Source organism: Cololabis saira, chromosome 1, assembly GCF_033807715.1.
Source record: "Cololabis saira isolate AMF1-May2022 chromosome 1, fColSai1.1, whole genome shotgun sequence".
Lineage (NCBI taxonomy): Eukaryota > Metazoa > Chordata > Actinopteri > Beloniformes > Belonidae > Cololabis > Cololabis saira.
The window spans coordinates 43,385,683-43,457,271 of NC_084587.1; the positions used below are offsets into that span (position 1 = coordinate 43,385,683).

The 71,589-nt window shown below is 43.9% G+C and overlaps 3 protein-coding genes across 4 annotated transcripts; 1 reads left to right on the forward strand and 2 right to left on the reverse strand.

Annotated features, from left to right (window-relative positions):
• The first annotated feature begins 246 nt into the window (after window positions 1–246).
• On the forward strand, window positions 247–25,503 carry wu:fc21g02. Its single transcript, XM_061724428.1, has 14 exons — window positions 247–398; window positions 2,968–3,013; window positions 5,161–5,314; window positions 5,389–5,449; window positions 6,600–6,681; window positions 10,185–10,300; window positions 14,550–14,718; window positions 16,364–16,494; window positions 16,637–16,717; window positions 17,072–17,101; window positions 17,580–17,630; window positions 17,711–17,956; window positions 19,068–19,187; window positions 21,758–25,503. Exons 2-14 carry the CDS (start codon window positions 2,968–2,970, stop codon window positions 21,839–21,841), a joined length of 1,371 nt encoding a protein of 456 aa, XP_061580412.1. The 5' UTR covers window positions 247–398; the 3' UTR covers window positions 21,842–25,503.
• A 6-nt stretch (window positions 25,504–25,509) lies between these two features.
• On the reverse strand, window positions 25,510–51,309 carry LOC133446388 (NACHT, LRR and PYD domains-containing protein 12-like). Of its 2 annotated transcripts, none has more exons than XM_061724417.1 (11): window positions 48,782–50,817; window positions 48,520–48,699; window positions 43,557–43,730; window positions 41,088–41,255; window positions 39,231–39,309; window positions 38,861–39,071; window positions 36,399–38,184; window positions 35,924–36,097; window positions 27,504–27,677; window positions 26,993–27,039; window positions 25,510–26,870 (listed from the first exon to the last, which is right to left on the reverse strand). In XM_061724417.1, the coding sequence occupies exons 1-11, from the start codon at window positions 48,835–48,837 to the stop codon at window positions 26,338–26,340; spliced, it is 3,582 nt and encodes a 1,193-aa protein (XP_061580401.1). In that variant the 5' UTR covers window positions 48,838–50,817; the 3' UTR covers window positions 25,510–26,337. The 2 variants fall into 2 exon arrangements, 1 of the variants encoding a protein (XP_061580401.1); XR_009782833.1 differs by adding an exon at window positions 51,242–51,309 and having other exon boundaries at window positions 26,738–26,870; window positions 26,993–27,677; window positions 48,782–48,885.
• Window positions 51,310–61,008: 9,699 nt separating this feature from the next.
• tmem109 (transmembrane protein 109) lies at window positions 61,009–66,486 on the reverse strand. Its single transcript, XM_061724436.1, has 3 exons — window positions 66,241–66,486; window positions 62,970–63,072; window positions 61,009–62,045 (listed from the first exon to the last, which is right to left on the reverse strand). The coding sequence occupies exons 1-3, from the start codon at window positions 66,433–66,435 to the stop codon at window positions 61,672–61,674; spliced, it is 672 nt and encodes a 223-aa protein (XP_061580420.1). The 5' UTR covers window positions 66,436–66,486; the 3' UTR covers window positions 61,009–61,671.
• Between the last annotated feature and the right edge of the window lie 5,103 nt (window positions 66,487–71,589).

Below are 71,589 nucleotides of genomic sequence, written 5' to 3' on the forward strand. Positions count from 1 at the left end.
TTTATTCTCGTAATATTACGACTTTATTCAACATGATGACTTTATTCTCATAATATTATGACTTTATTCTTGTAATTTCCTTTTCTTTTCTTTTTTTTTCTTGTCTTTAGTTTGGCCCTAATACTCCGTCGTACATTTCCACTTGAGATCATTTTTATCTTTTCTCCACGGGAGTCCCAGACGGCGCCTGGAGGCGCCTGGTCCATCATCTCCGGTGATCTGAGGTTTGTTCCCACGGTCCGTGAAGGCAGCACGGTCCGTGAAGGCAGCACTCCTCCCGCTGCTCCTCCCAGGATCGCCCCGGTTCTGCTCGGACTGCTGTGCTCGGTGTGGTCCTCGGTCTGGTCCTCGGTCCGGTCCTCCAACAGGCTGCTGGAGCGCTATCCGTCCACGGGGAGGTGAGTGGACGCGGACCGCGCGGAGCCGCGTTTAGACACAAACACGCGTGTTTTTCTGTGTGTTTCGCGTTTGCGTGCGAGCACTCAGACTCTTGGGCGGCGCTGCATTTTTTTGTGTTTAGACCGGGGCTGCGGAGGGAGGGAGGGGGGGTACCGTTTATTAAACCCACTTGTAGCGAAAAACCAGGTCCCCGTGTGCGGGGAGGTAGTCGGGTGTGGAGAATGCAGGGATCTCTTTTAATTAATTAATTAATTTTTCCTCGCTGGACCACACCTCTCTGTAACAGTGCGCCTGCAGACTTCTCCTGTTCTCCTGGAGGCTGATTTATGGTTCCGCGTTACACCAACGCAGAGCCTACGCCGTAGGTTACGCGCACCGTACGGCGTAGGCTCTGCGTCGATTTAACGCGGAACCATAAATCAGCCTTTACAATGCACATTTCTGGCTGGTGGCAAACACAAGATAAAAGAGGAGAAGAAAGGCGTTTCCAACGTACACCGCCCTCGTAGCCGTTGAGATTAAAAGAAACCTACTCGAAACGCCGGCTTTGTGGAAACACGCCTTTATATAATGTCTCTAGACGAACCCTCTCTATGTTTATTTAATTATGTTTATTTCTGCTGCAAAGTCTGACATTTTAACGTGGTGAGTGGAGATGGACTCACTTTGGGAGCCAGACCCTAGTGGTCAGCAGAGGAACTGCACCGTCTCTCAGTCTCAGTTCCAGTCTGGAAATAAGGTTTCTTATTACAATTTGACTAATCATGCCCCACTCCCACTCCCACCCCCACCGTACCATGCCATTCCTTAAAGTCTCGAAAAAAATGTACACCACAGAGTTGGTGGAGCTCGGCCGCACCACTTTAAACTTTCAAAGAAATACAAACTTTTAGCTCACAATGAAGTCAGAGGTAAAAACTCATCACTGCAACACTTCAGGGAAAACCAGAAACAGAGAAAGGCAGGTCCATTTTAAACATGTTTTAATAAAGGGGGGTGAATTTTGAGCCCTTTGGTTCTCCGTAGCCCACCGCCTGGAGCCCAGGAGGCATTTAGGTCCCGACAGAAATAGCTGCGTCTTTATGTAGATCTCCCACTGCGCCTGACCTTTATGGTACTTTGTTGGTTTCCGTCTTTTGTAAACTGTCAGAGTGAAGGATTGTGGGTAGGTTTACTCACAATTACATTTAAATATATTCCAATGCTTCAAACCTGAAGGAATAAAATGTATTTGATACTTTTATGTTTTTATTTATTTTATTTTATTTATTTATTTACAGTGAATGACGACCACTTTATTCCACTAGAGTTGTTTTTATTTCTTATTCCAAGGGGGCGATACGTGAATGTTGTGATACACTGCCCCCCCAGTGGTAGGCATGGGGCGATATACGATATTATCGTATATCGCGATAAAAAACGGCCACGATAACGTTATCGTGGGGTACTGTAATTATCGCCACATTTTTTTTTTTTTTTTTTTTTTTGGTCACACAAGGCTACCAGCCAGGTAGAAGCCAGTGTTATTTTTTTTCATGTATTTTATTAATATTATTTATTATTATTATTATTTATTTAATATTTTTTCAGAGAGTAGTACAATCCGTGTGCATTTGACTACTGTGGCACTTTATTTTCACTCAATCTTTGTGTTGGCCATGCAGCTTTTGTTTTGTATACTACAGAGCAGTGCCTTTATTTTATTATTTTTCCAGAGAGCCGTACTAAGTAGCAGGCAGCCAGCCACTGTTAAAGTTTCAAAGAGTAATACAATCAGTGTGCATTTGGCTCTACTTTGTCACTTTATTTCTATTTGTCACTTATTTCTTTTGACTCTCAGGGAAGTATTTTCTTACAAAAAAAGAAAGTTCAAATAAGTACCGGTACCGGTACTATAGTTTACACTTTGTAATGCATAACATTTACAGTACACTATTTGTTCTCTACCTCAAGTGTCACTGTGTTGAGAATGATTTGAGAATAAATGTTCTGAAGGAACCAGTGGATCCACGGTTAGTGTTTTTCCTTGCATTTTAAGAATTTTATAAGCGACGCGCTAATATCGTGATAATATCGTAATCGTGATATTTTTGTCCACTAATATCGTGATATACTAATATCGTCCCATGCCTACCCAGTGGTCAGAAGTGGTCTTTCTTACATAGTAAATCTTTAACTTTCTGCCCAATATAACCCCGCTGAATTTTTGAGACTTTGACAAAGACAGGAAGTAGATTGAGAACAAAACTAAGAAGAGGAAAAAATGTCCATCCTCCAGTTGGCTTGTCTCCAAATACGTCAGGATGTCCTCTGTTCTGTTTTTAAGCCACATGTAGAACAGTTTAACCTCGTTTGAGCTAGCAACCGTCGTACTGGTCCCCGAGCCCCGAACCATTTCCATCCCAAAAGAAAACAGTGTGTACATAAATGTCAAAACGTATATTGCACAGACGAACGTAGCACCCTCGCGCTTCTACAAGAATGGGAAGTGATACCAGCAAATAACTCGTTGCTGATGCGATGTTCCTCTTTTCCTGCCTTGTAATGAACATTGTGCCTCCTCTGCAGATGACGTGGAGAGTGTTGATCCTGCTGGCTGCTGCTCTGACTGCAGGTGAGTGCCGTCTCTGCAGCTAACCGCCATCTTTGTTTTACGCCGGTGTCAACGGTGATTTCAGGGTTAAACATGTTTGCATAAAGGTGCATTTGACCCGGCATGGACGTAATTATCCCCGCTGACCGTCCTTCAATAAGAACATTCATTTTCATATTAAGAATAACGCTTTATGAATAAAACTTCTCGAAGCTAATCTGGAGGGATCCCCAGGAGTTTCCTGGTCAGCTGAGAGACAAATGGCGCTTTTCCACTAGTACTTACTCTGCTCTACTCATCTCAGCTCTACTCATCTCAGCTCTGCTCATCTCAACTTGGCCTGGTTTCTTTTCCATAACAATCCAGCTGGAGCAGAAGTAGGAGGGTTGGAGCGAAGCTGCTGTGACGTATTAGATTGTGTGATCTAAACGAAGGAGACAACACTAAAGGCCGAGATATGGTTCTGCGTCAAAACTGCGCCGTGCCTACGGCGTGTGGTTTTCGTCCACGCAGAGCACACGCCGTCACTGACGCCGTCACTGACGTGCACCTCCCGAAAATTGTAATTTTCTTCGTTTATATGTGATTTTTTTTTGTTTTGGTTTTTTGCACAATAGTTGTCCTTATCTCTTTGATTTACTGTGACCGGAAAAAGTCGGATAAACCATTCAGAAAAAGATCGCTAACTAGCGGGGGGTACTGCACCGCGACGAAATGGAGAGACGGAGAAGTCTGAAGGGTTCAGCACGGCGTCACGGCTGCGGCGTGTGCTCTGTGTTGGTGTGACGCAGAACCTTAATTCAGCCTTAAAGATGTAGAACCTGGAGGAGATGATAGATGTGCTGCTGGGTCTGTGACTTGTGTTCGATATCAAGTTAAAAAATGAGAGTGAGAGAAGCTTCAAGCAGCAACGCTTTTTTTTTTTGTTTGTTTGTCTCTGCGCTGCTGAAAAGTCAGCTGGAGCCGTGAGCAGCTATGAAGAGACAGAGCTCCTGGTAGATCTGGTCGTTCCTTATCTCCGTCTAGATCCCTTTTTTAATTCTCTCCTCAGCACCAGGTTTATGAACATCTGCACCTCAGAGTTGGATCATGAAACAGACATTTGCACTGTCATTGGCCCGGTTTTCCAGATCAGTTAAGTAGTTCTTAACAGCGAAAGACTTCTTTCAAACCATCTTAAGGAGCCTGTGAAAGAACTACTTAACTGTTAAGAACTACTTAACTGATCTGGGAAACCAGGCCATTGTTGGTTGAAGGAAATTAAGAAGAATCCGCAAGTCGCTCTTTCGTTGATGTCACCTCCTGACTCAGACGTCTGACTCCAAACCCTGCTCAGCTTAGAACCTCGGCAGAGTAGATACAGAAAAGTATCTACTCGGCACGTTAGACCCCTGGTAAAGGCGAGTCGAGTCGGGCTGAGTAGGTACTAGTGGAAAAGTGCCAAAAGTCCCTCACCAGACCTCACTGTGGAGGCTTCCAGGAGGCATCCTCTCCAGGGGCCCGAGCCGCCTCATCCGGCTCCTCTCGGTGGGAGGAGCAGCGGCTGCTCCGAGCCCCTCCCTCCCTCCCTCCCTCCCTCCCGAGCTGCTCACCCTTCTCTAAGGAAGAGGCCGGCCAGCCTACAGAGGAAGGTCATTTCCACCGCTTGTGTCCGCGATCTCGTTCCTTCGTCCTTACCTCGTGACAATAGGTGAGGGTAGGAATGTAGACCGACCGGTACATAAGCAACAGACTGATACAGAGTCTGCATCACTGTGGATGCCGCACCCACCCACCCTTCTTGTTAACAAGAGCCAGAGATACTGGAGCTCCCCCCGTTGGGACGGGATCTGACCCCCGAGTCGGAGGGGTTACTCCCCCTTTTTTAATGGAGGACTACGGTCTCAGATTTAGAGATAACACTGGCTGTAGAGGGACTGGACAGCCTTTATGAGGGATTCTGGCACCGTTACTCCCGGGGAAGAGAGACGCGGTTGGCTCTACACCCTGCTGACGGTGTAGAGGGAATTATTGCACCCCCTAGAGGCGGTCCCAGGGGATTACGCCTGTCAGGGATCCTGAGAAGACCCTGAGTCTGTTGTGCTTTGGTTGTAACTGGTAGTCGTGGCGTTCGTGTGTTGCCAGCATGTGACGTTCTCGTGGTTTTTCTCGTGCCTTCTTCTCTGCAGAGGCCTATTCTAACTACCATCATGACTACAGCGAACGTTTGGCCCACGGTCGCCAGCTGAAGATCACCCTGCACGAGAACACGGAAAAGATGGAGTTCATATCAGTTCACAATCCCACCAGTCGAGTCACGTACTGGGAGAGGTACAAGCACAGGTCAGTAACCGTCGTATGAAGAGATGAACATCCTATGAACATCCGCATCCTAAATGTGACTGTTGAACCTACAGCAGGCCGCTGAAGGGCAGGGTGTCCGGCACAGGCAGCAGCAGACGCTGGTACATCGACAAGGTAAGCTTCTTCTTCATTGTTTAGGTGAGAATACTCTGCTTAGGTTTCCGAGGTGGAGGTGCGTTTCAGCCGAACGTCGGGAGTAGACATGGGAATTGATACGATTTATCGACTGCTGGCTTACGCAAGTTACGCGAAATGCGTGATGACATCATTCTTTCATCTTTCATCATTTTCTTTCTTTCTTTCTTAGTTAATCAGTCCTGTCTCATGATATTATATTATAGTCTAATTTATCCATACTTGACGTATTGCAACATTGTTTGGGGCGCTTCTTATTCTTCGTACCTTACACAATTATTTTTAATTCAGAAAAGATTCTTGAGAATGATCTCATATTCTTCTCATCAAGCACCTTCTGCACCCTTATTTAGCGAATTTAAATTATTATCAATTTTTTCTATTAACAAGTTTCAAACATGCCTGTTTATGTTTAAGTTCATTCATTTCAAACAAGACATTCCAGGCACTTTTCATAATTTTTTTCTGTTATCATCAGATATTCATTCTTATTTAGTTAGAGGTGGGAAGAACTTTCATTTACCTCTTTGTCTTTTACCTCCAGTCACAAATCCTTTATCAGATTCCATGGCCCTCAACTCTGGAACTGTTTAGATAGATCTCTGAAGTTAGTGTCATCCTTAAAAATGTTTAGGACCAGCTTGGTGGGGTATCTTTTATCTAGGCTAAATTAATCAGGCTATTCTTACTGAAATGAAATTGCCATTTCATGGATATTTTTGTTTGTGTACTTATTGTATTTTTCTTTGTTTCTTTTACCTTTTCTTTTTCCCTTTCTATTCTTTTGCTATTGACTGATTTGTTTTGGTGATTTTGTATTGAGGGGAGGATTTTTTATAAGCCCTTCAGGCTTCTTTTCCTCTCCTGCACAAATTATTTGTCCTTGTATGATTAAAAAAAAATGATTGTGTTATCACTGTGCAAAAAAATAAAAAAAAATTCATGCTCACTGGAATCGTTTGGAAAAATATGCAAACGATTCCAAGGCATTGAAACACTGGGAACCGGTTCTGAACAAGAACCGGTTCTCGATTCCCATCCCGGCTCTGGAGCGGTTCCAGCCCCGTCAGAGACACGGCGATCCTCCCACCACCGAGCACTGACGGGGGGGGCTGCTTGTCGTTGACAGGTGACTTTCGACGACGAAGGAACCTACGTCCTGAAAGACACCTGGAACAGAGACATCTCCACGGTGAAGGTCGCAGTTATTCGTGAGTCAGTCAATTCTTTTATTCGTGTCAAAGGTTCATTATAAAACAAACATGGCAAATATACATTCCATACAAATACATTTGTAATCAAAACGAGGTTGATAAAGGGAACTGATCGGACACTGTATGTAAACATGAGAATTAAGTGTATAGAGATTAAATGTCCCATGACAATTATACAGTAATATAATACTAAAATAAATGGTAAATAAATGGTAAATGGCTTACACTTATATAGCGCTTTCCAGCTGTATTCCTACAGCCCCAAAGCGCTTTACACTGCAAACATTCACCCACACACGCACACATTCACACACCGGTCGTCGGCGGAGCTGCCATATACAACGGCGCTGGCCTGACAACCGGGAGCAACCGGGGGATTCAGTGTCTTGCCCAAGGACACTTTGGTGGACACAGGCGGAACTAGGGTTCGAACCACTGACCTTCAGGTTCATGGGCGAACGCTCTACCAACTGAGCCACCTTCCCCAAATAAGCTACAAACAATAATAAATAAATAAAATACTTGACATTTAAGTAAAATAATACAACAAAGTCCATCATACAAGGGATAAGTAAGGATATCAGTCTTCTAAATCAGTGGGAAAATGTCTTAACACTTAAAAGGAACCCTGGCTATTAAGACATGTAGTCCCTAATTAGCCACAATTGTTCTCTTATACTAAAATATGTTGTTAGAAACACATAAAATAGGGGCACGGTGGCGCAGCTGGTAGTGCAGCCGTCTCACAGCAAGAAGGTCCTGGGTTCGATTCCCGCCGGGGGACGCTGTGGGTGCTGAAGTGCGTGTTAGTTTCCCCATGACTTCAGTGCCCACACCCTGGGTGGGGTTGGCGAAAGGATCTTTCTGTGTGGAGTTTGTATGTTCTCCCCGTGTTCCCCTGGGTAGCTAATGGGAGCTACCCTCACAAAAACATGCACACAGTCCTGGGCTACACTGCCCCCTCTGGCCAACCGGGGCGCCAGATGGGGTGGGGAGGATCTGGCCGGAATAACGTGATCCTTCCACGTGGGGAGGATCTGGCCGGAATAACGTGATCCTTCCACGCGCTACGTTCGGCCGGAGAAGCCCCACCCTGTCTGGTGAAAAGATGCGGCCTGCTCACTCCTCAGGTTAAGGAGACCTGAGCTCAGTGCAGGGCCCTCCCGGGGTTGGTAGAGGATGGCAATGCACAGGACTGTCAGTAGGTAGGAGCACGGGGTGGTAAAAAAACCGGGATAAAAATATTAAAAAAAAAAAAAAAAAAAAGAAACACATAAAATAATCTAATTGCTTTAAAAATCTACAATGTTTATGGGCGCCATGTTTTACCTGCGCAATGCATTCTGGGGGCGATGACGTAGAGCGTTGGCTCTGGGAAGATAAGCCGCGTTAGTTTAACTGGGACAGGTATCTAAAACATAGATGAGCAGCATCTCCCGGCCGTGGAGGCTGACGAGGGAGCCCATAAGACATCTCGGTTCAGGCAAACTGGATCAAAGTTCTGTGATGCACGGGAGATCTGCAAAAATGATCAATGTCGTGCGCATCTTACCAGTGCACTAGGCTCCTGCGTAGCCTACGGCGTAGACGGCGTAGCCGGGGCTTTAGAGCCTGCAGCGCACCGCCATCCGCTCTCCGCTCTCGCCGCCGCCGGGATGGAGACGCCGGTGGGCAATATGAACGTTTGGGTGGGCATAGCCCACCCCTGCCCCCCCTAAAACCGGCCTCACTGCTGGGTGATGACAGACCAGAGGCTGAGGGGACTGGCCCGGGACTTTGACGAAACGGGAGGCGCAGACTTCGTGTCAAATAGGCAAGAACATCTTTATTTAATTTAATGACGCCAGATCTGGCTGGGGTTTTTATTGTAGCATCGGCTATCTGCTAGTTGAAACGTGTGGTCGGTTAGTCTATCTGAGTTTTATGGTGTTTTTGTAGTTCATGCTGTATGGTGCGGCACTTTTTTTTTTCTTTTACTTTTTTGTAGGTGCGCCGTCACCTTAATGTTCAGCTGTGTTTTGATCTGTGTTTCTGGTGCGCCGTCACCTGTTTAGCTGTGTTTTTATCTGTTTCTGGGTGTCAAAACAGTGTACGGGGGTTAGCAGGAGCCACCGTCTGACGTCACTACCCAGAATGTAAACAACAATGGCGACCTACGAGTTAAATTATATTTTCAAATTTTATAAAAACGAAGACATCATAAGGTTTTTTATATCACATTGTTATAATTGATACCAACATTTATCTTTTAAGACCTACATGTCTTAATAGCCAGGGTTCCTTTTAACACTTATTAGTTTTAAAGTTTTTAAATATAATCCAAATTCATTAAAAAAAAAAAACAAATTTGGGGGATGACTTTAAATATCTATTTTTATGAATAAAGAATTTGGCTAAACAGACGATTACATTACAACAGAGTTCATCACATTATTGTTCAGCGCGCAGGAGCAACCCGACGTCACCCTCGTTATCTGGACGTGTTAATCCGACTACGAGACTTCAAGTTCAGTCGGACTGAGTTTTTAAGACTAATGTAACAATTATTATCTGTTATATTTGTTTATCTTTCCAATCTTTGACCAGTGGAGATGTTTTTGAAGTCCTGTCAGTTAAAAACAAACTTATAACTATATATAAGTAACTAAAAGCAGGTCAGTGCATCTCCAGAACATGTCATCCATCTCGGGGATAAAGTTCACGTTGGGAAAGTGAAGGGAAAGCGCGGTAAACGGGATCAGACCAGGCCCTGGGGCATCCGTATACAAAAGGTGCATGTCGGTGCGTGTGAATGACGCCTGACTACAAGGTTTTATGTTGTCTCTTCTCAGCCGCCACCGCAGAGTTTGGCTCGATGAGGACGTGCACCAGCTAGAGTGCGTTGACCTTTTAAACACAGAAAGTCATAACGTAAATAAAGGGTTGGGCTGTTCAGCAGCTTCTGTTGTGCGTTCAAAAACTCGTTGGGTTTATTTATTCAGCACTTTTTAGCAAGAAGGCATTAAAACAAAGACGTGCAGTAAATCCAAGGGGAAATAGAAGACGGTACATGCCGGGGTGTAGTTGAGACAGTAAAAGTTAGAGTAACAGGAAATATTGAAATTAGAATATAAATAAATAAATAAATAGGAGTTTTAAACCTTTTTTTTTTTTTTTTTTTTTTCAATATTTTTTTGGGCTCTAGTGGCCCTTTATTCAAGCTGCAGATATGAAAGGGGTAGAGAGAGAGATTGGGGATGACATGCAGCAAAGGTGCGCAGGCCGGGATTGGAACCTGCGACTGCTGCAGGAGGACTGTAGCCTCTGTATATGAGCCGCTGCTTAACCCACTGCGCCACCGAGCGGCCCAGGAGTTTTAAACCTTAAAGGAAGTGAGGGGGTCAGCGCTGAGGCCTGGGAGAGCAGCGTTCTGGATCAGACCTGTGGAGACGCCGTTCCCACACACCCATGGCTTGAGTTTGCTCGTCTTCCCCTCCTAATCCCTCTCTTTTCTGTTCCAGTCAAACGTAACTACCAGAAGTACATCGCAGGAGAGAGTCTCTACATCCAGCTGGAGGGCCTCGAGTACACCCACGCCGAGCTCTCCTTCTCTGGGCCGGCTGGTAACTTTACACTGGTGAGATGAATTGGGTGTAGATGGAGTAGAGTGTGACGTGTCTTTAGCAGTGAGGATGATGATGGGATGTTGAGAGGCAGGTGTGGCCCCTCCTTCTGCAGTGATGCCTTGTTGGCAGAAACAGACTCCGCTCAACCTGACAGTGTTTCCTCTAGGAATTTTTTCAGCAGTGGGGGCATGCTTCCCGGGGGGGGCGGCGGCGGCGGCGGCGTAAATGTACGGCGTACACAAATGAACACTTGACAGCAAATGTAACTTTCAAAACCTATTTATTGGCTTTTATCACTGAACAATAAATAAATGTTACTTCAACTTCAACTCTAACCAGTTGAAAATGTAAAAAAATAAATAAAAACAATAAAATTAAATAAATAACATGTAAACATCAGCTAGATGAGGCTGTGTAGACTCAATGACAAAGTTTGCACCCAGGCTCAGAGCACTTAATTTTCCTGGGCTTTTTAAAGAAGAGCTCTAAGGCTCTGTTGTAGGGAAATTCTCCCAGAGGTGGCCCATTGATGCTTAGCAGCATACATGCTGCAAGATGATCCCCCTGCAGCCTGTTTCTCAAGTCAGTCTCACCTACAAATAGAAACAATAATGAAATTGTTTCTCTCAATTTCCTACACCCTAATCATTTAAAATTAAATTAAAATTAAAAAAAAAAATTAAAATCCCAAAATATCTGTACCGTTTCTGATTGGGTCGGCACTGCCCATCATTTTTAGACACAACAAAGAACGCATACCGCAAAAGTTGTGTCTCGGCGGAGGAACCCGGCGTCCCAGCAAAATGAGAAGAGAAAAAAAGAGTTGTTCCGAACAGCAGACAGTGCACACACTAAAGTCTGATTTATGGTTCCGCGTTACACCAACGCAGAGCCTACGGCGCAGGTTACGCGGCGACCCGCACCGTACGTGGAAATGCGGTCTTTTTTTTTGCTATTAAAACATGATTTGTAATGTGAATTACACACTTAAACTACAAATAATAGTTTTTGACGTGACATCAGATATTGCGCATGCTCTCTGCGAAAGGATGAGGCAAATCGGGTCGTAGCACTGCTTCAACTGTGCGATTCCTTCACGAGGAGCGACCAGGATTTCAAACACGCTTGATTTTCTTGGGTTGGCTAATAAGTCTACCTTTTCTCCGGTAATTCGCTGCCTTATTTCTTACAGCGACTTCTCCTCTTTTTTTTTTCTTACGACGACTCTGACCCAAACACCCCACTCCTTCCCTCCCCTCCCCTCCCCCCGCCGTTGCGCTAATCATCACACAGGCTGTGCTGTGAAGGTGGAGAAATGCGGTGATGGTGCATTTGCGACAAAAAAAAAAAAAATAATAATTATAATAAAAAAAAATTTCAGGCGTGGCGGCTATGATTTAGCAGTGGCGGGCCGCCACTGCTGAATGAATGTAGAGGAAACACTGCCTGATTAATCCTCCCAAAAATGGAAAACTGACAATCCTGACAGCGAGTTGGAAGACGGCCGGCCGACCTTTGTTACCGTGCTCTACTTTAAGAGTCATATTTAGATATAATTTACCTCAACTATACTGTGGTGCTAGTCTGGACAGGCGTTTTAGTTCGTTGATTAAAAAGAATGGGTTTGATTCCCAAGAGCTACACCAGCCCACGCAGAAGAAGCTGCCTGCAGGCGCCACGGAAACTCAATGAAGCATGTGATGTAGGCGGGAAAACAAGCAAGACTAGTTTCAACAAAACATCAAAATGTCAGCAGTGGAGTAGGAACAAGCTTTTACTTGTTGCATTTACTCATTGAAGTGTTTTTTGGGGAATCAACAATCGACCGGTTTGGTAAATGCTGTACTGCTGGAAGCAGCTAAGGGGCTAAGCTAAAGTCTCTAAAGAATCTCTAGCTTTGCTGTGATCCACCAGGATCCCCACTAGCGATTGGCTGCAACTATATTTCAAGCCATTTTCAGCGTTTTCACATCCTCCCAGGCTGGTCTGGAGCAGTCCAGGAGACCAGGGGCCTCATGTACAAACAAGTAAAAAACGTGCGTACACTACTTTCTACGCTCACGATGGGATGTTCAAAAAGTGATTTGAACGTGGAAAGTTGCGGTCTTTCACGCACACATTAAGTCTGGCGTACGCACTTTTCTGAGGTTTTGTCCGTTGGCGACACTCACTGGTGATGCAGTGAAGTGCAGAATATGAGGAAACGTGACGTCAACAATAAGTTTACAGCCACACGTGAAGGACACGACAGTCCCCACATCACCAGATAAGTTACACAAGAGTGAAGCTGCAACAATCTCACAATTAAACACATGAACATATAAAGGCAGCAGCTCAACAGTGAAACCTGTCGATCCCAACGGCAGCTTTGGCTCCGTTAGAGGAACCTGCTGATGATCAGATCATACCGACCTGCTGGTCCAGGACTAAGACTGGACCATCAGCTGGTTTAGGTACCAAGAGGATCCTCCTGGATCTCTGTCCTGAACTGGACCAGCTGCTCCGGTTCAGACCAACATGATGCTTTCAGCTGGAGCTGCTACAGGTCGGACATCTCTCAGTCGACATGACGACCGTATGGGATGACTACTGGAGATAAAAGCCAGATCCTTAAAACATCCCATAACTGTGTCTGGACAGAAAAACTAGAAGAAACTAGTACCGTTTTGCGGGGGGTTTGGGGTTTTGAGCTGCGGACTCATAAGGCGAGCATGAATCAATCTTTTTTTATAACGTTAAGATTGTGTCGTCCCCAAAGGTGGGAGCGGGATGAAACGATAACGGGGTTCACATTACGGCCTCAGGCTGGGAGCATGTGGCGGAAGCTCTTAGCTCTATAGCTAGCTAAATAACAGTCGTGTTGCATTTTGAGTTTGGGACTTTTCATAATTTATTTATTTACTTTTATTTATTTAATTTTAGTTGTTAAATTTCTGGAAAAGAAAAAAGTCAAGTCATACATGAGAGAAACTATTCAGTTTGTGGCTAAATATTTTTACTTGTATGAAACTGAAGATGCATAATGCAAACCTGACCTTTACTTTTAGTTCAGTTTGTGGAAAATGGTTGGCCTGGCTTTCTCTTTAAAACTTAAACAGTTATAAAGCATTACAAACTGTAACAATAGGGCAAACGCAAATGCAGAGCTCATCCGCATCCCTCTTTTCAAAGCAAACTGGGACGGTTTAGTAAAGACGGGAGGGGATGTTTTCTCCTCGCACGACGCGCACGGCTCTCCGGAGAGCCGAGGAGCCGCTCAGTGCGACACGCGTCCGCGTGCAGCCGAGCCTTTCTCTTCCAGAGCTGAGAAACGTCACCTAGTGTTGCTTAAATGTGGCCACATGAAATCATTCACTATCATCAAAACAAAGTCAAACAAGACTATATGACGTCATATTTCTAAAAGTAAGTGAACGTGATGCAAAGTAAAGGAGGAGAGGATGAAACATTGCAGTCCCTACACCTACAATAGTCTTAATATAAAGGTGCTGTAAGGGCCCTCCTGCTCAGAGCAGCTCATCCTGGTAAAACCAGGACCAGAACATTACTTAGCAGATGTTCTTCAGACGGGGAGTCGGAGAGATGCAACGTGCATTTTCTGTTTTGAAATGACGCTTTTTATGTTTGTGCCACTCACTGCTTAGTAACTGTTTAATAAATACAGTTTTGATAAATTTGACTTAGTTTTGATTTCCCCTTTTTGCATGAAACGTCTGGGGTGATTGTAGGCATCAAAGTGTTAATTCAAGGCTAAGGCAAAATATCGAGATATATATTGTGTATCGTAACTCTTCACGGAAAGCAACACAAAACAAGGAACGATACCCATAATGCAATACGGTCAACACAACTACATCACATGACTCCGTTGTCTTTTACAGCTTAAATCAGGAGGAAATGTCGCCGAATAAATTATTTTTCTCAGACTCAACTTCTGACAGGAGTGTCTCCTCCATTTTGTTTCACTTGGTTTGCAAGTTTTTTGTTAGGATGAGCAGTTTTTAATGGATATTTATCCTCATCATCCTATTCAAATTGATCTACTTGAGGGAGGATGTTCAAATGAAATGTACGTGGAGTTGGGGCGTATGCACAGTTTTAAACATCTGAATTTCCACGCAAGGATTCACGATGCAATCCACGCACTCTTTGTACATGAGGCCCCAGGCGTGTCCAGGCCACCCCAGAACCGGGTGTGGAGGCCGTCAAATGCAGCACTTGGTGCTTCAAGGTTGGATTCTGACGGTTGGTCTCCCACAGGTCCGTGATGGTGCTCCGGTGGCCCAGGACCTTCCAGAGTACTGGGATCGGGTTAAGGTCCACTCCTCGAACATTGAGATCGTGCACGTGAACACCAGCGATGAAGGACGTTACATCCTGAAGGACAACAAGAACAGAGTTGTATCTCTAACCAGGATGGACCTGACAGGTGGGTCGCTGTTGGACACGTGCCACAAAGTTCAACGTCGTTGATGTTTTGTAGCAAAATGAAGTTTTAAGATGTTTTCATGCAGGAATATTGTTATCCAAATTTGTAGATATGTAATCAACACGGAGACATTAATTATTCCTTTTAAGTTCTTTTGAGTTTTCTTCTTTTTTTTTGCCATTTTATAAAAAAGTGCAACTGCTGCGCCAGATTACGTCAAAGAATACAATATAAACATACTTATTTGTGAAAATTGTCAGTTGACAGTAAATATATTTACGTGGTGCAAACGTGGAGCCACCGCCGAGTGGTCAGTAAAGGAACTGCAGCTGTTCCTGCCTGGAAGTGATGACGCTGGCGCTCAATGACGGTTGTAATGTTGTAATGATTTAAATTTAAATTCATCGTTCTTCAGTCGGTACCTACAATGATGACATTTCCTCTAAGATACTATGAAGTAATTCGGACGTTATTACATTTTGTCATACAGGCACTTACTGATTAAAAACTAACTCATTCTAACACCTAACTAAAGATGACAATTATATTAAACGGCTACGCGAATGTGAACTGACTTTATCTCGACTCAGCTTTAAATAAAGTGGACATAATCTGATTCAGAGATCTCAGGATCAGGTGGACACATCTTTACATTTTCTTTGTCTTTAAAGAGGCTTTAAGAACAACATTAAAGCTGCAAGCAGCGATGAACGGGCCCTCGCACCCTTGTGCACGTTCAGGCGTGCTGCAGTGGAAGCTTGTATGACTTGCATGTAGAAGTCTTCATGCCTGGACCTTTAGCGGATGACACCAGCCACGACTCTCTATATCAAACCATTCAAAAGTTATGGCAGAAAGTAGGAACTATCAGATATCGACCAATCAGTGAAGGCGCAGGGCTAGTTTGCAGCAATTATGTTCAAGGACTCAAAACCATGTCCGATGACACCACCCACGACTCTTTATCACAACCCGTTCAAAAGTTATGGCAGAAAGTAGGAACTATCAAATCTATCTAACTATCAATGGACCAATCAGATGAAGGGGGGTCGCACTTTTTGGCGTCTAGCGTTGCCACGGTAACGCTTTTGAAAGAGAAAAGTAATGCGCGTCGTCGCAGGATGTAGACGCACATTTTGATGTATAACACATCTGGGTGCATGTTACAGTTCGGGCAGTATTAACGGTCGAAGAAGTGGCATAAATTGCGCCAAAATTACACGATTAATTCAAAATGGCCGACTTCCTGTTCGGTTTCGGCCATGGCGCCAGGAGACTTTTCTTTAAGTTACGACATGATACAGGTGTGTACCGATTTTCGTGCATGTACATCAAACCGTATTGTGGGGCTTGAGGCACAAAGTTTTCTAGGGGGCGCTGTTGAGCCATTTTGCCATTAATGCAAACCATTAAATATCACATTTTTCGCCAGGCCTGGCTTGCGTGCAAAATTTGGTGACTTTTGGGGCACGTATAGGGGGGCAAAAAGGCCCTCCTTTCTTCGGAGAAAGAAAGAAAGAAAGAGAGAAAGAAAAAGATACAATAGGGCCTGGGCCTTGGCACTGTAAGTGCTCTGGCCCTAATTAAGTGTCAGATTGCTTGGTTAACAGTTTTACAGATGACATGATGTCTTTCTCCGCTACAGACCACCATGAGTACGAATCTGCCAACCCTCTCATGGCTCTGCTCTTGCTGCTGGGCATCCCCGCCGGGATCTGCTGCTGCTGTCGAAAGAAGATTTTCAAAAAGAAAGCCGCCACGGCTACAACGGTGCAGGTACAGTAGAAACACTGAAAACTGGTGTTCCTGTTGGATGCTACGTTTTCCCCGGGTTCACAAGGGTTTCTGACTCCTCGTCCACCATCGTATTTCTGGTGCAGATGAGTTGGTTTCTGAGTTCTTGCTTTTGATTCTCCAGACTTCTGCAGAAATAGTCCACACTCCTCCTGCGGGTCCTGCTGGACCATGTCCTTCCTACGCTTCTGGACAACCAGGAGAGGTGAGACTGGACTGATCATGTTTAAGTCACAGCAGGAGGAAACCACCAATCATCTGAGCATCCACGGAGCAGAGTCTGCTCTCACTCATAAATAAATATGTCAAGAAACTGCTCATTTATATGTAAAAGGTTTCTTTTAATTTTAAATCTGATAAAACTAAAAGGGTATTTGATATTTGATGGCTTGCGACACTGCTGTATGTGCAATAGAAGCTTCCCGGCATCTAAAGCGTGGTTTATTTTTTACTATTTTAACATGAAAACTATCCTGAACATCTCACCTTACATCAAAAAGGGAAGAAAAGTCTTTGATTTGTCCTGCTTAAACTACAGATGCCTTTTTTCTGTTCCCAGGTGCACTACTATGGTCCGAGCGCTAACACGGTATGTACGATATTTGACACAACCACACAGAGGGTGGGATCCCCTCGTGAAAGCAAAACATGAACGATGTTTAACTGTTTGTTACATCCTCAGACTCAGTAACGTTCCCCAGTGTTTATTTTAGATTCCCGGAAACGTTTTCGGGAACATTTCAAGGAAAAACATCCCAATTTTGAAACTTTCCGCCAGAAGTAATAGGAATATTATGGAAATTTGTGGGGATTGATTTGGGATTTTTGGGCAGTTTAACATTTACAAACATGATAAATGTAAATGCACGCAGATTCCAGGACCAAGTTTGGGTCGTTCACTAGACTTCAACTCCTGTCGCTCTGAACAGCGATACACCAAACGAGCTAAAGCTGCTTGGCTACAACAAAGAAATAACCTACCAAACCCTAATTTCCTTAATTGTTGTGCTCAGTCTAGTTTGATATATGAGTCTTTTCCTGAATGAGGTTTGTGTTTTCTTGTTCAGGGTCCGATGGTCCACCCTCCCCCTGCAAGTGCCGGCCCCCCACCCTCTCCGGTGAGTACTTCACCCCAGTATGTAGTTAGTTGAGTTTTTCTTGTTTCTACATATTTACTGATCTAACTCTTCGTCCACAGGGTTTTAACCCAGCTTACCCTCCTCAGAACCCATCCTACCCTCCTCAGAACCCATCCTTCCCCCCTCAGAACCCATCCTTCCCCCCTCAGAACCCATCCTTCCCCCCTCAGAACCCATCCTTCCCCCCTCAGAACCCATCCTTCCCCCCTCAGAACCCAGCGTACCCTCCTCCTGGATCGGCTCCAGATCCACAGTGGGGCTACGCACCCCCGAGCCAGTACCCGCCGGCACCTGTGGCTCCAATGGTAGGAAAACTGTGATTGTGTTCAGGGTTCTTTATACAGCTCACAGTGATGAACATTCAACTCAGGAAGTCAACATTTATCAGGAATGTGCTACCAGATGTCAGGTCTCTTGGTAGTCTTAGCTTTTAGCTTTGAAACCAGAAGAGAGCAGCCCCGTAGCCGAAGGCTCTGCCTCCCATCCTGCATTTGGGGACTCGGGGAAGATATGACCGCGGCCTGAGAGTCAAGCGCTCCGATGGGATGTGAGGGATAACTCCCCGCCCCCTAGACTGCACGAACCCAGAAAGTCTGATAACAGTATTTTCCACACCATAAGGCGTACATTCAATAAATGGCCTATTTTAAAACTCTCCTAAGAATATATCCGTATATTCTCCTACGGAATATACGGTAAGATACTGAACTATAGTGGCTGGGGTTGAGTTACGCATCTACCTGATGGAGCTACAGGATATGCTACTAAATGCTGCAGGAAATTCAAAAAACAAAACAAAAAAACAAGAAGAAAAGTACTTTAATTTATTAACAAAATAAAAACCAGCTTTCTGAAAACTTTGTTCACTCCCCAGACAAACACAGAGGGGAACTTTTCCACTTAATTCCCGAATCCCTCGAAATCTTCTTCTGTGTCCGAATGGGACAGCTGGGCGAGTGCAGCATCCAATGGTCCCGGCTCCGTCTCGTCACAGTCGCCATGAAGCGAGTCAGCGTCGCTACTGTTGTCTTCAACGTCTGTGACGTTTCCTGATGTTTTTAGCGCAGTTACTTCGGCGACACCAACTACAGTACCCACAATCCCCCTGACTACTGTAACAGAAATTACCATAATGATCATATATAAGGCGCACTGCCGGTTTTTGAGAAAATTAAAGGCTTTTAGGTGCACCTTATAGTGCGGAAAATACGGTAAACAAGTGAAGAGAACGGACCAGAAACACAAGAGCGCAGGTTTAACACAAACGAGGATGAGGATCGGTTAATCAGAGATGAGGATCAAGGAGGAGCTTGGTGTTCCTCACTTCTTCTGGGTTTTTGTTCAGGACAGAAAGACACAGGTGAAGTCTGAGGTTATATTAACATCATTTCTGTGTGTGTGTGTGTGTGTGTGTAGGCCTATGCTCCAGCTGGTGTCATGTACAGCGCTCCTCCACCTGGTGCTGAACCGGTTTTGCAGGCGAACGTGCAAAATGTGGCTTCACCTGGTGATCCCCTGCTGACAGCTGCCCCACAGGTACACACACACACACCTACCTACCTACCTTGCTGCCACCGCTGATCCAGACTGATGTTCCCTTTAAGTTTTTGGTTCCTGAAACTCCTCTGCTGCCACATTTGACTCATAAATTCTGTCAGTTATTAAAAACTGTATTAGGACCACAGACTGTATAAAGAAAATCGGACAAATCCTGTGTGGCGACACCCACAGGTTCGCTGAGGCCTCTTTTTCAGAGTTGATGCTAGACTGACGGGAGTCGACTAGACCCAAACCAGATGAATCCAAACTAGGGATGCAAATTATCGATTATTTCATTAATTGACAGTTGATAACCTTATCGATCGATCATCGATTAGTTGATAAGCGGCGTTTTTCCCCCATCTGAGATACAAACATAATTTTTTTTGCTTATATAAAATACAAAGGACATTTTAATGTATTCCTTAATCAAATATTTATTTGATACAAAAGTAACAAAAAGACATTTTTGTACCACAAGGAATATAATATAAAGTGCACTTCAAGGCTATTAGTAGTAGCAGCAGCCATAATAGGGTCATTTGTGTCAAGCAAATTTTAAGTTCTAGTTACGTTTTAAGTTAGAGTTTTGGCTGTGTTCAAAATAAAGTTATGAGACCTGCTGTATTGGAGCACATTTTCTTTTAGTTAAAACTGTAGCGGGGACGGATGTTTAGAGAAACCTATTTATGTACCGGGTGAAGGCTGATTTATGGTTCCGCGTTACAACGACGCAGAGCCTACGCCGTAGGCTACGGCGTAGGCTCTGCGTCGATTTAAGGCGGAACCTTCAGGCTTTAGGGGAACATATCGGAGAACAACCAGAAGAATATAGAGTGGATTAAAAATAAAAGTTAAGCACTGAGCTACATGTGTCTCCCGTCTGGGCCATTGCAGACTCATTGCCTAAGCATGATGTTACTAAAACCAAACATATCCGCCGTCTCTTTCTAACTTTATGTGCGCGGCGCAGCGCGTTGTGTCGCATTAAATGTGGTCCGGGCGTAATACCAGCTGGTGAAATTAAACGGAGAAAAAAATAAAAAATAGATTAATTGTAATCGTTAATTTTAATCGGGTAATTTCATAACGGCAATTAATCGAAAATCGATTAATTTTTAACATCCCTAATCCAAACGGGTGGAACGAACACCCACCCACCTCACCCCAGTAACCACTCGACTGCTGGATCAGCTCCTCTCATACCATGCGGACTAACGTCCCCATCACTGCAGGATCTGCAGTGATCCGGACTCTGAGGACAGACAGACAGAGCAAAACTGTTTACGGACTGATCTTCGTAGGGTCGGCACCGCTCTGCATCCGGAGGAGCCAGCTGAGGCGGTTCAGGTTTCCTGTTAGGATGGTCCCTGGTGGTGTTTCAGGCATGTCCAACCAGGAGATCACCCTTAAGGTAGATCCAGCACACGTTGGAGAGATTATATTGGCGCTTTTCCACTAGTACCGACTCAGCCCGACTCGCCTCAGTTTGGCGCTTTCCTACTAGTGGTCTAATGTGCAGAGTAGATACTTTTTCTGTATCTATTCTGCCGAGGTTCTAAGGGCTGAGTCGGCCTGTATCTGACGTCATCACAATACAGGCCACCGATTGATCGGGGGGCGGGGCCGTCAGACGTTTGAATCTGGAGGCGGAAATCAGCGAAAGAGCAACTCGCGGCTTCTTGTTCATTTTATTCGACAGGCAATGGCAGCGCAAAAGTCTGTTTAATGATCCAACTCTGAGGTGCAGATGTTCATAAACCTGGTGCTGAGGAGAGAATTAAAAAGGGATCTAGACGGGCGATAAGGAACGACCAGATCCACCAGGAGCTCTGTCTCTTCATAGCTGCTCACGGCTTCAGCTGACTCTTCAGCAGCGTTGCCGCTTGAAGCTTCTTTCACTCTCATTTTTTTAACTTGATATTGAACACAAGCCACAGACCCAGCAGCACATCTATCATCTCATCCATGTTCTACATCTTTAGTTTCTTCTTCGTTTAGATCACACAATCAAATACGTCATAGCAGCTTCACTCCAACCTCCTACTTCTGCTCCAGATGCTGAATTGTTATGGAAGATAAACTAGGCTGAGTTGAGTTGAGTCGAGCCGAGCTGAGATGAGTAGAACCGAGTAGGTACTAGCGCCATATGTCTCAGCTGGGCCTGGGGACGCCTCGGTAGGGAGGAGGGGTCTGGGCATCTCTGCTTAGGATGCTTATTCTAGCAGATGTTGCTACTGAAATGACATCTGAAACAAAGACAGCAGGACCTCCTTTAGACCTATTGTCAGATGCTAACCTTTAGCTGGTCCAGTCCAACCCAGAACCAGCCCGACAAGGAGCCCTCTCAGCTCTTCACATTGCCAACGAGATGATGGATAGATGTTTTATTTGTCACTCAAAAACAACCAAAAGGTTACCAGTGTTCATTAAAGCTAAATCAGACCAGGGTTGGAGGTGCGGCAGGACCGTTCATGCCGAGGTCCTCAGGTCTGAAAACAGATACGTGCAGATGACGCAGGATTCGGACGGTTCTTGTATTGATCACGTATCTATCTCACATCCAGGGTGAAGCTGCTCCTGTCCTGAACTCTGATGGGGCTGTCAAGTTCCAGATCGACACCGCGAAGGACAACGTCAACTTCCTGTAGAGACGCCCGTTCCCGGAGCGGCCCCCTCGTCGTGTTTTCATCGTTTCGCCGCGGGTGTCTCTCCTTCCGCCGGGGGATCCAGCTCACGGACATTAGCGAACATCATTTGGACATATTTGGTTCTTTGCTGCCTTTCCTCATCCCGAGCCGCACCGTGCTGCTCGGCCCGTTGGCGTTTAGGACTTAAGTTCTCATTGGAGGTTCTTGGAGATTTTTAGTTCAGAACTTTTAAAACTTTTGAGGTCCACGGGCTGAGTTCTCATGAGAGATTGGTTATGTTAAAAATGACGTCCAGTTGTTCACGTACACTCAATATTTTACTATTTCGAGGCATAACTTGCGTTCAAAACAACAGCTTTTTCCTCCCACGGTAAAAGGAAAGTACCGTGCTGGAGTACTACAGTACTCGGAGGGTAACTCTGGATAGATCACACCATCAATGTTTGGTGATGTTGCAAATTTCAATCCAGGGCACAGTCTAGTTAAATTCAATTAAGTTCAATATAACACTTAAATTCAATTAGGATTCCTGCATATGTAATCTTATTAGGTATATTATTATTCACGAGGTGCCACTTTGTGAGGAAACCAACGAAACGCATCTTATCACTTCGTCGGATCCCCTTGGCGCGGTTCAGAGTAGCGTTACATCATATTAACCGAGTTGCAGTAGTAACACTAGTTTCCCAGGCACGTGCAAAAGGTAGCCCCGCCTCTTTTAATCCAAAAGCCTTTTTTGTATGTGTAAACATCATAATATCATAGTGAACTGTTTTCACCGTGCCATTGTTTACTTATTTTTTTTAATTAGTCATGTGGACAATACCAAGTTCCCCTCGGTGCTCCAGTTAAAAGGATTTAAGAGGGTAAGCTGCAGCCAAGTCATAGATAGATAGATAGATAGATAGATAGATAGATAGATAGATAGATAGATAGATAGATAGATGGATAACCTTGTTTTAGATCATTGAGGTTGTCAGGCTTTTCTCTCCTCTGCTCTCCTCTTTCTTTCTTGCTGTAGATCAGATGTGTTTAGGTTCTATATCCTGTCGCGTGAATCTCAAGTGGTTTCTAGCTGTCAGAGAATATGGCTTCACATTTGCCTCTGAAAAGCAAGGGTCCCGGGACAGATCTCTGGGGCACACCGATGGTAACTCTAAACATAGCACATTCTACCAGGACTGATAAATGAGTGCTCCAGAAAACCAGCTTTTATAAAAACCTGCACAGCCGCTGCAGATCGATTCATCAAGGGCTGATGGCGAGCAGGACCTGGCTGCAGCGTACGCTCTTAACTCCTACAGGAGCAGCACGGTGGTACGTAGTACTGCCCCTGTTTCAAATGGGTGACATGGTGAAAAGCCTGAAGTCGTGTTCGCTCGATACGAAAATACACTACAATCTGGTGATTTTACACAAAAAAGACAAAGAAAAACTACAAAACTTTTCACATGACTGTATAAAGAGGAACAATATTGGTCGACTCCACCGACGCAATCCCAGAGAAGTGTTTAGTGACCACGAGCGTCGTTTTGTTATTTCAGAAAAGTTACACGTCACTCTTGTGGCACTGAAGCGAAGTGAATGCTTTGTGGTATAATCATCTGCTGACAGGGGAAAATGTCCACATAAACAAACGAGCTCAACACTGCCGCCGTTCCTGTTTGTCTAAAGTCGAGGAGGAAACCTTTTGGCAGCTTCGCCCCTTTCATCTCGTCCTCTTTTCCGTTTTCCTCCGTCTGCTGTAATCAGCCGCCGTCGGTTGTCTCTTCATCTCCAGAGGAAGCTCGTTTTCTGAGCTGAAAGCAGGCAGGCGTTTTTACTTTCCAGGCACTTCCTTTAGCAACCACTACAGGTCGTTCTTCCAGCATAATAACTGCACAAATGAATAATCATTGAGGACAGTCTCACCTGTAGACTGTGTAAGAACAACTGGACAACCTACCTCTACGATGAAGAATGGTTTACTCGTATGTTACAAGTGGGGGGACCAAACAGGCCGCCTGGAACACGCACACCTTATGTTACTCAGTTGGCCTTTAGCCTTTGATGCCAATTATTATCACGTTAACCTGTCCAAACATCCTCATTTCAAGTCTCACTAGCGAAATGATATCCAGAACAAGTACTGCCAGACCTGATAAGAGGACTAGCAGAGCCCCGCTGGTACTGGCTCACTCGGCCTGTCGCTAGCGGGGTCAGACGCTACCGCCCTGAAACGCCGATGTGTTCAAGCTGGATGTTGGCTTGTCGGTGCTCGGTCCTGCTCCTCTTGAGGTCACAGATCACGTCAGATGTCTGCCTTAAAGCCTCTCAGGTGACTTCGTTCGTCTGTAGCTCATATCACAAATGCCTTTCTCTGCCAGCAACGAACTACATTAAATCTCATTCGTGGACCTGGCCGTGACCTTGATTGTAGGCCACTTCCCGTTGCTATTGTTTGTACATCCTCTCTCACTGGACACTTTTTTAGATTAGTTCTGGTTTGGACTCACTTTAGGAAACGGCCTTAATACACTCAAGGTGCTGGAGACGTTCCTCAGAGATCACAGTCCGTACCGACATGCGGCATCACGCAGATGCTGCAGCCTTCTCAGCTGCACGTCCACGACGACAGTCTCCTCCTCCAGCTCACCCCAAAGACGCTCATTTTACCACAGTGACCTCATCGTTCAGGGATGGAGAGGCCTTAAGCGTGCACCACGGTACCACCTCCACCAGCCTGAGCCGGTGATGCGAGGCGGGATGGGTCCGTGATTTTCAGGCTGGCAGGAGGGGCACCATGTTGCGTCATGTCGATGACTGGCGTTCTTTCTGGCCATGTTTCCACCGCCTCGAATCGGCCTGGTCGTTCTCTGACCTCGGGGCGTTTTTCAGGTGGTTCTATGTCGAACACCGAGCGTCTCTCTAGCCATTCGATACCTGCTTTGAGCCTCAGCGGTGAGCTGCTGCTGCCGTCTGATTGGCTGACAACATATTTACGCCAACACATTGAATAAAGAATAACTAACGAAGTGACCGCTTAGAACGCAGAGAAGTTCAATTAAACTCAAACCACGTCATAAAAGTAATCGGAGATCTGGACATGGTTTTCGACCCCCCCCGTCTGTCCTGAACACGCACAAAGCGACCTCTCCTCCGACGCGTCCGTCTTTCCGCCTGCGCTCTGGTTCTGGGCAGCGGGGCGTTACACAGTCACTTCTGGGTTATTTAATAGAAGTGACCCCCCCCCAACCAGAAGCTGCAGGTTTGCTTTCATTGATATATCAGTTCTTCTCTTCTGAGCTGCTCGTGGCGGGTTGCTACACTTTATGCCACCTCTCCTCCATCTTTGTCTGCTCATATTTCTACGTAAAGTTAACTCGTGTTTTAATGTTCCTTACATGTGTCTGTATTTGATGTAGACTCATATGTGCATGACGGTATTCAGAATACTTGATAGTTGTTTTCTTTCACTACTTCTTTGTGAGTATAACCGATCCAGTTCAGTGAAGTACCACAGTAACTGTATAGTTTGTCTTCACTTCTGTGAACTTGGCGCTGTCGTTCCACATCCATCTCTCACTCACCTGCTACCTCCTTGTTCAGGGTTGGGTTTCTGTACATGTGACTAAAGTGAAGCTTTGTGATGAAGCTGTATATTAAAGGATGGTAACAACGTGCACAGCAGTTCAGTTCAGTTTTATTTATATAGCGTTTATCACAACACAAGTTGTCTCTAGGCGCTTTCCAGAGACCCAGAACATGACACACTACCCCCCTCTCAGGACAGGACACTGACCTCGGTGAGGCTGGACCCACGCACAACAGTCAATAATCACATTAAACATCTGTGTAAGACACTGCCCAGCTGTCCTGTCCTCTCCCTGTCTGATATTTTGTCTCCTCCAGATTGGACTACTGTAACGCACTTCTCATCCTGGGAAGAGTGTCCCAAAGCTCCAGCAGAGTCAGAAGAGCACGTAAACGTGGTGGTATCACACCCGTGCTCACGCCCCTGCTCTAGCTGCCCGGGTCCTCCAGAGTTCAGTACACATCTGCTCTGCTGACTCGTCGGTGCATCCATGGCAACGCTCCAGTCTGTCTTAAAGAACTCATCACGCAGCCTCTTCTCCGGAGACAATGGGTGGTGGACTATGGAGATGGAGCGTTCCCCCCTGTGGAATGTCTGAAGGCCCTTAAAGAGGCCTGGAAGACCTACGTTCTCAAAGACGCCTTTTAATGACCAGCTCCATGTTAACCTTTATGTTTTATTTGTGTAAATGTCTGTATTTTTCATATGCATGTCTGTGTATTTGTACTTTTAATCCTGAAAAGATGTGTTTCAAATGAAAAGTGCATTATAAATAAAATGTAGTATTATTATTATTTTCATTATTATCACTACTACTACTACCATTCATGTGTTCTGATGAAAACAGACAGACATGTACAGACTGAACTATCTGTCCAACAGAGACAGTTTCTCTGACAGGAGGAAACTCTTGAGACTGAACTCAACACAGAGACACTGAAGAACCAGACCAGGACCAGAACCCGAACCCAGGATAAAGAGGTTCAGTGAATGTGGTGTTGAAGGTGTGGAGGTGGATCAGTCGGCCAGAGGAGACGCTGTAAAAGGACAGAGTTCCAGCAGGAACGTCCACATACACTGCTACTCTGTCAGAGGCTGAGGAAGAGGAGGAGGAAGGTGTTACTCTGTCATTGTGGGAGACACTGTACCCACCATCACCAGAAGAGAATAGACTCCAGGAATAATCGTTCCCTCCAAACATACAGTCAATAGAGTCTCCTTTCCTTCTGATTCTTCCGTAACTCACTGATACAGAAACTCCTCCTCTCCACTGGACCTCCCAGTAACAGCGACCCGTCAGAACTTCTTTACACAGCAGCTGAGGCCTGTAATCAAACCTGTCTGGATGATCAGGATATGACTGATCCTCCTTCACACATGTCATCTTCCTGTTGTCATCAGACAGTTTGATGTTGTTGTTGAGCGTGTTTGTGTCAATGGTGAGTTGACAGGAATCTGATGGAGAGACCAAACAACCCAGCTGCAGTTATTATTGATCTGTCATTGATTATTGGTGGACTCATGAATGAGTGATGTGACAGTGTGAAGATGGTTGAATGAAATAAAAACACACTTACACTTCCTCAGACCTGGTGTCAACCATTGTTGTCCAGCAGGCTCCACCCTGAAAGGAGGAGGGGGGTCAGACCAGCACAGTCTCTTTCAGCAAACATGGACATTACATGGCTCTCACACACTGATGAAGGAACAGTCCAACACTTGGACAGATGCAGTTGAATGCAGCATTTCTTAAGTCCTGTCCTGTGGTCGTCACCTTCCAGCACAGTTTCAACACATTCTTTTCATCTGATTCCATCTCTGCTGAATCAGGAGCAGGAGGAGGCCATGTCATGGATGTGTGAAGGTGCAGCTGTTATTGTGCTGTGATGGGACTGAAAACCTCACTGCTGTGGTTCTGGTATGTTTACTGAGTCAATACCGGCTCAGAGTTGTGAACTACATCTATCAGCTGTGCTGCAGCAACTTTATCTGCTGAAAGATCTCTGTTCAAAGCCAAAGAGTCACAAAGATGATGTTCACTGCAAATGATGAAGAGTCCAGCACACTGATGTTCTTATATCTTCATACCTGAGAGTGTCCAGTCTCCAGCGGGGATCCTCCAGTCCAGCAAACAGAAGCTTCCCTGCTGATTCTCCTGGATGGTTGTAGCTCAGGTCCAGCTCTCTCAGGTGGGAGGGGTTGGAGCTCAGAGCTGAGACCAGAGAAGCACAGCCTTCCTCCGAGATCAGACAGCCTGACAGCCTGCAGACACACAACACACATGCAGATACCGTGAGAGAACGGCTCTGAAACTAAAGCTGACTCTGTCCTCATGTTCACCTGATGATGGGGCTGACGAAAGAGATAGAGGATCAGCAGAAACACTGGAATTCATCCTGAATCCAACAAATGTTGAGACGTTTCAGTCTGAACTAAACTTGTCTGCAATGAAGGTTATTTTACAGAATATGGGTGAATCCCTGGATTTGTTCTCCCCCCTCTTTTCTTTTGAAGAAGTCTGAACCTAATGAACATTGTGGTTCTGGCAAATATTTACAAATAATCTTTGACAGTAGGAAGAAGGAAAGGAGCCAAATGGCCCTATTTGACATTGTCAAGAGAAGAATAAAGGTTTCACAAATCTCAAACTGTGGTAAATATATTCTTTAATATCTAAGACATAATCTGTTCCAGGTTTAATAATCTAGGCTTTGTGGTTTTTAACTGGACTTGGTCTAAGGTCTCTTACTCTAACATTAAGTGGCACAGTCCTTGAAATAAAATAAAATGGTCCTGGACTGCCGCTCTTTGAACCGCCATCCTATTGTGGTGGAGGGGTTTGTGTTCCCCGAATGAACTTAGGAGCTATGTTGTTGTGGGCATGCGACCCTGAAACCCCTAGGGTCTCCCATGGCAAGCAGGTCCTAGGTGATGGGCAGACTAAGAACGGTTCACAAGCTAATCATGGAAAATAAAAAATCAGGGGCCGTTACGTCGCCTGGATCGGTGTTGTGGACGCAAAGTCTGTGGTGCCCCCGAACCCGGTGGTGGACACCGGCAGTAAGGGATCTCTCAGGCTGAAGAAGGAGTCATAGCAGGCCATGTTGGCCTGTGAGACTCCTGACGCAGTAGATAGGTACCGGCAGGCTAAACAAGCCGTAGCTCAGGCAGTCCTGGAGGCAAAAACTCAGGTCTGGGAAGATTTTGGTGAGGCCATGGAAGAAGACTATCGGGCAGCCTCGAAGAAATTCTGACAAACCGTTCAGCACCTCAGAAATGGGAAGCAGTACTCTGCCAACACAGTTTACGGTGAAGGTGGGGAACTGTTGACCTCGACTGGGGACATCAGCGGACGGTGTTAGGAATACTTTGAGGATCTGCAAGCTGTCTCTAGGCCCTTTCCAGAGACCCAGAACATGACCCTCGAGCAATTATCACATAACCATAATATAAACAATGGCAGGTAAAAAACTCCCCTAGTGGGAGAAAGACCCCAAGCCTAACAGTGGCCACTAACAGTGGCAAGAAAAACCTTGAACAGGACCTGGTTCATAAGGGGGACCCTCCTGGCGGAGGCCAGCTGCATACCTGCCAACATTGGGCTGTGAAAAATAGGGAGATTGTCTGGGGTAGCGGTTGGAATGCTCCACTCACAACATCCCCGCCCTGATATAAACAAGGCGACTTTTAATGAGCTTTAAATCCATAGCTACAATGAAATGTGCTAAAATGTACCTCCCAAAATGATTCTACAGCCTTCTTGGAGCCAAATAAGTTTAGTATTAATAACAATAAAATACAATATTTGTAGAATTTTCCAGGTTCCCTTTGTCACCCAAGGACCTGTTGTAATTGTAGGTGTCAGACTTTGCAGCTTCAATCACTTTCTTGGAGGGAACATACTTGTGGCCAGGGCTGGTATGGTTAATCTTGCAAGAAAGGAGTGCGCAAAGAGTAGAATTATCCATACTCATTGTGTTTCCTGTGAGGATCTTTTTCACCACACTGAATGAGCTCTCTGAGCTTGCATTGCTGTGAGGGATGCAGAGCTTTGCCTTCATCAGTGATGCCAGATTTGTAAAGCTCTCCTCTTTCCCTAGAAGAACCCAGTACCTTCAACTCTCTCTTCCTGTGGGAGATCCTTGCTTGCTATGACTTGATACTCCACCAACTCTTCCCTCAGCTTTTTTTTTAAGCATTTTCTCAAACAAAACAAATTTTCAAATTTTCAAATAAAAAAATAACATATTTTAACCATTTTCCAAACAATAAAATAACTGAAAACATCTGAAAAATGGTTCAAATATGTTATTTTGTAACTTGAAAATTTAAAAATATGTTTATGTAATGCTTTGCTGATGAGAGAATATATTTCTCTATTTTTCTTATTTTTGTGAGGGGGGATATTGTTTTTAGGCACTACCTTGTTCTCTATAGCTGATATAACATGAATTACTGTGGGATCGATAAAGTTTTTATTTTTGCCATCTGAGAAAATTAAACATATTATTTTTGGTGCCTAACTGTTTCCCAAGTATATTAGTGCGTGTGTGAATCAATAAATGAGACGTAAAACGTAAATTTCTTTGTAGAAAGGCGCTTTATGAAAATAAGTCCATTCACTTGTATTAGTTTACAGCGCAGTCTTGCCACATCCAATATGGCGGCGACGTTGACGTATTGGCAGCTCCATGGGGCGGAGCTTGGACGTAGGCAGTGCTTTTGGGTTGGGTTGCCAGGTTTGTCAAGAACCCGTCAATATAATACATCCATGCAGGAACCCCGACACGTGAAACACCATTGACTCATTTCACTTTAAAATCGGGAGATAAGCGGGAGAAATTACAAATCGGGAGCAGGGCGGGAGAAATGGTTGAAAATCGGGAGACTCCCGCTTAAATCGGGAGTGTTGGCAGGTATGCAGCTGGGAAGAACAGAGAAAGGAGAGACACAGACACAATGGCTAACTGGTGCACTATAGGGACAACTATACAAGCAGATGTAGACAGCAGACACTTAGGAGGTCAGAGAGCAGACATCTACACAGACAGGTGGAAGCAGGCACTGGGATGATCAGAGGGGGGGACTGCAGGTCAGCATGCAACTCCTTAAGGTCTGGCCTGCAAACATGCACAAAAGAAAAAAAAAGAGGGGGCAGACCAGCACGACAAACTACAAGAACAATTGAGAACAATGATGGTTTTGTACGGAGCTCCTGAAGGGACATGGATTTTTATTTTTGTATATAATGAGTTTTACGTGCGCACGTGAAACATTTAAGTGAGCACGTAAAGTTGTTTACGTGAGCACGTAAAACGTTTATGCACTCACTAAAAAGTTTCACGCGCTCTCGCAAAACTTATAAGTGAGCGCCTAAAAGTTATTCTACGTGAGCGCGTAAAAACAAGTACATGGGAGTATTGCTGGAACAGGAGACCCTCCAGTTGCGCCCTGCTCTGTTTATGAATGGAAATTACATTACAGGATTTAGCTGAGCTATATTTTAAACTGGGACTCCATTATAAGGACATTACCACTTTGCTTGCAAGTAAACAACTTTACGTGCTCACTTAAAGGTTTTACGCGCACGCGTAAAGGTTTCACGTGCACGCGTGCAACTCATTATAAAAAAATTAAAATCCATGTCCCTTTAGGGGCTCCGTAGTTTTGAGATACTTATAATTGATAAATTAGAAAGGAAAACAAGAAAAGGAGAGAAGAAGGGGTGATGGGCACCGCTCAGTGGATCATGTTGGTGTCCCCCTGGAGTGTAGGTCTATAGCAGCATATCTACAATGAAGCTGGTTTGAGACAATTATAGTCTTGTTCTATAGCTGCAGCTATGACTACTCACCCTAACACACTAGAGTTTACACTAACTAGATATTTACTAACACGAGCTAGAGGTTTACTAAACACTAATTATGTTTACTAAAGATAAAGGTTTTAAGTTTGGTTTTAAAGGTGGAGGTGGTGTCAGCCTCCTTAACCCAGATTGAAAGTTGGTTTCATAGTAAAGGTGCCTGATAGCAGAATGCCCGCCCTCCAAATCTACATTTGGATACTCTAGGAACTACGAGTAAACCTGCACTCCGAGAACGGAGAGCTCTGCCAGGATCATAAGGCACTATCAGGTCTTGCAAATAATGCGGACCTAAGCCGTTTTGGCCTTTATACGAAAGTAATAACATTTTGAATTGGATTCTGAATTTTATGGGGACAAATGGAGTGAAGCTAAAACAGGAGAGACGTGGTCTCTCCTGTTGATTCCTGTCAGAACTCGCACTGCTGCATTTTGGATCAGCTGGAGCCTATTCAGCAAATTACTTGGACATCCTGCTAATAACACATTGCAGTAATCTAGTCTAGAAGATACAAACGCATGAATTAGCTTTTCCGCATTACTCTGTGAGAGGATGTTCCTAATCTTTGCGATATTACGGAGATGGAAAGATGCTATTTTACAGACCTACTAAATATACGGCTTAAACCAGGGGTTCTTAACCTTTCTGACCTTGGGGCCCAATTTTTTCAGTACAGAGTGGCCCGGGGCCCATTAAATATAAACACTCTATAGCAGGGGTATTCAACTAAAACTTTAAGAGGTCCATTTAGAGAAAATTTACTCAAGCGAAGGTCCAGAACATCATAATATATATATATATATATATATATATATATATATATATATATATATATATGTGTGTGTGTGTGTGTGTGTGTGTGTGTGTGTGTGTGTGTGTGTGTGTGTGTGTGTGTGTGTGTGTATATTCAAGTAGCCTCATAGTTGTATCAACATCTGCATCTGACTGTTATACTAAAAAAAGTACATATTTGCCAATTAACATGTTTAACTTGAATTAAACATATTTTTTTCTCTTAAAAATAAAGTAGATTTTATTTTATTTTTCAAATGCTATCTTATTTTATTTCTCTACCAGCAGTTTGAATTTCCCCTTTTCTTTGTTAATTGTCTCAACACATTTTTATACTAAATTAATATAAACACATCTTAACAATTTAACAGTTTTGCAGTTTTTCTTTCTTCCCCTCTTATAATCTTATGCCCCCACTTTCTGTCGTTCAGTGAGAGAACTGAGCTCTAATTTCTTCTGTCAGGACTTTAAATCTGGGCTGGATGGTGTCAGGTTCTCATATGCATGTGGAGGTGCTCATTGATGAGCCTGAAACGATATTTAGTTTTAATTATGTTCACTGTGGAGAAAGCTGCTTCACAGCTGTATCTGGACCCAAACATGGGCAGGATGTTTTAAGATGGTCAGTTTATTTTTCTGTGACTTCAGTTCAGACTTGAGTGGATATGTTTGATGAAAAACTTTGTGTTTTGTTTCAGTGGCCTTTCACTTAAGCACTTTGAACGCCACGGTCTCTGAACGTATGAGACACTGGTTTTGTCCCAGTGGGAAGACTGAACAAGATGAATTTGTCCATTCCGGGTTGCATATTTAAAAATACAGCGAGGACAAAACTTAGTTTGATTTTACTTTAAGTTATTTACATTAATAAGTTGTCAGGACTCAGTGTGTCGGGTTCATCCGAGCCTGATCAGCTGCGACGGGCACAGCCCGCACCGCAGCTCTCTGGTCGCGCTGCAGCAGTTACTTTCCGATGCTTTTTCGAAAGCCCGAACAGTCCAGTCCAGCAGACACGACAGCCCACGCATCTACATCTACCATCCTTCAGCAGTAACGACGGAGCCCACCGCCGGAGCGGCAGCCTCAGCCGACCTCCCCGGCCGCGGGGACGCGCCGGGATAAATGATCACGCCGCGCTCGCTCGCTCTGGGCGCAGACCCAATTAATCGATCCCTGATCCTGGCAGATCTAAACCTACTCTGTGCAAAATGAAGGATTTTCTCTGTAAATACACACAATTTCTCTTACTATTACACGTACAGCTAGCTGAGTGTCTTCTTCTCCTCATTTGGTTGGGAGTTGCTATGCAGTCCCGCGGCCCTCGCGGCCCACACGTACAAAACTGAATTTTTTTTGGCGGCCCACTAGATGGCGCTCGCGGCCCAAGTGTGGGCCGCGGCCCTATGGTTAAGAATCACTGGCTTAAACGACAAATCCTGATCAATAACGACACCAAGGTTTCTCACAGTTGCACTGGAAGCCATCGCAACACCATCTAATCCCTTCCTAAGGTGTTTGCCACCAAAAATAATAACCTCTGTTTTGTCGGAATTTAGAAGCAAAACATTTCCGGACATCCAGTCCTTGATGTCCCTAAGACATGCCTGAAGTTTGGCTAATGGTTCTGTTTCATCTGGCTTTATAGACAAATAGAGCTGCATATCATCAGTATAGGAATGAAAATGTATTCCTTGATTCTGGATTATACTTTCCAATGACTGCATGTATAATCTCAACAAGATTGGCCCTAGCACTGAACCCTGGGGAACACCATAACATACCCTTGACTGTTCTGAAGAAACCTCATGCACATGAACAAACTGGAATCTGTCAGATAGATATGATTTAAACCAATGTAGAGCTGTCCCTTTAATCCCAACAACATGCTCTAAGCTGTGCAGTAAGATGCTGATCTACAGTGTCAAAAGCAGCACTGAGGTCCAGTAGAACCAGTATGGACACTAATCCCTTATCTGAGGCCATAAGAAGGTATTTCGTGACTCGAACCAGTGCTGTCTCTGTGCTATGATGCATTCTGAACCCTGACTGAAAAACTTCAAACAGATCGTTTCTACACAACTGTTCACATGGGTTGCAATTACTTTTCCCAGAATTTAAGATACAAATGGAAGGTTGGAAATCGGTCTATAATTAGCTAAAATGTCTGGGTAAAGAGAAGGTTTTTTAGAAAAGGTTTGATTACTGCAACTTTAAAAACCTGTGGTACATATCCTACGTTTAGGGATACGTTGATCTGGTCCAGTATTGTCGTGCCAATAAGAGAAAAAAACATTTTTGAATAGTCGAGTCGGGATGGGGTCTGACATACATGTGGTTGACTTAGCTCTATTGACGAGTGAGGTCAGCCCAGGGAGGTCTATAGGATCAAAACAGTCTAGAGACAAGTCAGAGCCTAGGGAAGTAGCTAAAGCTGAAGAAACGCCCAAAGCCGCTACCGGCTGGGCTTGATTGATATCTTTTCTAATTTTGATGATTTTACTGTTAAAGAAGCTCATACAGTCTTCACTACTGAGAGCTGCAGGAATGCACGGCTCAACAGAGTTGTGACTCTTTGTCAGCCTGGCTACAGTGCAGAAAATGTGGGTTACTTTTGTTATCCTCTATCAACAATGAATAATAAGCTGTTCTGGCTTTGCAAATGGCTTTTTTATATACTATTAGATTATCTTTCCATTCACGATAGGAGTCTACACACTTACAAGAGTACCACTTCCTTTCCATTTTACGCACGTTTTGTTTCAACATGCGGATATCTGAATTATACCAGGGAGTTAAGCTCCTATGATTGGAAACCCTCCTTCTCAAAGGAGCAACTGAATCTAAGGCTAAGTGCAGCAGATCTGCAGTGTTACTGGCAAGGAAATCAACATCTGCAGAGGTAGAACCCAGATCACTGGCCTCGACTACTTCACTATTTTGCACTGTCGTAAGATGAGCAATGGCCTCCCTAAATTTAGCAATAGCTTCATCAGACAAACATCTGCTAAAATAATACCTCCTATTTTGCGCTTCAACATTGACAATATTAAATTCAAACATTATTAACTAGTGGTCAGATAGGAGGGAGTTTACAGGCGATACAAACAGATTATCGGCCTGGGCATCTGTACCAGATCCTCCTGGACGGCTCCCTAGGGAGGTGTTCCAGGCATGTCCCACCGGGAGGAGACCCCGGGGAAGACCCAGGACACGCTGGAGAGACTATGTCTCTCGGCTGCAACATCTCTGACTCCCCTCGGAAGATCTGAAGGAAGTGTCTGGGGTTAGGGAAGTCTGGTCATCCTCGCTAAGACTGCTGGAACTGCAACTCGGAAGAAAAATGGATGGATGAATGGTCCTGGACTGATGAGACACAATTGGAGCTTTTGGACAAGTCCCATCGTCTTTATGTTCGCTGACACAAAAATGAAGCCTTCAAAGAAAAGAAGACTGGATCTACTGTGGAGCATGGAGGAGGTTTGGTTCTATTCTGGAGCTGCTTGGCTGTGTCTGGCTCAGGGGGTCTTGAATCTGTGCAGCTACAATGAAATCTCAAGACCATCAAGAGTTCTGGAGACAAAAGTGCTGCCCATCAAACGATGTTGTGAAATTTCGTGTGAACGGTTGAAAGTTGTGTCCTCTACGCGCCTTATTCTTAGTATGCGTTAGCCATTATCTGTTAGCCTAACTGGTGATCTAAAACCGGCTGAAATCCCACTGGTTCTCCAAACAGAACCCTGAGATTGCTATTTAATGCAGGTAAGACCTGAACTCCTCACATGAACTTCACACAAGCACTCTTAAAAATCCTAAAACATCCTTCAATATCAAGCACACTTGGTGGATTCTGACCTGAGAGACTCCAGTTTGCAGTGTGGACTCTCCAGTCCAGGACAAAGCTCCTTCAGTCCAGAATCCTGCAGGTCGTTGTTACTCAGGTCCAGTTCTGTCAGACTGGAGGACTGAGAGCTGAGAACTGAGGACAGATCTGCACAGATTTCCTCTGAGAGGTTACAGTCACTCAACCTGCAGAGGAGATAATTAAGTTATTTAAACACTGATTATGTAATTTAATAAAGAAATGAATAACAGAACTTTAATGAAGACTGATTCATTGAACTATTAATCGTTAAGTATTGATCATACTACAGTCTTGATCAAAGTGATCGCTGCATTTGTCTTCATGTAAAGTTTCTGGGGATGAATTATTGTTGAGAACTGGTCCCACATGAACCTGAACTCAGTTGAACAGTGAATTTAACCGATTTCTTCCATGAACACAACATTTGATTGTAATTAAAACAGATGTGTCTGTGTTTGTCCTTACACAACTTTCTTGGAGGCTTTGACCACCGGCAGCAGCCTCTGTAGAACATCCTCTGAAGCTGAGTATTTCTTCAGGTCAAACACTTCCAGACCTTCTTCTGATGACAGTAAGATGAAGACCAGAGCTGACCACTGAGCAGGAGACAGTTTATTTGTGGAGAGACATCCTGAACTCATGGACCGTTGGATCCCCTCCACCAGAGAACCAGCGTTCAGTTCATTCAGACAGTGGAACAGGTTGATGCTTTTCTCTGCAGACAGATCCTCACTGATCTTCCTCTTGATGTATTTAACTGTTTCCTGATTGTTCTGTGAACTTCTTTGGTTTGATGTCATCAGACCTCGTAGGAGGTTCTGATTGGTCTCCAGTGAAAGACCCAGGAGGAAGCGGAGGAACAAGTCCAGGTGTCCGTTTGGACTCTGTAAGGCCTTGTCCACAGCACTCTGATAGAAGTCAGTCTCTGCTCTTGTTTTAAACCATCTTGAGGTGTTTTCTTGTTCCTCCAGCAGGTTGACTCCAGACTTGATGAAGGTCTGATGGACATAAAGAGCAGCCAGAAACTCCTGAACACTCAGATGGATGAAGCAGAAGACCTGGTCCTGGTACAGGCTGCTCTCCTCTCTAAAGATCTGTGTGAACACTCCTGAGTACACTGAAGCCTCTCTGATATCGATGCCACACTCTCTCAGGTCTGGTTCATAGAAGATCAGGTTTCCTTTCTGCAGCTGCTCAAACGCCAGTTTTCCCAGAGACTCCATCATCTTCCTGCTCTCTGGACTCCAGTGAGGATCTGTCTCAGCTCCTCCATCATACTTGACCTTCTTCACTTTGGTCTGGACCACCAGGAAGTAGATGTACATCTCAGTCAGGGTCTTGGGCAGCCCCCCTCCCTCTCTGGTTTCCAGGACTTCCTCCAGGACCGTAGCAGTGATCCAGCAGAAGACTGGGATGTGGCACATGATGTGGAGGCTCCGTGATGTCTTGATGTGGGAGATGATCCTGCTGGTCTGCTCCTCATCTCTGAACCTCTTCCTGAAGTAGTCCTCCTTCTGTGGGTTAGTGAACCCTCTGACCTCTGTCACCATGGAAACACACTCAGGAGGGATCTGATTGGCTGCTGCAGGTCGTGTGGTGATCCAGAGATGAGCAGAAGGAAGCAGGTTCCCCCTGATGAGGTTTGTCAGCAGCACATCCACTGAGGTGGACACTGTAACATCAGTCACGACCTCATTGTTGTTGAAGTCCAGAGGAAGTCGACTCTCATCGAGACCGTCAAAGATGAACACGACCTGGAACTCTTCAAAGCTGCAGATCTCTTTGGTTGCAGTGAAGAAGTGATGAACAAGTTCCACCAAGCTGAACTTTCTCTCTTTCAGCACATTCAGCTCTCTGAAGGTGAACGGAAACATGAACTGGATGTCCTGGTTGGCGGTTCCTTCAGCCCAGTCCAGAGTGAACTTCTGTGTTAGGACTGTTTTCCCGATTCCGGCCACTCCCTTCGTCATCACTGTTCTGATTGGTTCATCTCTACCAGGTGGGAGTTCAAAGATGTCTTCCTGTCTGATGGTTGTTTCTGATCGGTCTGTTTTCCTGGATGCTGCTTCAATCTGTCTGACTTCATGTTCTTCATTGACCTCTCCAGTCCCCCCCTCTGTGATGTAGAGCTCTGTGTAGATCTGCTTCAGAAGGGTTGGGTTTCCTGCTTTAATAATCCCCTCAAACACACACTGGTACTTCTTCTTCAGCTTAAACTTCAGCTGCTTTTGAGAAAATGCAACCAACGCACCTTAATAAAAGAATATAAAGAGAAAGATTTAGTATTTTATAAATTTCACGTAGCAACTTAATTCTTCTAACAAAAATTAATCAGGATTTGAACATCCACTGATCAGCTGTAAAGTTACGATGAGCTGTCCAATATTGAGTCGATCACTTTTGAAACATATTGTGTACTTGGAAGTGACAATAGCACCTGGGGGTCCTGGGGTTTCTAATACCAGGATGTTAGCAGTAGAGCCCTGATGGGTTGTGGGTTTGTGGGTTGTTGTGTTTTTGTTGGTGTTGTGGTGTCTGTGAAGTGGAATTTCCAGGTTTAGGATTTGGATTAGTCCATCAGATCACATCAGGTTGGTATATCAGAAATCTGGAGGATGGATGAACACCTCAGACCCTTAATTGTGTTCTTAGAGACATTCCTAAGCAAGGTGTGACCAGAGACTTGTGGGGCCGACTGGTCTGCAGAAAGGTTTAGGCGGGTGTCAACGGTCAAAATGACCTTCATGTGGATAAAGAATGTAGATTTGATGCCAGCAGAACTTTGTTGGAAGAAGATGAGCAGAGCTCCTGACTTCATCATCTTTCAGTGGTTTTAATGTTGTGACCGATCTGTGAATGTTGTTCATCTCCCGAGGCATTCTGGGTCATTTATCCAGGAGCTTAAATGTTCAGAGAAATCCTCTTACTGCTTTGCAGACGCTCAGCCAGCTCCTCCTGCTCCATTATCCTCAGGAAGTTCACAGTGATCTTCACAAACGCCTCTGTGCTGCTCCTCCTCTGTTCTTCATCCTCAACCTCCAACAGATGCTCTAGGGATTCTGGGTAATTTGGACTCAGCCCCCTCTGGATCTTCTTCAGCTCGTTCTTCACAAACATGACAATGTTGTCCTCCAGCAGCTGGAACAGAAGACCACATGAAGGACACAATCAGACTGAAACCATGGAGACAAACATCAGACCCATGTTGGACAGACTGACAGTCCACTGGTCTCCAGAGACCAGCATGGAGACAAACATCAACAGAACAGATGGAGAAGCAGTTGTTCATATACAGACCAGAAATATGGAGTCCAGCTGTGTCTGATGCTGCTGGACAGACGGACCGCTGGGAGGCTCTGAGCTCTGCTGGTCCACTCTGTGGAGGAACCAGGAAGAATTAGCTCACATCATGTCTGTCCACCCAGAGTAGGGATGCCCCGATACCATTTTTTTCACACCGAGTATGAGTACGAGTATTTTAATTTGTATACTCGCCGATACTGAGTACCGATTCGATACTTCTACCACAAAAATAACTAGGCTAAAAATGCAACTTGGAAGACAGGTTTTATTTGCAACAGAAATTCAATTTTAAACAAAACTCAGCTGGCCGGGCTTTCCTCCACGCTTTAGTCTCATCGCAGGTACATCAACTGCGCATGTGCGGTGCTTCACCTGAAGCCGTCCGTGTGAAACAACATAAACAATCAAATAGTATTAAAAAAACAGTCTAAATGAAATGATGTTACGCACTCTTGTACAGTAGGTGGCGGTATGCACCTTAAAGTTGGTTGTGATCCGCCAATAAAACAGAGAAGAAGAAGAACATAAACAATCCCATTGTTACATTCCGGTTAGCTGCTAGTCGGCTAAGCTTAGCGTGGTGATGAGAAGAGAGTGATACCCGTGAGTGAGACTGGCAGCGCCGTTTCAGGCAAGATAGCGACAATTAATGCAGCGGGATGTCAGCAGGGTGGACATATTTCAAAATAAGGGACGACGACAAAAGCAAGACAGACTGCGGGCTGTCGGCGCGGCTAACGCGGCTAACCGGCTAACGCGGCTAACCGAAATGTAACAATGGGATTGTTTATGTTGTACTGTGAGTTACGTGGAGTGTTTAATAAAGTTCCCTGTGAGTAAGGGTAATACTCAACCATCCAGTTTGTATAATTAAGGAAGATAGAACAAACTGAAACACGGAACAGCTGGCTGAGCAGCGGCGGCTCGGCGGCTGCTCCGCCGCCAGGCTGCAGACTGACCCGGGGAGCCGCGGGGCGACTCAACATCTCCCCCTAGAGTCACTAACCAGTAACTACAACAACAATGAAGTATCAGTGCATGGTATCGGAGAATTGTTTACGAGTACGAGCATATGACAGCAGTATCGGCCCCAATACCGATACCAGTATCGGTATCGGGGCATCCCTAACCCAGAGATAAACACAAGCTGAAGGTCCATGAAGTCATGTTTGATGAGGACAGTACATCAGAGGACTGGCTGTGGTGGTGAAGGTTTTAGTAGTCCTGCTGATCCTACTGAAAACGTACATGTGACCTCAATGAGAGCTCTGCTAGTTCATATATTTACAAAATCCAGTTCTTCTCCAAGAAAAGTTACAACAAGATCAGGAACATGGACAAATGATGGAGACTTAAACCAGCTCATTATCTCTGGATCATCACCAGGATCAGTCCTCTGGAAGGTAAGACCTCCAGATGTGTCAACCAGAGGAAAAAGCTCTTGAGATGAGAAGAAGATCTATGAGGAGGAAGCTCAGACCACAATCAGGTGATGGGGGACCACACGGGTCCAGGACTACATGGATCTACTCAAGAAGAAAGTTTGTGGACCTTTCTTAACATGAGGACTGATTTAAATACATTTAATTCATTTAAATACATCCACCTCTCTGAAGAAGACTGTTGGTCTTTAAATTCAATAAATCTTTCATTTGAGCCGTCACTCTTCAAGCACAAACAGCTGGATTGATGCAGAAGAGAGTCTCTTTTCTGATGGACCCTGATAGAAGACAAACGTTCAAAATATACACATTCCATTTATATAATAAATAAATGATATAATATGAAAATATTTAGTCTATTTAAAAAGTATTAAACATAAATCCTTGGCAAGCATTTAGATACACTCACCTCTTTACTGCAGAACGTTGGTCTCCTTTAAAGTTAATAAACTTTTCATTTGACCGGTCACTCTTCAAGGACACACAGCTGGGTACAGCTCCAGCTCCAGGTCCAGGTCCAGGTCCAGGTCCAGGTCCAGGTCCAGGTCCAGGTCCAGGTCCAGGTCCAGGTTGGTTCCTGTAATAATGGAGTTTGGTGATGTGAGTTTGGAGCTCTGACATGCAGAAGAGTCATGGACAGTTAGAGATGCTCATCTCACCTCTGAGGGGCAAGTGTGTGGAGATGGCACTGTCCCCTCTGATAAACCATAGCATCAGAATATTTTTAAATGTTTTAGTTGTTTCCCACCTTCAGCCCACCCTGATACCGGTGGCTGTGTCATTAACAGACTTGTGTAGACCTTGACGTCACACTGGTGATAACCATTAATTTCAATTAGGTGTGTTAAAGCAGATAAATGTCTAAAACATGCAGGACACGTCTTAATATGCGTGTTAGATCATATTTCAGGAATGAAGGGGTCAACTAATCTGAAAAAAACATTAATTACGTAAACATTTCATTTTTTTCATTTTCATCAAGTGTCTTCAAAATACCAACCACACAGGTTTTTTCAGACACAATGAGGTAACACAGCACACACGCCACAGAAATTTGACTTAATGCTGCACAATCTGGAGTTTTGATAAACTCGCTTCATGGCCCTCTGCAGCTGAGTGTTTTAAGAATGTTATTGTGTTAGATAAACGTTCAACATATACATATATATTATATTATATATTTCTTGGAAAAATGAATCTGCCGAAGTTACATCAGGATCCTTCAGCCCAGTCCAGAGTGAACTTCTGTGTTAGGACTGTTTTCCCGATTCCGGCCACTCCCTTCGTCATCACTGTTCTGATTGGTTCATCTCTACCAGGTGGGAGTTCAAAGATGTCTTCCTGTCTGATGGTTGTTTCTGATCGGTCTGTTTTCCTGGATGCTGCTTCAATCTGTCTGACTTCATGTTCTTCATTGACCTCTCCAGTCCCCCCCTCTGTGATGTAGAGCTCTGTGTAGATCTGCTTCAGAAGGGTTGGGTTTCCTGCTTTAATAATCCCCTCAAACACACACTGGTACTTCTTCTTCAGCTTAAACTTCAGCTGCTTTTGAGAAAATGCAACCAACGCACCTTAATAAAAGAATATAAAGAGAAAGATTTAGTATTTTATAAATTTCACGTAGCAACTTAATTCTGGGACTGGCAGCGCCGTTTCAGGCAAGACAGCGACAATTAATGCAGCGGGATGTCAGCAGGGTGGACATATTTCAAAATAAGGGACGACGACAAAAGCAAGACAGACTGCGGGCTGTCGGCGCGGCTAACGCGGCTAACCGGCTAACGCGGCTAACCGAAATGTAACAATGGGATTGTTTATGTTGTACTGTGAGTTACGTGGAGTGTTTAATAAAGTTCCCTGTGAGTAAGGGTAATACTCAACCATCCAGTTTGTATAATTAAGGAAGATAGAACAAACTGAAACACGGAACAGCTGGCTGAGCAGCGGCGGCTCGGCGGCTGCTCCGCCGCCAGGCTGCAGACTGACCCGGGGAGCCGCGGGGCGACTCAACATCTCCCCCTAGAGTCACTAACCAGTAACTACAACAACAATGAAGTATCAGTGCATGGTATCGGAGAATTGTTTACGAGTACGAGCATATGACAGCAGTATCGGCCCCAATACCGATACCAGTATCGGTATCGGGGCATCCCTAACCCAGAGATAAACACAAGCTGAAGGTCCATGAAGTCATGTTTGATGAGGACAGTACATCAGAGGACTGGCTGTGGTGGTGAAGGTTTTAGTAGTCCTGCTGATCCTACTGAAAACGTACATGTGACCTCAATGAGAGCTCTGCTAGTTCATATATTTACAAAATCCAGTTCTTCTCCAAGAAAAGTTACAACAAGATCAGGAACATGGACAAATGATGGAGACTTAAACCAGCTCATTATCTCTGGATCATCACCAGGATCAGTCCTCTGGAAGGTAAGACCTCCAGATGTGTCAACCAGAGGAAAAAGCTCTTGAGATGAGAAGAAGATCTATGAGGAGGAAGCTCAGACCACAATCAGGTGATGGGGGACCACACGGGTCCAGGACTACATGGATCTACTCAAGAAGAAAGTTTGTGGACCTTTCTTAACATGAGGACTGATTTAAATACATTTAATTCATTTAAATACATCCACCTCTCTGAAGAAGACTGTTGGTCTTTAAGTTCAATAAATCTTTCATTTGAGCCGTCACTCTTCAAGCACAAACAGCTGGATTGATGCAGAAGAGAGTCTCTTTTCTGATGGACCCTGATAGAAGACAAACGTTCAAAATATACACATTCCATTTATATAATAAATAAATGATATAATATGAAAATATTTAGTCTATTTAAAAAGTATTAAACATAAATCCTTGGCAAGCATTTAGATACACTCACCTCTTTACTGCAGAACGTTGGTCTCCTTTAAAGTTAATAAACTTTTCATTTGACCGGTCACTCTTCAAGGACACACAGCTGGGTACAGCTCCAGCTCCAGGTCCAGGTCCAGGTCCAGGTCCAGGTCCAGGTCCAGGTCCAGGTCCAGGTCCAGGTCCAGGTCCAGGTTGGTTCCTGTAATAATGGAGTTTGGTGATGTGAGTTTGGAGCTCTGACATGCAGAAGAGTCATGGACAGTTAGAGATGCTCATCTCACCTCTGAGGGGCAAGTGTGTGGAGATGGCACTGTCCCCTCTGATAAACCATAGCATCAGAATATTTTTAAATGTTTTAGTTGTTTCCCACCTTCAGCCCACCCTGATACCGGTGGCTGTGTCATTAACAGACTTGTGTAGACCTTGACGTCACACTGGTGATAACCATTAATTTCAATTAGGTGTGTTAAAGCAGATAAATGTCTAAAACATGCAGGACACGTCTTAATATGCGTGTTAGATCATATTTCAGGAATGAAGGGGTCAACTAATCTGAAAAAAACATTAATTACGTAAACATTTCATTTTTTTCATTTTCATCAAGTGTCTTCAAAATACCAACCACACAGGTTTTTTCAGACACAATGAGGTAACACAGCACACACGCCACAGAAATTTGACTTAATGCTGCACAATCTGGAGTTTTGATAAACTCGCTTCATGGCCCTCTGCAGCTGAGTGTTTTAAGAATGTTATTGTGTTAGATAAACGTTCAACATATACATATATATTATATTATATATTTCTTGGAAAAATGAATCTGCCGAAGTTACATCAGGAGCAGGTTACGAATTTAGATTCACCGCTCTCAATAGGAGAACTCCATGAAGCTCTTCAACATATGCCTAATAATAAAGCTCCGGGCCCAGGTGGCTTTCCTGCCGAATTCTATAAGGAATTCTGGAACATATTAACACCGACATTTTATAAAATGGTCCTAAATGTTAGGGAGAATAAAAGCTTACCCTTAAATATGAATTCTGCTAATATTAGTCTCTTATTAAAACCGGATAAGGATCCTTTGCTCCCATCGACCTACCGCCCAATATCATTGATAAATGTAAATCTTAAAATAATCAGCAAAGCTCTTACCAAACGTCTGAAAAGAATTACCCCTTCTATTATACATCCGGATCAAACAGGTTTCATTAAAGGTAGACATTCCTCTACTAACACTCGTAGATTACTTAATATTATAGATAATTCGAGTATCAATAAACAGGAAACTACTATTATATCTTTAGACGCAGAAAAAGCATTCAATCGGGTAAATTAGAAATTTCTATTGGCAACTTTACACAAATTTGGATTTGGCGAATCTTTTATTGACTGGGTAAAAATATTATATAGCTGTCCCAAAGCACGTGTAAGGACAAATGATCAAATCTCTACAAGTTTTAACTTGCAAAGAGGTTCCAGACAGGGTTGCCCCCTTTCTCCTTTTGCAATATTTATTGAGCCTTTAGCTGCAGCTATTAGACAAAATCAAAATATTAAAAGGTATACAATGCAAAACATTAGAGCACAAAATAAGTCTTTATGCGGATGACGTACTACTCTTCCTCCAGAATTCACAAACCTCACTATCACAGACAATTGCACTTATAGAGAGATTTTCATCTCTGTCCAACTATTTTATTAATTGGTCTAAATCCAAGGTTTTGTGTGTTAACTGCAATTTTAGGAATACAGCCAATACTAAATTACAATCAGGGAACATTAGATATTTAGGCATAAATATCTCCCCTAGGCTGTCATAGTTAATAAAATGAAATTATGTTCAGCTTTTAAAGAAAATAGAAGATGATCTTTCCAGATGGAACTCTCTTCCCATTTCACTCATGGGAAGAATAGTCACCATCAAAATAATGGTTTTACCGAGAGTAAACTATTTTTTCTCAATGATACCTTCCAAACCCCCTCCTTCTTGGTTTAAGTCATTGGATTCATATGTGTCAAAATTTCTGGGGAGGAATAAAACACCACGTATTAGCTTAAAGACATTACAAAAATCCAAAGAATGTGGAGGTTTGGATTTACCTAACTTCCAGTATTACTTCCTAGCGAATAAACTACAGTATATTTTAAAATGGTCGAAAAATCATTCTTTAGATAGTCAATGGCTGGACTCAGAATAATTGTTTTGCAATGATCTGGAAATCTCAGATTTGCCATTTATTAGTGAAAACATTAAACATCATAAATGTTTCAAAAGCATTAATATTAGCACAACTCTGACAGCCTGGTGGGAATTCCTTAAAGTAGCTAAAGTTTCTCCATGTGACCGCACACCCATATGGAACAACCCAGATATCCTGCAAAATGATAAAAAGATGGTAAACTTTGTTCAATGGAGAGACCAAGGAGTACGGTATCTGCAGCATGTAATCATAGGTGGACAAATTGTACCTTTTAATACACTCACTGTTCAATAGGGAATTAGCAGTAATACATTTTTAGAATACCAACAACTTAAGGCCATAATAAATAAAAGATATAAACTTAACCAATTGGACCTACAACTTCCCGCCAGGATAATAGAGTTATTGAACCTAAGCACTCTAAAGTTGTTATCAAAACTTTACAGGTTAGTGTCCAAAATAGACAACTCAGTCTCTCTTCCGATTTCAAAATGGGAGGCGGATCTCTCTCTTAACACCGACCAGATTTCTTGGTCACAAATATGTTTAAATACTTTCACTATGACTAAGAACCCAAATTTAAAACTTATACAGTACAACGTTCTTCATAGAATACATTATACTGGATAAAGGATGTTCCAGATGGGCTTTGTCACCTCTAACATCTGCTCACAGTGCACAGAGAACACCCCTGATAATTATATGCATGCTTTATGGTTTTGTACACCGGTACGGAAGTTCTGGACGGAGATTTGTGAGGATTTATCCACATGGATCAACTACAGAATTCCAGTGTGCCCCATGATATGCATATTAGGTCACTTGGGAGATATCCACATGGAGTCTAACTCGGTACACTTGGTTCTCACTGCCTTATGTATCGCAAAGAAAACCATTCTAGTGAATTGGAAACAAAAGTCCGGCTTATGTATTAACCACTTTAGGAATCTTCTATCAGATCAAATTAGTAATGAGATAATGTCTGCCTCCACTGAACAACATTCGGCCGAACTGCATTCTCTCTAGTCCCCGATTGTAGGCTTCATTACCTAGTGGGGGCGGGGGGGTGGTGATCCCGTAGCCCTTGGGGTTGGGGGTCAGCTTGGGGGGGCTGGGGCGCGGGCCTCGGGAATACCTCATGGCGGTGGGGGCGGGGGGGGGGGGCGACTGGGGGGGTCCCGGGTGGGGGGCTGTGGCCCAGGCGTCTCCGGTCCATTCTGGGGGGTGCTGGGCTGTGGACGTGGGGGTCCCACTCAGAGGGCCCGGCTCTGCCTGGGTGGGGGTAGGCTGTCTGCGCTGGGGGGGCATCACTGCCTTGGTCCGCCGTCGCTGAGCGGACGGCGGACCGCTCAGCGACGTCTGCGGCGTCTGCGTCCCCGCACACGCAGAGTCCCCCCTGCGTCTGCGGGGACCCAGCGGGCCCTTGGGGTGTCCGCTGGGGGGGCGCCGCTGTCCCGCGTGGCCCGGTACTCCCCGCCCCTCGATTTTAATAACACCTTAGACACCCCACACTCAACATTTAACAAATACATTTAACAAGGATACTTAGCGTTCTGGAGGGGAGGGGGTCATTGTCAGTACGATACCCTGACCTCCCCCTCCCTGTTTTTATTGCATTAGCCACATGCACTCAACACCAGGGGTGGGAGAGGGGCCCACACCACCCGCGTTCCCTCGCCGGCCTGGGCCGGGTGGGTCTGGCGGGGCTCGCCGCGCAGCCTGGGATGCATTCTGGTGGTGCTGGACCCTCCCGGGGTTGTGCGTGAATGTGCGTCCTTGTCGGTGAGAATGTAGTATGGAGGGCCGCTTTCGTGGGGGTTGGTGCGCCTGCCCGCGTCGGCGGCCGGGGCGGCCCTGTCTCTCCGGGCAGGCTGGCCTCTCGCCGGGTGGGGGTCGTTGGCCTGGGGGGTGAGGGCCTCCTAGCCAGGTGTCCGGCCCGGACCGGGTGGCCGGGGTTTGCCTGGGTAGCGGCCCGCCGCCGTGGGATCACTGGCTGCCTCTTCCCGAAGTCGCGGGTCCCCTCGCTGGCGGTGGGTTTCCTCCCGCCTCTTCTCGCCTTCTGTGGGGTTGCTGGTGGCCTGGGTTCCGGGTTCTTCCTTGTCGGCCTCTGGTCTCGTTGCCCCGCCCCCGCGCCCCCCCCCCCCCCCCCCCCCACTATAGATACAGTTCAGGTGCACGCACGCACGCACGCACGCACGCACGCACGCACGCACGCACGCACGCACGCACGCACGCACGCACGCACACACACACACACACACACACACACACACACACACACACACACACACACACACACACACACACACACACACACACACACACACACACACACACACACTTTCTCTGTAGTTTTTGGGGTTAGTTAATCATGGTAGCTTAGCTTAGATTGCGATTGGATCTCGAGATTTGGGACGGTTGCTGCTCGTGTTTTGGTCGGTTTCGTGTCTGTTCTGTTTTCTTTTCTTTTTTTTCTTTTTTTTCTTGGTTTTTGGTGCAGATTTCCAGTGCTCGACGTGTGCCTCCATGTGCTCTTGCTTCCTGGTTTAGCAGAGGATGTCTGCCCCCCCCCCCCCCCCCCAAAAAAAATGGGTTTGTATGTGTATATATATATGTATGTGTATGCGTATGTATATGTATATATATTAAATATAGTAACAATGCACATATATATGCCTTAGGTTTTTACCAACATGGTATTAACCATTAATATGTGTGCAGACAAGGTATAAAAGAAAAAAAAAAGTATTAAACATATATCCTTGGCAAGCGTTTAGATACACTCACCTCTTTACAGCAGAATGTTGGTCTCCTTTAAAGTTAATAAACTTTTCATTTGACCGGTCACTCTTCAAGGACACACAGCTGGGTACAGCTCCAGCTCCAGGTCCAGGTACAGCTCCAGCTCCAGCTCCAGCTCCAGGTCCAGGTACAGCTCCAGCTCCAGGTCCAGGTACAGGTCGATTCCTGTAATAATGGTGTTTGGTGATGTGAGTTTGGAGCTCTGACATGCAGAAGAGTCATGGACAGTTAGAGATGCTCATCTCACCTCTGAGCTGTTTTAGAGGGAGGGACTCCCTCCTCTCTGTCCTCACACTGGTCCATTCTGCTGAATTCACGTCCACATCAGCTCACACACACACACACCTTTATCTGCATAGGAAACATACATCACTGGTGTTGTACAGAGACCAGCTGATCCTGCACTGGTTTGCTCCTCTTTTGTTATTATATCAGTGTCACTTGAATGCAGTCAGATAGCAGTGGGAGGTAGAGGAAGAGTACATGAACATGTTTCCTTGCACAGAACCATTCATTTATTTTGTTTTAAGTGGACAGCACTTCTACAGTTGTGTCTGCTGATTCTGCTCTTAGGTTTCAAACTTCCAGTCACCGACCTCTCTGATTTGAAAATAAAATTATTTGAACAACAGAGTCTTTTCTGCAGCAACAGGAATTTGAAAATCTGGAAAAACCTGAAAGAGACTCGGCCTCTACGTCAGTCTGGTTCCTGTAAATGTGAAGAAGCTCAAAGGTTAAGCTTTCCTGCAGAGACACATGTCCTCCTCCTTCACAGCCTCATTACACAACAAATACACAAGCATCAAAGAACCACTTCTTCCAGGAACCACACTTTATTTTGAAAGGCTCCACAGGAAACAGTAGTCTGACTTTAGTGCTGGAGACGACAGCTTCAATCCAGGAAATAAAAACGCCTCACAATTTGTTTGATGAAGAAAACTAATCATCAACGATGAGGTTGTGAACATGCACAGTTCACCCCTCAGCTCAGATGAAGTTTAGAGACTTCATCTTCATTTAGAGACCGGTAGGAACAGAGAGAGGCACCAGTAGCCGTTTGGAGTGGGCAGGGATGGTCAAGCTCACAGAATTGGTTACTGATGGTAGCAGTTGAGTACGAATTAGGCACCGAAGGATATGTGCCAGAATGGCTTTACTAACCGCTTCCAAATCTTGGATGAATAAACATCCTTGAACATCCTGCCATAAGAATAGGTTCCTATAAATTGCTTCAGCTGTTTCTTTCTAATAGGGCCTATTAGCAGGCGATTACTGCTTATAAAATAAGCAGTAATCGCCTGCTATCAGCAGAGATAACATGTCCCAGAAATGTGATTTGTTGACACACTCACTTTATGGCCCTCTGCAAAGGTCCAAGGTTCACCTTTCAAATTAAAACAAACCAAAAACTGACTAGCAGGATCCACAGGCACACTGAGAAAGGTGTTTGCAAGGTCCAAAACAGAAAACTATTTTACCGAACTAGGAATCTGTGTCACAATGGTGTACAGATTACGCACGGAAGGATACACGCCAGAACAGCTTTGCAAACTGCTTGCAAGTCTTGGACAGGAAATCTAGGTGTGCAGACAGGAGAATTTGGACATTTCCTGTTGTATCTAAAACACGTCTGGCCTTGAATACACAGTTACAGTTCATTTAGAAGAAATCGTCTTGCCAAATTGCACCAACTACAGGGACAAAATCTAATCAATATTTGCTCCGAGTCAATCACTAAATGATCAAAACAACAATCAAACCCCAGCTTCTCCCTTGTCTGAAAGTTTGAGGCTGAACTTCCATGTATGATGTAAACAGCTGAAAATGCAGGGGTGATACAGAGGTGGGTTTGGGGCTGGAGGTCCCAGGTTCAAGCCCTGGAATGGCAACCAGGATGAACCACCTTGGCCCCTGAGCAAGGCCTTAACTCTAATTTCTCCATGGTGTGTGTGTCTCAGATGTAAGTCGCTTGGATAAAAGCATCTGCTAAATGACAATAGTAGTAGATCAGATCACTGACGTCTGGTTTTCCAATCTGAATCTGATAATTTTAACAACCTCCTGACATTTTACAACCTAGGTAAAAAGTCCTTTTGGACTGGACTTTGTTGTCTCTTGGTGGTAAATGGTCTGATCCTACTCTGTCAATAGATTTGAATAAATGTAATACTTTAAGTAAGTCTGATTTCTGCTTAGTTCAGAATTATAATTCAATTTACAATTTTAACCACATTATGAGTAATCCCAGTCTCGTTGTATATTGGATGTACAATAATAATAAAGGCTTTACTTACTTAATTACGTCAGTTAATTGCGGTCTTGGTGTTAATTGAAGAGTTTTAGGACCAAATGGCTCAGAAACTTCAACTCATTTGAACTCCTGTCAACGTCAATTTAGATGTATTCTAATGCAAGAAAACAGCAGTCTGACTTTAATGGAGACGACAGCTTCATTCCAGGAAATAAAAACACCTCACAGTTTGTTTGATGAAGAAAACAAATCATCGGCTGATTATCGCAGTGTTACTGATCAATAAAGTAAAATATATATTGTAATTTAACAATTATGTACATTTATCTTGAAACACAAAAATGATCAAAGTTTGCAGGTAAATCAGAAGTGAACAACATCTCCAAACATTACATAGCAGAAACAAACAGGAAAGTTCCTGAAGACAAAGTTCAAGGGGTAAACAAACAAACTCACAGTTTCTTCAAACAGTCCAAAGACTTGAAGACGAAGATTCTGCTGAACTGATCCTGACTGAGTCAGAGCTGCACCTGAGGAGGAGGAGGAGGAGGAGGAAGAGGAGGAGGAGGAGGAGGAGGAGGACTTTTCCTGCCCAGCCCTCTACACTCTTAGAAATAAGGGTTCCTCTACAAGGGCTGAGGTTCTACCTACAACCATTTGTTTCTTTTCAAGGGTTCTTCTTGGTAGCACTAATGGTTCCAGTAAGAACCATTTTGATCCAGATAACCCTTTTTTGGAGAAAGAGTTCTTGAGTTGACAGCATGGGTATAGGATCCTGTGCTCCCAGGGACAAACTTCCTGATAACACTTAACAATAATGGTTTAAAATACAACTCCTTGTAATTATGATACAAATATTTTTTTTCAGCAAGTTTTCCTTTAGATTATGTTGATCAAACTGTAACATAACCCCCCAGTTTGGGATTTAAACACCTGCCACCCAGTCCGAGATCTCTGACAGGACTGACTGAGCTATCCAGCTACCTGTGTTGGGTCATCACGTCCATTGTACTCTGTTATATTACACCTTCTGATCCCAAATATTGACAGTCCTATAACTGAAGTGTTCTGTCACCAATTTATTTTCACAGCCAATAATAAGAAAGCAACATCTTCATCAGCAATCTGCGAGAAACAAAAGATTCTTAAATATGGATTGTTTGGGTTTGAGGGGTCTAGATTGGATATGTTAAAGGAGCATGAGGCAGGATTGAGGCAGGATTTATGAAAAAAAACGCGTATACGTTTTAAGTTTTCTAGTAATAATGTCAGATGAAGCGTTCCAAACCAAAATGAAGAATGAGCCCTCTAGTGTATCTCTCCTTTGCCTTGAACAGGCTGTGTGCTGCAAAATGTGCTGCAATTCTGGGCCCGAATTTCCCACTCTGTCCTGCGGATGTGACGTCACATGACGCTGCATGCGCGTTCTCCCCGTTCTCCCATGCCGGCTTCGCTGTTGGCTGCAGTACCCCCAACAGCCATCGTGGTGAAGGGTGGCGCTAGAGAGTCTCATTTCTTAAAAGGAGCCTCATGCTCCTTTGAGTTCACCAAAAGTTGGAGAAAAAGTCTGATGAAATTAACAGATTTAAAAATCAGTCAATGTTCTCTGTGTCTGTATTTAGTCAGACACCAATTGTGCAAGTTCTCCCACTTAAAAAGATGAGAGAGGTCCGTAATTTTCATCATAGCTACACTTCAACTATGAGAGACAAAATGGGGGGAAATAATCCAGGAAATCACATTGTAGGATTTTTACTGAATCAATTGGTAAATTCCGCGGTAAGATACGTATTTGGTCACCTATGTTGAAGAATTTATCAAAAACCAGTTCAGAAGTCCGCTCGTGGTATAGAGAGGTTTTAATCAGTTGAGCCGGTGGTCGACATGACCAGCACAGATCGAGTCTGTATTTGGTGTGTCGACACAAATTGGTTTGTTCAAAGGGTTTTTATACAAAAGTTACAGGAATAAACCAGCCCAGTGAGAGAGGTGGGACCCTTTAGCTTTGGGACCACCCCTGAGGGATCAGGAAGTCCGTATATGTTCTTTGTCTCTGTGGGGGCTGGAAGTCTCGGCAGGGATGCAAGACGCCGGACCTTGCGTGACAATGTCCCGGCAGGGGTCCCCAGGAACTGGAACCCGCATGTCTATGTCATAAGGGGGGGCACAGGCCAAAAGCAATCCGCAAGGCACCGCTGTGTCCCTGCAGGGGCCATCCACTGCTGGAATGCTCCGCAAGGCGCAGCCATGTCCCTGCAGGGGGGCCAAACGGCCAAAACGCTTCATCAATTCACAATTTTTTTTTTTTTTTTTTTTTTTTTACAGTGGAGTACATCATTTTAGTAATAGTTTGAGTGATACATATGTTTGCAAGTAAACCTTAGACATGTGGTCGGAAACCAAATAACAACAAACCAACAAAGCAAATTCAAATATCAAGTAACCAACGTGTCCTAACTGTTCTTTAAACCAATTAAACAAACTACTTATGACAGGTGTATGTAACATTTTGGCAATATCTTTCAAGTGATGCGTTATTTCTTGGACTGTGGCATTGCGGGTATAAATGTACAACATTCAGTTTTAATGACAGCACAAGTTCCCCTTGAGAAGCTAGTAAGTAGTCCAATGTAGCACGATTCCGCAAGGCCATCATCCCTAGAGCAGCCATCTCCCGTGAGAGCATCGGCATGCCCCCTGTTGCGGTTTTTGGCTTGTTTTAGGCTTAACAAGCGGTTCTTCAGAAGGAGAGTATGTGGAGTCACATCTCGATGCTACACCATAATTGTCTCGCTTGTGGGGGTCTGCGGGGCCTGTGCTGCTCCTCTGCTCCTCTGCTCCTCCGCTCCTCCGCTCCTCCACCAGTCGTGGAGGTCCTGGGTGTTGGGGCTGCGGCTTTCCCTGCCCGCGTTGCTCCCCTCAATGGCTCCGACGGGGTACCACAGAAAGAAGAAGGAATCGGGCGGTCTCCGGTGCATGGTCGAGGAGCTGTGCTCCCGCAGTGGGACGCGTGGAACCAGGCCAGCGCCCCCACCCTTGAGTGTCGGTGGTGCAGGACGTGCTGAGCCCTGGACCACCGAGGCCCTCTCCGACACAAACCCAGTCTCCGGGTTGTGGCATGGTTTGCCACCACGAAGAGACTGGACAGCTTTTATTTTTTCTGTGGATTGACTGAACAGCAGAAGTTTAGAGTACAACAGAATGATATCATGGATTCATCCATGGCATGGAAGTCCATCTTCTTCATATATACAGAACTGAATTGCTTGGTATGGTCATAGGTCTACCCATAATCCTTTCATGAGGCGTGAGTTTTGTGCTTCCTAATGGGTGTTAACAGGTGTCAACATTGTCCATTTAAGTCCAGTTTAAAATTCTCTGCACATACAAAAACATTTTCATACATGAACATTTTCATACAAGAATAATTTCATATCCCTCACATAATGTCTATCTGCAGAGCTTCAAAAAAAGTCACGGTGGGGGGAAGTGTTGATAATGTTCGCAATATTTTTATAGGATGCAAATCTTGGAGCTTATCAGTCTTTCAACACTATCTGACACATTCCCCCTTTTGCTCATCTGTGATTGCCAACTGTGATCAGCTATTCACGTGTACAAGGATGTGGGTGCAACAACGCGGCCGTCGTTGCTGACCCATAATTGTTTACATTTTTACAACCATGGGAATGCTACAATCCGTTTTTTTCTTCACCTCAGTAGTCTTCTTGTAGGAGGGCTACATCATTAGGAGAAACCAGGTCGTTAGCGGGTATAGAAGGGCAAAGTTTTACATAGACAGGTAAGCCAAATTTGGCAGTTTCTTTTGCTGCATGGTCAGCTGAAGCATTGCCTAGTGAAAACAGGGTTGGACTGGGTGTGGGCTTCACATTTAACAAAGCAATAGATGAAGGTAGTTGACAGGCTTGTAACAGTTCACCAATCAATTAACCACATTTATCTCCGAGGATGAGATAAATACTCGGTTCGCCCACAATATATAAAATCTATAAAATACAATATACACAACCAAAAGCATATCTGGAATCTGTATAGATTGTAACAGTTTTACCTTTTGATCAGTATATATAGTTTCATCTACTTGGGTGGAGCTGGAGGAGGAGGGCGCTTTCAACAATTAAGAAATATCACAAATTGTATAACCTGCGTATGGTATTCCATTTTTATAAGCAGAGCCGTCAGTGAGGAAAACAGGAAAGGTCAGGACGAGTGTTAAAGACAGAGGTGTCAAAAGTATTCACATTCATTACTCAGGTAGAAGTATAGATATTAGAGTTCAAAAATACTCCTGTAGAAGTTGAAGTATCAACTCAAATTTTTTTTTTTTTTTTTTTTTTTTTTTTTTCTCAAGTAAAAGTATAAAGTACTGGTTTCAAAAGTACTTAAAGTATAAAAGTAAAAGTAATATAAGCGGGGAAAAACCATTAAGGCTAAAAGCCATTGAAAATGAATGCCTCTTAGTATAATGCAAATATATTAAAGAACCATATATGTGCATTATTGAGCATTAACATGTGTTTCAGAGAGCAGACACGTACAAACCAAATATGTTTATACTTCTCATCCAACCACAACCAAATTCACTCTATCCGGGTGGCACAATTTAACTGGATAGTTTTTAAAGGCCGAAATGAAATAGAGTAAGGCTGTTTTTAAAACGTAAGGAGTAAAAAGTAAAGATAATTGCGTGAAAATGTAAGGAGTAAAAGTAAAAACCGTCTGAAAAATAATTACTCCAGTGAAGCATACACAACCAAAAGTTCTACTTAAGTAAGGTAATGAGGTATTTGTACTTCGTTACTTGACACCTCTAGTTAGAGATTAGTTATACATGCTTTCAGAAAAGGCTTATAGACACTATAGTTGGCTCACAGTCAGATTTCCATGCGCTTACATGATGAAGTTACCATAGGCAGGATAAGATTAGGCTCACCAGCAGTTCTCATTTTCTTTGTTTGAGACGTGTGACGTGGGGCCTTTGTTGAATTAGTGTAAATGAATTAATTGGCGGTTCCTCTGCGCCTCCTCTTTGCGCTCAACCTGTTGTAGGAAACACTTTTGAAAAAGACATTAGTATTTTCATACATTTCAGATTCTTTTTTTTGCGTTATCCAGCCCTACTCTTTGTTGAGGGCAATTAGCAAATATATATTTTGCATGTACCCTGGAGGGAATCCATCAATCTGATCTCGTGACAGACCACAATTCTCTTTTGCTGTCAACATTATTTTAGCATAAAGTTCTCTGGGATTGTCATCTACTTCCCTTTGAACTGTTAAGGCAATGAATATTATAAAAGGTCTGAGCTTGCTCGGTGTGATTTTGGCAACAGCTGTGGGATTAAAGGGAATTCTACAAGCATCAAGTACTTTGCGCATCAAGTACTTTGCCTTTCAAATCATGTGACAAAGTTAGTTTAACAGCTGTTTCCTCTAGTCATTTTTGTGTATTTATTTAAAATCTCTTACTATTATTTGGCTCCAAATTTTGCAGGCAACAGATCTTGGATTTTTGTAAAATCCAGTCGTCATCAGAAGTGTCATCGTCATTTGATTCTTTAATCAGTTTCACCGGATAAAGGTTTTAATTTTATCATTTAACTGGTTCTCTAATTTCATTTTTGTCTGCGTTGTGTTTTTAAATCCTTCTAGCCATCAGCTTTTTATTTTGATCAGTAAGCGAAGCTATTTGGGATTCTGCATTACGGCGTCTACCTTCATCCCTCCAAAAATCTGAGGGAGTTTGAAGTGCTTTTTAGTTATTTTAACAATATTTAATACTAACTAAGTAACAAACAAAACTAACAAATAAAACTATCGGTACAGTGATTACCATACATGTATTTAAATAACTGAAAAACTTCCCAAAAACTTTCCAACTATCAGTCTACCTGAGCATATAAATCATTCCTGTTGATGCAGAGCGAGTCGATTCTTGCAGAAATGAAATATACCCCATTTGGGAGAGCGTGTCATCCCCACTTATAAAATAAAGAACAGTTCCTCTACATACAGTATGTCTATTTCTCACAAATATATCAGTGTTCCAACACTTACGGACCCCACGTCCTGCATATGCATAAGAATAGTCCCCCTGGACTATCTTTTTATTGGTACCAGACCAACCATGGCGCTCTTGGCCATTTCTCTCTTTAATGTTACCTGAGATATTAAACCTTTTTTTAGAAGAGCGAGTCAGATTCTTAAGGCAGGAGAAGCAGAACATTCTCACAACACAATCAAATTCAAGTGTTATGAAATTGCCAGCGTTCCTAAAAACATCTCTACAATAACGTTCCCAATAACACAAAATAATAAAATAACCCTCACAACCACACAGCGGACTTACCTAAATTTCAGGATAACGTCAACTTTCTCTGGCACTCCAGTTCACAGACTTTCGACAACAGCCCAGAAACAATAATTTGGGATTTTGAAAAAATGGACCCCTTACCTCTGATTTAATTTAGATAGAAGTCGCTGGTTGTGTCGTTGGTCTGGAAAAAGGAGTTCCCATCGAAAGTCTATTGTTATCCGGCTCACAGCACCAAATTGTTGAAGAATTTATCAAAAACCAGTTCAGAAGTCCGCTCGTGGTATAGAGAGGTTTTAATCAGTTGAGCCGGTGGTCGACATGACCAGCACAGATCGAGTCTGTATTTGGTGTGTCGACACAAATTGGTTTGTTCAAAGGGTTTTTATACAAAAGTTACAGGAATAAACCAGCCCAGTGAGAGAGGTGGGACCCTTTAGCTTTGGGACCACCCCTGAGGGATCAGGAAGTCCGTATATGTTCTTTGTCTCTGTGGGGGCTGGAAGTCTCGGCAGGGATGCAAGACGCCGGACCTTGCGTGACAATGTCCCGGCAGGGGTCCCCAGGAACTGGAACCCGCATGTCTATGTCATAAGGGGGGGCACAGGCCAAAAGCAATCCGCAAGGCGCCGCTGTGTCCCTGCAGGGGCCATCCACTGCTGGAATGCTCCGCAAGGTGCAGCCATGTCCCTGCAGGGGGGCCAAACGGCCAAAACGCTTCATCACCTACAAACAAGCAAGATTTCTGGCTTTCACAGACCTGTAACTTCTTCTTTAAAGCAGCACAACGTAACTTTCAGCTTTTGTTGAGTTTGGCGGCTCCTTTGGACAAAAGCGGTAGTGCTTTACCAGCAGTGTGGCAGGGTTCCTACCATGCACCTCAAAGTTACATAGTGCCAGTGAAGGTGATACAGACCCCTCAGACCATGACAGAGGTGTCATTAAACCTGTTGGAAGTTGATGTACCATCACAATGACTCTGGAAATATGATATTAAGGTGGAAAAGTTACATAGTGCTGCTTTAAGAGGCTCCTCTGTCCTCCACTCGTTACCTGTATTAATGGCACCTGTTTTAACCGGTTATCAGTATGAAAGACACCCAGGGCTTGTTATCTAATAACGAGGCTCCATTTGAAAACATAGTAATGAGTTCAATTCAATTCAATTGTATTTATATAGCGTCTAATACAACAGATGTTGTCTCTAGACGCTTTCCAGAGATCCAGAACATGAACATAAACATAAACATAAACATAAACCCCCGAGCAATTATTATATAAACAATGGCAGGTAAAAACTCCCATAGTGGGAGAAAAGCCTTCAAAAAGTTCAAGGGGTAAGAGTTCACACGTTTTTTTACTTCTTCCTGGTACTTTTCGAACATGTCAAGACTGCTGCTACCAAGAAAAAGTGTATCTCTTGTCTTCATGTTTAAGTCTCAAACATAACATAGCAGTGAAAACCAACGCCATGTCTTCTGATGACATCCCCCAAGTGGCAACTTGTATAGATTAAAAAGTGATGGGCCTAAAATTGATCCTTGGGGAACCCCATAATTTACTTTATGGAATTTTGAGGAGCATGTATCCATACCAAAACCAGTAAAACCACTAAAACTGTGCCAGAGACACCCACCAGACTTAAATGTGAGATCCAGTAGCACCTGGATTGAAAGCTTCTGTGAGTCCATGTTGCATCTGAGATAATTAACAACCATTAAAAAGGGCTGTCTCGGTGATGTGATTTGTCCTAAAAGCATGTTTCTCAAAAATATCGTGTTTATTTAAAAACAAATTTAATCGGATAAAAACCACGTTTTCTAAGATATTTCAAGGATGCTGTAATCTACGTTGGTCTTCTTCAGAAGAGGCATCACTCCTGCCGTTTTACAGGCAGCGGGGAAGACACCCGTCTGAAGAGAGAAATTTACTATGTTTAAAAGCTCACACTCAAATGAAACCATGAAATAATTTTAAAAGTGATGTGGGAATTGGATCTAAAAGGCAGGTTGTTGGGTTTAGTTGGGAGAAAACCAGGATTAACCTCTCCAGTGTTTCCTCAGGTAAACAACACAACACTTCAGATCTGTTAAAATCAACATACGAAGTGGTCTGCAAAGTCCTCACAGGCAGCATCTGATGCTGGGATGGAGGACTTGTTTAAATTTGTTTATAAAAAGGAATTTAGGATTATTTTTGTTTCGTGTGATGAGGTTTGAAAAATAGAAGTAAAACAGACCAGTTTTACTGTGTTGTTGTAAATGTTTAGTTGTTCCTTAAAAATATTTTAGTGGATGGTTAATTTAAGGATGGTTTTCCTCCATTTTCTTTCTGCAGTTCTTTTTCATTATTTGATTCTCTCATTTCTCCAATGTGATCCAGCTTTAATTTTTAGAGTTTTAGTTTTAGAGGAGCTGCACCACCAATGGCTGACCTCAGTTTGCTGTTGAAATAATCAACATTAAAACCACACAATGCAGGTAAAAACTATGCAGGGGTGTGATATAAACTGTCACTAAGATTTGCAGCCACTTCAGAAGTTGTATACCGTTTCCTCGTAGTTCTCACTGGGGCTTCCTCATAGACATATATACGTATATATATCTATGTCTATGGGCTTCCCGCTGGATAAAATAAGGGGTATTGCCAGATATAGTCCAGGTGGCGCTCCCTGCTGGGGGGGTACAGGTAAGCATGAAAAAACAGATAAAAAGAACATGTCGGTTTGTTTTTATTGTGTTTTATTATTCAGATTAAAAACAGTATTATTGGCTGTAAAAATTCATCTCAAAATATAAAAGTAGCAGTTTTCAAAAGGTTCAACGCGTTGCCCGGTTTTCTGACCCGAAGTGTGGGGAGCAGTTATCTTTCTCTTATCCATCAGAAAAACGACACTAAAGAAACATGCATTCAGCGGCGAACTCGAGCGGTCCTGCCGCCTCGCTTTTCAGCTCCAAAAAGATGTGGAGTTCTTTCTCGTCTTCGTCTACGGTTGGGTGGCACCAATGCTGCATTTGGAATATTGTTAGTGCTCCGGGTTTTTTCTCCTAAGCTTTTTGATACAAAAAGACCCCCAATGACAATAGCTGCTTCTCAAGCACGCCCAGTCTGGACTTGTATACTTGGTCATTCATACTTGGCAAGTTCCAATCAGTAGAGGACGGGAGGACACTATTTAAATCTCTCTGAAGTTTTAACATAAGTGTACTTTCATACTTAGCTGCATCCCAGCTCCACTAGCAGGCGGATGCATATATAAAAGCATAAAACAACCACTCACCGATATACACCTCAGAACAGACCCTGAACTCCTCCGCCAGCACGTTTTTATACTTCAGTCGTGTTTTAACGTCAGTTGGAGGCGAAAAGAAAAAAAACACTAAAAATGTTTGAGGAAACAATTCTCAAGCCAGAACCATATTTCTGGGATGAAAACATCTAAAAATGACATCCCGTTACAGCGTTATTTGTTTAATCTCCGATAAAACGGGCAGTGCAAGAACCCATCTGGGGATTGTGACGCAGACTTGGACCTGGAACAGAACCTCTGCTGACATTTGAGACGAGTTGAAAAATTACCTTCACGACTACCAGACTCGCAGAAACGCTGCATCAGCAGCTCAGGAACTCAGCAGGGTTAACGGTCCGAGCTGTAAGGCCGACCACAACCAGGACATGTGAAAGGATGACGATGGATATGTAATTCACCTATCTCCTTCTGAATCAATAAGGTACTAATCCATGCATCTGTGGGAAGACTGTGGAAGCACTAAACCTGCTTGTGGGTTCATGTTTCAGAGCTGCATCTCCTCGTTGTTGTCTTTGTGTTTTGTTACATTTGTTCATCACATCAATTCTTGTGTGACGAACCGAACGTAACAAGACGATTTAGAGCATCATTAGATTTGAGAGTCCACTCTGCTCTGCTACGCCTACGACTGCTCAATTTGGCTGTATACGCAGTCAGATTTTCAAAATAAAGCGCAGTAAGTGGGGTCCGACTCAGTCGTCGAGGGTTTTGGAAGAGATGTGAACGTGCGAGGAGGGGTTCGTTGTTAGAGGCTGAAAACAGCATTTTATTTGACACTACTCATTATTTTTATATGCGGCCTAAACCAGCAGAAGGGAAATGCAGACGTGATCTCATGAACCCAGCTGAGCTGGCAGTATTCGCAAAGGTGGATCACAGAAGAGGACACACATCTGAAATAACCTCTACGTTGGCCCCACACAGCTTTTGCTTCGGAGTGCTCTGCAGGCCTGACGTGCAAAAATGGATAAATATTGTCAAATAAAATTAAAATGTGTCTGCAGAGAAATACCAGCTCCATCTTTGCCTGATTGGAGACCGTAGATGTGACATTTACTTCGGGAACAGACTATTTCATGGCTGAACTATGGTCCAGCAGGAATGTGATTTGTGATTCACGTTCTGAATCAGGAACAATGTCCAACTTCTCAAAGACTAAATGGATCATTCAATATTGAACTTGACAGCTAGAAGCTGCAATGAAACCAGAGTCCACGACAGAGAGAGAAAGATGTTCCCTGCTTCACTCTTCTGTCCTCGTCAATCGCTCCATTTGTCGGAGCCGTCTCTCCAGGATCTTCACCTGCTCCTCCAGCCGAGCCGTTTTACCCTCCGAGTCCGAGCTGCCGGCGGACCCGACTCCCAAAAGAACGCAGACGCACGCCAGGACGGCCAGCCGGATGGCGATGGTCTCCGGACCCACCCGGTGGTCGCTCAGGATGAGACCGAAACAGGCGAACGCCGCTCCAATCTTCAGCAGCCACAGGGCCCGCCGCAGGGTGGAGGCAACCAATCGGAGGGCAAGAGAGATCAGCCAGTAGCAGATGAGAGCCACGAGGACCCACTGACCCACAAAGATCAGCCCCTCGGGGGTCACTTTTCTGACAGGGAAGCCCACTGAAAAACAAGAAGGACCAAAGATGTTTACAGATGGGTACAGAAATAACACAAATCATCATCATTCATCCATCCTTCCATTACACCTTCTTTTCCCTATTCAGGGTGACTTGCTCATTGATGGCTGAGAAAGAGCATGTGACATCAGAGCGGAAACGAAACTATAGCAGTCAACATTTGAGGTGGTTGACTCATGTGTGGGGGAGGCGGGGGAGCGACAGGCTGTGTGGAGCAGGAGCAACAATCTGCTGCTTCACGCCTCCAAAACCAACGACGTCACTGTTAACTTCAGGAGGAAACCAGAGGTGTTTCCACCACTGCCCATCGGCGGGGACTGTGTGGAGAGGGTGGTGGACTTGTGTGTCCTGTGAGTCCACATTTATCTCCAATTTGATTCCTATATCTTAAAGTCTGCATTAGGCTTATAATTAGGTTTGACATAATGACTGGTAAATCCATGTTGCTGAAACCTCATGTGAAGGTTCTGACCGTGTCGCCTGCGTGCTGTGGTTGTGTGTCAGAGGGGCTGATCTGTGGGATTTTTTTTTTTAGCAGCTATGTTTTAACGGGGATGTTTAGGCCACAAAGGCTCATTAGAGTTGAAAATGTGATGAATTTAATTAATTTCCTTTGATTTTTTTTTTTTTTTTTTTTTTTTCAGCACAGACGTCTTTATTTGGAAGTTCAATGACAATGACAGGAAACAATGGGAAGGAGAGGGGGACTGACATGCAGCAAAGGGTCCCCGGCCGGGATTCGAAACGGGGTCCACTGCGTATGTGGCATGCGCTCTAACCACTCGACCACCTGCGCGCCTAATTTCCTTTGATTTAATGACATCACTTTTCAGAAGCAAATAAATATTGTGTCAAGAAACTATGAACCATTTGCATTTTGAGTGGTAAATGGTGGAAGGAGACTCACCCTGGACTCCAGCAGTGTTCAGGAAGTTTACAATATACTGCAGCAGAACGTTCAGACCGGCAGCCAAACTTCCTGCAACGACACCCAGGACCTGAGAGAAGGCCTTTGGGGGAGGGAGGGGGGTGGAGGATCAAACACAAGACACATTATTACAACGGTGGTGGGCGCCTGCTTCACATCTGCCTCTGTATTCATTACCTTCATTTGTTTATCTTTTACACTGGGGGAGGAGGCAATCCCAGAGGTACACCTGGGCCGGTCAATAGTCAATTCAATTCAATTTACTTTATTTGTTGAACAGGGACCGTGCATATTAATAAACACAAGTGTAAATATGCATGGTTGTAGCCAGAGGCTAGTTTCCACCATTCGTCCCTGCGGCAAATTAATGCCAATTAATGTCCACCACAGACCCAGATTTGGGTAAACTTTGCTATATTTTGCACTTTTGGCTCAGTTAAGGCATAGAAAAGTCTCTTGCTGGCCAGATGACGCTCAAAGACCATAAGTTGGACCTGACACGGTTCATGGCTGGTGTTGTACGGGTCAGATGGGCGAGCTTCCACTCTTCCTGCTCTCAGTGAAGTTCGGACGCTTTTCTTCCTACATGCTACTACCTACTGCTCTCTGTCTTGTCAGTCTATCTGGAGCCTCTCTCTGCTTATCCTCTGAAGATTTCTAAATCATGGATCTGGTCAGCTGGTGTCTCAGCTCATCGGTGGGATGGAAAAGACCTTGGAGAAGTTCTATCACGCCTTGGCAGACAGTGACCACAAATCCGGGTGTTTGGAGTCGCGATGGAGATGAACCAGAGACTTCAAGGCAGACGGAAATTACTAGAGTCGACATGGACCAAATACCTTGACACAATCTCACTGGGTGTTATGAAAATAGGACGCTCTGCTGCCACCAGCCCCTCCCCTTCCCCTCATGACACCTATGGACCTACATCAGAACTATAGACAAGTTTTACGCGCCAAGACCTGGGCGCTGCCATTACCCTACACATTTCCACCGGAAGTGGTTTGCGCAGCGTCTACCGGTGTAAACACAGCGGCGTGGATGCTAACCTAAAGCAAAGGCTCGCTGCTCGTGAGCTTTTAATGTCTTTGCCATGGGAACACGGTTCTACTACTTTGACTGGAGATGGCGTTACTCTCCCCCACCCGAATTCAGTGCAGAACTGGGAGGAGAACATGACGACATGGCCCAGCAGAACGTACAGCAAGATTTGCTCCTACTTCGTGCAATCCATGGCAATAGAGGGAAAAGCAATGGACAATCTAAAAGCTCCCTCACTCACTCATCTTCTTCCGCTTATCCGGTCCCGGGTCGCGGGTGCAGCAGCCTCAGCAGAGATGCCCAGACTTCCTTCACACCAGAGATTTCCTCCAGCTCTTCCGGGGGGAGTCCGAGGCGTTCCCAGGCCAGCCGAGGGACAAAGTCTCTCCAGCGTGTCCTGGGTCTTCCCCGGGGTCTCCTCCCGGAGGGACATGCCTGGAACACCTCCCTAGGGAGGCGTCCAGGAGGCATCCAGTACAGATGCCCAAGCCACAATCTAAAAGCCTCTGGGGCATATCAATACCTGCACAGCAACAAAGTCGGTTGTGTCATGTCATATAAACATGATCGCTTTATTTATTTGAAAGCAAATGTAGAGCCTAACCAGTGTTTGAACAATGCGTGGCATAATGCATGGGTGCTGTAACTGAAGCTGGAGAAGTCAAAACTGCTGGATGTTCGTGTTGCTGGACCTGGAGATCGTGTTCCCATTCAGCTGCGATCCTATGGAAGGTAACAAGATTATTTGACCATTGTAGCCTAGGCCTATATGTCTTTATTTTTGGTATCCAAACTACATCATAGTCTACTTGGCTAGAGGGCAAAGTGTGTGTGTGCGATGATAATAATAATAATAATAATAATAATAATAATAATAATAACGCATTTTCTTCCAGGTCCTTGATTCCAAGTCGGTATCAGGCTTGCGAAAAAAAGTAAACAACGGAGCGCATGGACGTTGCCTCTTCGTAGCTGGTTTGTGGTCGCAGCACTCTCTATCTAACCACACGTTCAGGTGCTTTCTCCAGTTCTTACAACCAACCACCGCACACGTCGTTCCCGAACCACTTTTCTTCTTTGAAATATCCATGTAGTTGCTATATCCTCTTTGTCAGTACAATGTCGGCACTCGGCACAACGCCAGTCCTAGCTAGCAATACAGAACTAGTCCGCCAGAACGGAAGTGAATTGCATCGACGGGAGGACTTCAGGAAGTAGAGCGGAAACGGCTCAAAAACTTGTCTACACCGAGCCGGCTGATGACATCAGGGACAATGGCTGAGGAATAAATCTGGGCGTAGATCACAGACTTACCACTCACACACACATAATTATAAACATCCCTCGCCCAACATTCAACGCCTTCCCTGAATTCACCTGAAGTGCTACAAAAGAGTTCAAATCAAACAAGGACCAAAACTGTTTTTTGGAGCCAGGCTGTAAATATTCTTATTTCTGCGGTAAATTTTGATATTTTTAACTTGGAGGTTAAAGGAGATCGACTATTTTATGGAGCCAGCCCCCAGAGGCCACGATACGAATTGCAACTTTATACTATACTTTGATTTGAAATGTATTTATTCTTTATTTCATTCATTAAAAGAAAAACAAAAAACACTTCAATATAATTACAACAAATCTCTTTCCTTGAATGAAAGGGAACAGAAAGAAGACTACGCTTATTTTATCTGTCCCTTTTTCCTAAGAAATCAAATTTCAATTAATGTAATAACCAAAAAACAAACAAAAACAAATTACGCAATTTTAAACTACTACTTACTACTGCTACTGTCATTTAGCAGGCGCTTTTATCCAAAGAGACTTACATCAGAGAACACAAGCAGGAAATCACATAGGAACTATTTCATGTAATTCTCTTTAATCCTTTTGTTTAAATCATTTAAACATGTTTTGCAATAGTATCTAATTCAACGGTTTTCTAAATGTTCCTGTTTGATTTACATACACATGATATCACACATTTTACTTTTGTAACTCAGATATGGGAGAACGCGTGTGGCGGAGTCCGCGCATGCGCGGCTGTTGTCAAACTCATGCTTAACTTAGTAAACGTTTCCATCTGTGAACGTAAATAAACCTGGGCTTTCCACTTTTATTGTTGATTGGATCCTGCAGTACATGTCCGTGTGTCCTTTCACACCAGGCAGGGATGAAAAAGTAGATTAAGTCCAGGACTTCCCCGGCTCACCTTGTGCACCGACAGCACCGTCTGCTGCTCCGCCAGCCTGCCCAGCAGGGCGCGCCCCCCCTCGGCCAGCTCCGCCAGGGCCGCCCGGAGCTCCTGGAACACGTTGGAGCGGCTGTCGAGCGGCTTCTCCGCCGAGGCGGAGAGCAGCAGGACGCCGAAGAACCAGAACCCGCACACCAGCTGCAAACACGCCATAGCGAGATCTACGTGGAAGCAGAACTACCACACGGCTCCGAGAAAGTTTCTCCAACAGGATGTGGAAAAAACGGAGTATGAATGGAAACAATCGTGCGCCACCTCCTGGTGGTCATGTGACCGCGCAGCTCAGAAAAGGACAACTTTTTTCAAATAAGACATGTAGTAAATACTGAAAATGGTTCTCTTCAAGAACCTACATCATCAAAAATTGATGTTATATTAAACAATAAGGAGCAGAACAATGAAAAAATTATTTCTAAGATCCACAACATTTTTGTTGATTGAATAATTTAAGATGTAGGTGGGAACGAGGTCTTCATATTGATATACAGAAAGAGGATTGGTCTTACATTTGTAGGAAAGTTCATAAATGTTCTTACAATCTAAGGCATAAACTAGCTCTATTTAAGATGATGCACAGTATTTATTATGCACCAGAAAAATTGCATAAAATGAACAGTGAAATGTCATTTCTCTGCTGGGGTTGTAAAAAACAAAAAGGAAAATTTTTTTCATATGTTTTGGTCATATGAGGCACTTTCCTTATTTTGGAATTCTGTTACCAAGTTGATATCTTACATGTATTTGTCTCTCTGTCACCTCGTTTATGTCTTTTGGGGAACTAGTATGTCAGACGAGTGGAACAAATATCAATGCAGATATATAGATCTTGCTATGTTGGCAGCCAGGAAATGTATAACTTTAAATTGGAAAGAATCTAAACCCCCAGTATAGGGCTTGGTCGTCTTGACGTCATCACTTGGCGGAGCCGCCCTGCTGGATGCTACCTGAGCTGCTCTTCGGACCACTGAGCACTGTGTACAGACGTGCTCCCTCTTCGTTTTGGCTTAGGGCTACCGGTACTTGTAATCGTTACTTTCCGTTATTCTGTAAACCATGGTTACCCCGTTGCTGTGTTGTAGCTGCAGCAGCTCCACACATAACAGACGTGGGGAAAAGATCGCTAATGGTTTAACTTTTCACCGCTTTTCTGCTCGGAGGCAGAACCACGGAGACCAAGTATCTGAGATAACAGAGTAAAAGAGTGAAAGAGTCGTCGGCTCGCTTGGATCGCGGCTGTAAGACGACCAAACATAACCTTCCACAGTTTACCACAAACAAACACTCACACAGACGGGGGTCGGATCATTCACAGAGGTTTTATTCCCCACTTCTCCAGCTAAACGCAGTTGCTGGCCAGCTCTCTGCGGTGCGATTAATCTTCAGATAAAACTAATTTGTTGAGGAAAAAATATTAACTCTATTTGTAGCTGCAGAGGAAAAAAATAATCCCACGAGGAAAAACAAAAATATTGCTCATGCCTCGGAGCCTATTCCGCATAATATAGCAGTCAAAAAAGAAAAACGAGTAATACAAAACATGTACTGTATGTTGTACTATTATACAAATTTATTGAAACACATGGCGAGTCAAACATTTACCAAAGCAGCTGCCAAACACTCCTAAACAAGGTAGCCTAAGACGTAGGTTATGCAGAACTGCGGCAGTAAATCTTCATCGGAGCTCCACTCTTTAGTAGGGATTTCATATGGATCCAGACCGTTAATAATCATTATCTTCTCCATATAGCCTACTGCTCCCTGGCTTCCTTGTTTAAGTTATCCCGGTAAATTCCAATTCCTTTCCGGCATTTTAACATCTTTTTTTTGCGTTCCGTCTGTTCACTTGGTGCTACCAGACTGCTACTACACTGCTGTTTGTTTACACTCACGAGGCATCCAACACGGCCGCCGTGTCCCAGAATGCACCTTGGTGACCAAGCCCTATTAGTCCACTGGGAGAAGGAACTCTTAAGCTACCCTGCGTTCACACTGAAAGCGTCAAAAATCGCCCGACGCCACGCCAGCATCTCGCTGCTTGGTGCGTTCACACTGAAAGCAGCATGTACTGTCGACGCCTGCAGTGGGCGGGGCTAAAACTTCACTGCAGAACTGGAGGGAACAGTGAGAACAACCTACACATATAGCATGCACATCTTCAGTTTCCTATTTCACCATAGATCACACTTTGGGACGCCTTCTTTATATTTTAGGGTTATTTCCGCGTAGATAAGAATTAGTTTGATGCTCCTTCTTGGAACAACATCAACCGCCAGCGAGCCCTTGCCCCCGGTGAACCATAAATCAGCCTTCGCTGATTTCAGCCTCCAGCCTTTGCTGACACCAACGCACAACGACAGCACTCACTTGAAGTACAAAACTTTAATATATGGTAAATCACTGCACAGCAGCAGAAAATCGGACGCGTTTCAGCTTATAGCCGTCCTCAGCGATGAATGATTAAGTGGGTGTCACCCATTTAACAGAAGCCAGCTGACTCTGATCAACACTGAACCAATCAAAATAAAAACCATACATCAATCATGGAAGAGCCATGAAAATATTTAAATACAATAGAGAAAATACAAAATATGAGTACATCAAAGAAAAATAATTAAAAAAAATTCTTTGATGAAAGATGTTTAAGTAGGCCACAATAACCAAAAGATACATTAGAAACCTGGATGAAAAATCACCTATCACCAGACATTTTAATGCAGCTGGCCATGGTGTCTACAGCCTGAGGTTCATGGGGATTGAGGTAGTCGAGCCCCTTCTAAGGGGAGGCGACAGAGAAAGAAAAATCCTCCAACGAGAGGCCTATTGGATACATTATTTACAGACAGAACATCCAAAAGGTATGAATGAGGAATGTGTGTTGTCGTGCTTTCTGTAGATGGTGATTGTACAGTCACATATCTATTCCCGATGCCACTATGGATCTATGCACATCATCTTGTATTTTTTGGTTCTTGTGGCCTACTTAAACATCTTTCTAGTTGTATCAATGTATTATTTTTCTTTGATGTACTCATATTTTCTATTTTCTCTATTGTATTTAAATATTTTCATGGCTCTTCCATGATTGATGTATGGTTTTTATTTATTTTTTTCAAAGTGTTTTTATTAGAACCAGTTTCAGACATTACAGAAAACTTCAAGTATACCGCTTATAGAAAAAGATAACAATAGTAACAGTATTAATAAAAAAAACAATAATAATAATAATAATACAATACAATCATCGAGCACAAATAACAATATGTGCATAAGGTCTGAAAGTGCAACACTTTTTTTCCCCTCCCACCCTAGAACAACCCCCCCACCCTACCCCAGCTCACAACAAAACAACAATGAAAGTACCGCAAACAATGTATAATAAGATAACAAAAGCTCACAAAAAAATAAATAAATATATATATACATATATACATATATATACACATTTGTATGACTAGGCGCAAACTGTCATAGTTAGTTAGGTAGCATTTTTAACTTAGAAAAAACAGATAGAAAGCATTGCCAATTCTGATAAAACCTTTCTGTGCATCCTCTCATTGTATATTTTATTTTCTCCAGTTTAAAAAAAAACATCATATCTTTAAGCCACAATGAAATTGAGGGATATCTGGCAGATTTCCAATGCAGCAATAAAGTACGCCTTGCTATTAAGGACGTAAAGGCCACAATATCCCTTTGTGCTGAATTCAAGATTAAGGAGGAGTCCGGAATTCCAAATATGGCAATAAATGGAGAAGGCAGCAGGGTCACTTTGAGAACTGTGGAGATAATTGTAAAGTAATTAGACCAGAAGTGATATAATTCCGGACAGAAAAAAAACATGTGCCCAATATGACCTTACATTTATCACAACTCCCATCTACTCCCGGGTAAATTTCAGACAGTCTTAATTTTGAGAAATGGACTCTATATAATACCTTAAATTGAATCAAGCTAAGACGAGCACATGAGGAGGACGTTCTAATTCTCGTAATGGCATCCTCCCAAAGTTCTTCCGTTATTTGTATCCCCAATTCTTTCTCCCATGAATTTTTATTCTTCTGACTTGATTCATCATTCAATGTTAGAATAGAATTATAACGCGTGGATATCAGCCCTCTTTGTTGTGGACCATATGTAACCATACTTTCCCAGGGTTGATCAGGAGGTATGGAGGGGAAGTTGGCAAAACACTTGGAGACAAAGTTACGGATTTGAAAATAACGAAAAAGATGGGTGCCAGGTACGTTATAGTTGGAAGATAAATTGGAGAAGCTATCAAAGAGCCCGGACCTATATAGTTGTCTTATTTGTTTAATACCCTTGTCATGCCAAATGGTGAATGATGAATCTGAGAGAGAAGGGGGAAACAAATTATTTTTAGTTAAAGGACACAGAGAGGAGGCAGCCACAAAGCCGAAACGCCGCCTAAATTGAAACCAAATTTTTAAAGTGTTGAGAGAACCACGTGACTGTCCGTATACAAAGATGGTTTTATAGGCAGTGAGGAGTAAATTAATGCAGGTAATGATGAACCATGACAGGATGACAGTTCCATTCTACACCATGGGGAGCGAGGAAGCTTCAACCAATAGCAAATTTTCTGTATATGTGCCGCCCAATAGTAAGATTGAAAATCCGGCAGTGCCAGTCCCCCACTGAGTCTGCATCTTTGCAATATTTTTTTACGAACTCTAGGCGGTTTCCCATTCCAAATGAAGCCAGTTATAATCTTATCTATAGAATCAAAAAAAAACTTTGGCAGAAAAAGGGGGATTGTCTGAAATAAGAAAAGAAACTTAGGTAAGATATTCATTTTAACAACATTAATCCTGCCCAGAAGTGAGAGAGGCAGATTTCGCCAGTGCTGAACGTCAGAAGTTATTTTTGAAATGAGAGGGGAAAAGTTTGCTGAAGCTAGGCCAGAGAAAGAGCGTGTTACATTTACGCCAAGATACTTGAAACCCGAGTGACAAAGTTTGAAAGGTATATCAGATTGTTGAAGACCACAGGCAGTCGTATTTACAGGAAAGCATTCGCTTTTCTCCAAATTTAATTTATAATTCCATCCCGGACAATTCTACTGAATAAATTAGGAGAGCGCAACGCAATGGACAAAGGATCAATGGCAATAGCGAAAAGCAGGGTGATAGTGGACAGTCTTGTCCTGTGCCACGTCCGAGAGGAAAATAATCGGAAAAAATATCATTCGTTTGAACTCTAGCTTTTGGAGAAGTAGAAAGGAGACGAATCCAGGTAACACATTTCTCATTGAATCCAAATTTCCTCAGAACAGCAAACAAATACTCC

Bases quoted from the DNA above. Each gene is read 5' to 3' on its own strand.
- wu:fc21g02 (XM_061724428.1), top strand. From the start codon at position 2,968: ATGACGTGGAGAGTGTTGATCCTGCTGGCTGCTGCTCTGACTGCAG. The intron at 6,682-10,184 runs GTGAGTCAGTCA...TTTCTGTTCCAG, and splicing joins GGTGAAGGTCGCAGTTATTC to TCAAACGTAACTACCAGAAG. The intron at 10,301-14,549 runs GTGAGATGAATT...GGTCTCCCACAG, and splicing joins CGGCTGGTAACTTTACACTG to GTCCGTGATGGTGCTCCGGT.
- LOC133446388 (XM_061724417.1), bottom strand. From the start codon at position 48,837: ATGGACCAGTGTGAGGACAGAGAGGAGGGAGTCCCTCCCTCTAAAACA. The intron at 48,700-48,781 runs GTGAGATGAGCA...CCATTATTACAG, and splicing joins CCCTCTAAAACAGCTCAGAG to GAATCGACCTGTACCTGGAC. The intron at 39,310-41,087 runs GTGAGTGTATCT...GTTCCTCCACAG, and splicing joins CAACGTTCTGCAGTAAAGAG to AGTGGACCAGCAGAGCTCAG.
- tmem109 (XM_061724436.1), bottom strand. From the start codon at position 66,435: ATGGCGTGTTTGCAGCTGGTGTGCGGGTTCTGGTTCTTCGGCGTCCTG. The intron at 63,073-66,240 runs GTGAGCCGGGGA...CCTCCCCCAAAG, and splicing joins CGGTGCTGTCGGTGCACAAG to GCCTTCTCTCAGGTCCTGGG. The intron at 62,046-62,969 runs GTGAGTCTCCTT...CTTGTTTTTCAG, and splicing joins GAACACTGCTGGAGTCCAGG to TGGGCTTCCCTGTCAGAAAA.